At 44.3% G+C, this 65,970-nt stretch overlaps 1 protein-coding gene across 1 annotated transcript; it reads left to right on the top strand.

Annotated features, from left to right (window-relative positions):
• The first annotated feature begins 7,234 nt into the window (after positions 1–7,234).
• On the top strand, positions 7,235–39,658 carry LOC308585146 (cytochrome P450 2J2-like). Its single transcript, XM_081190740.1, has 9 exons — positions 7,235–7,432; positions 11,941–12,103; positions 20,114–20,263; positions 20,466–20,626; positions 21,599–21,775; positions 29,453–29,594; positions 30,678–30,865; positions 31,345–31,486; positions 38,896–39,658. Exons 1-9 carry the CDS (start codon positions 7,265–7,267, stop codon positions 39,081–39,083), a joined length of 1,479 nt encoding a protein of 492 aa, XP_081046866.1. The 5' UTR covers positions 7,235–7,264; the 3' UTR covers positions 39,084–39,658.
• Positions 39,659–65,970: the final 26,312 nt, after the last annotated feature.

Raw genomic sequence — 65,970 nt, 5'->3', positions numbered from 1 at the left:
CAGTGCCTAGGACTTGCCGATCGTATGGTTGGCGGTTCGAATCCCCGCGGCGGGGTGAGCTCCCGTCGTTCGGTCCCAGCTCCTGCCCACCTAGCAGTTCGAAAGCACCCCTAAGTGCAAGTAGATAAATAGGTACCGCTTTATAGCGGGAATCAGTAGCGTAGCGTGGGTTGTCAGCACCCGGGGCAAGGCAAGTAATATGCGCTCCCTAACCCGTGGATTTGCACCCCCTAACCCTAACCCCCAGATGTTGCGCCCGGTGCGGCCGGCCCCCCCTGCACCCCCCACGCTACGCCACTGGCGGGAAGGTAACGGCGTTTCCGTGTGCTGTGCTGGTGCTGGCTCGCCAGAGTAGCTTCGTCATGCTGGCCACGTGACCCAGAAGTGTCTCTGGACAGCACTGGCTCCCGGCCTCTTAAGCGAGATGAGCACGCAACCCCAGACCGACTGGCCCGTATGGGCAGGGGTACCTTTACCTTTACCTGTTTCTCATTGGAACATAATGAACCATGAGTCAAGCACATATGTTATGGCCACAAGTCCATATGCCAGGGATCATTGAGGGTTTTGAGGCATGATGGCATGCACTGGCTGAACACCAAGGAATGGTGGGAGGTACGACCTGGGGAATTTCCAAGGGATGAAGAATGTGAGCCCAGGGATTGGTGATCAGACAGGGACAGTGTGTGGCAGAAAAGTCCAGAAGCAGAAGCAGAGGCAGAAGTAGGAGATAGGAGAGGCCAAGAGGCAGAGATGAGCCAGGCTAGTGAAGGAGCCAGGGTGTCTCCCCTTCTGCTGCAACAAGCTCCCCTCTACCGGTGTCTTCCAGGACCAGAAGAGGGATGAAGAGGGAGGAGCAGACAAGGGTGCATCAGTGGAGTTTTAGATAGCATGGAAAGGACCTGTGGAAGGAGGAGAGCTAAACAGCTGTGGAAAGAAGGGGATGTTCACCCTCCACAACTGCCTCATGGGGGCAAGACCTACTGAAAAGAGTTGCTGTGGCCTGGCACCTGTGAGCAGGCCTTGCTTCTTCTAATATTCTAATTATTCTAATAAGAGTTATCTTCTTCTTCTTGTTGTTGTTTAGTCATTTAGTTGTGTCCAACTCTTCGTGACCCCATGGACCAGAGCACGCCAGGCACTCCAGTCTTCCATTGCCTCCCGCAGTTTGGTCAAACTCATGCTGGTAGCTTCGAGAACACTGTCCAACCATCTCGTCCTCTGTCGCCCCTTCTCCTTGTGCCCTCCTTTTCCAGGGAGTCTTCTCTTCTAATGAGGTGGCCAAAGTATTGGAGCCTCAGCTTCACGATCTGTCCTTCCAGTGAGCACTCAGGGCTGATTTCTTTAAGAATGGATCGGTTTTATCTTCTTGCAGTCCATGGGACTCTCAAGAGCCTCCTCCAGCACCATAATTCAAAAGCATCAATTCTTCGGCCATCAGCCTTCTTTATGGTCCAGCTCTCACTTCTATACATCACTACTGGGAAAACCATAGCTTTAAGTATACTGCCTTTGTTGGCAAGGTGATGTCTTTGCTTTTTAAGAGGCTGTCTAGGTTTGTCATTGCTTTTCTCCCAAGAAGCAGGAGTCTTTTAATTTCGTGACTGCTGTCACCATCTGCAGTGATCATGGAGCCCAAGAAAGTAAAATCTCTCACTGCCTCCATTTCTTCTCCTCCTATTTGCCAGGAGGTGATGGGCCCAGTGGCCATGATCTTCGTTTTTTTGATGTTGAGCTTCAGACCATATTTTGCCCTCTCCTCTTTCACCCTCATTGAAAGGTTCTTTAATTCCTCCTCACTTTCTGCCATCAAGGTTGTGTTATCTCTATATCTGAGGTTGTTGATATTTCTTCCCGCAAGCTTAATTCCGGCTTGGGATTCATCCAGCCCAGCCTTTCGCATGATGAATTCTGCATAATTTAAATAAGCAGGGAGACAATATACGGTAATTGGTAATTACATTTATTGTGATGATGGGTTTCAAGAGTAACTCTCACTGGCTTGAAATCAACAGGGGAGCAGAATTTGTAAACTAATGGGAGGCCAGAGCAAAGAAACTGAGGGGAGTAGAAAAGAGGCACGTAGGTGTTTGTGTACAGCATATAGTAACAGCTAACTAATATTGCACCATGTACAAGTCCTTAAGTACATGTGGGAGGATTATAGAGAGCATTATCCCACTTAAGAGTAGACATGATGAAATTGCCTGACATGACTAATTTAGTTTCATTAATTCCAATGAGTGTACTGTGAGTATGATCTTACATAAATAAGCCCCAAAGATCCCAAATTTTGTTGCAGGACTTGCTGTTTCTGTCACTCGTGTGAATGAATCACAATAGGTTCAGAATCCCCCAAGTGGATCAGGATGTCTATTCCTCATCAGCAGAAGCGTGTAGAAACCTTTATGATTATGATGTAATCATAGACATACGTTACAGCTCAATTGCCAGGGATTAAAAGAATAATATCAGCACCAATTATTCTGTGTGACTTCAAAGAGCAAGAAGGCATGGCAGGAAGCCTGAGGAGCAAGTGCAGAATGTTAATGAGAGATAAAGCACTGGCTCCTTTCCCAGCCGGATTTTCCCGCTGGATATCTTTTTTAATTAAGTGTGGCTAGTCCTCATGCCATCATATGACACATTAGTTGGGGTGTATGAAAACCTGGCTTCAGCACATGTGGAGATTTGGTTGATTATGACATCTCTAAGAAGCACAAAAGACTGCTTCTCTCGGCAAGCTCTTCCAACATCTTTTGGGCACAGACTCAAGTAGCAAAGGCTCCTCCAGAAAACTTTTTGATTACACATTCATCATGATTTGTGCTCATAATAATTTCAAGGTGGTTACATCCAAGTCCATTTTCAATAATATTTATGCCTGCAAAGATTTTGAGGTGGTTATAGAGTTTCATTTCCATTCTATCACATCCTTTAACTTTCTACTGAAAACTACATATGCACAGACTTCTTTTTGTCGCACTTTTGCAATAGATATAGTTTCCCCAGACAGCAGTAATGTGGGAGTGTTCAGGAAGCATTACAGAAGAACTAACAAAGCAGAATATTCTTGTCAAGAATATGGCACAGAATTGACCCTCAATAAAAATCCTGCCTGGTGGAACCAGTAGAACTAGTAACTGGTTGACATTACACATTCTATCCTTAAAAACGGTGTGGGGAAAATTGGCTGAATTGGGTTTGTTTGCTGAAACTTTTCAGCATACTGACTAAAACAAACAAATAAATAACCAAAATAAAAACAAAGAAAGGAAAAGAGAGAGAGAGAGAAATGCCAAGCCCTCTCTCAAAGATACGTCTTAACTCTTGTCTCACACAGAAGGGAGTGGCTCCCAGCTCTCATCTGGGTGCTTCCCTTTCTTCCCCCTGTCTCCCACCCTGCCTCTCACACAGGGTCTTTCAGTGGCCAGATATCAACTTCATGTGTGTATTCAAAATATTCTAAATGTTCATTCCAGTATGAGTCAAGAATAGTCCTCTTCCAATCCAGGATGATGACTTTATCTCTCTGCCCCCCCCCCACAAAAAAATTCCAACCTTTCCTCCATATTTGAAAACAATAAATCCTTCATTTTTATTTAAACAGGAAACTCTCCACTGTAGTCATTTATTTAAAAAAATCCATAGTTATTTACTTGTTGTATATTCATTATTTTACACCCGTGTTTATATCTTGCAATTCCATTTCCTGTAGGGAAATTTAGCAAGAGAAAAAGAAAAGAACTTCCATTTCTACCACTTCCATTCTTTTCCCAATAGGGTCACCAGAAGCTTGATAGGTTTTTCCTCTAAATTCCCTCCAAATTATACCCAGAATCCTTTCTGCATTATCTTGTAATTCTCTGCTTTAGAGAGACTAAGCAGCTCTTACATGCAAAGGCATGAACTTCAATAAACAGGGTTTGTTCTGAGATGGCAACTTTTCACATTGATTCCTGTAAGTCATTATTTCTCACTGATTTTTCGTAGGTATTTTATTTTCAAATGGTCACACCTGGAGGCAACAAAGACAGTTTGGTGTAGTTACTATGCGGAAGCTGGGGCTGGGGAAGAAAGGCATGGAGCACCAAATAGCAGAGGAGGCCCATCAGCTTCTGGAACGTTTGCACGCTCAAAGGGTATGTGATGAGGGGTGATGGTGCTGAACTGGCGTATGAAGATATATTTGTGTACTACCTCTGTCCATTTTAGAAAAGAATGTGATATGTTTTTCTTGGTTCCTAATGGAGATCCCAGCCATTTCTCTTGACCACCATGAACTCCCACTCTCAGTATGAACAGGAGCAGCTGAGTTAACATTAGTATAACTTTATTTTGCAGGACAGCCACTTGACCCCTCCATGCCCATCGCTAATTCAGTCTCCAATGTGATATGTCCTGTGGCTTTTGGGCACTGGTTTGCTCTTGAAGATGAACGGTTCCAGAAGCTGATGGAAGCCATGGATTTTGTCATTAAAAAATTAAGTAGCTTTTGGCATATCGTGAGTAGTTGTTTTCATTTCTCCTAAGCCAAACAGGTCCCCCTGAATACCACAAATCAGGGCCTTAATAACACAAATCAATATTTTGGAATCCATTATGATAGAGGATAGAGGGTTGAAGAAGTGACATCAGGTTTAGATTGATCTGAGATAAGGGCCACTTACTATTTCTACGCCTGCTCAATTTCTTATGATTATCATTGAGATAAAATAAAATAAAAAGCATGAGTAAGAAGACTTTGTCCACCACAGAAGACTCTTTGGAGGAACGATGGGATAAAAATGGAACAATGACCTTCAGAACAGGTCATCTAGAGCCCACCAAAGGGGACAGAGGTGGGCAAAATAATCTTTTCACTAAGGGAATTACATACTTTTGTTGCCATCATGGAAAACTAAATGTGTCTACTCTCTACTGACTTAGCAGTGGCAATGATGATGGTGCCTATAGTGAATTGCTTTTAAATGTGAACTTACTTGAATTCCCCCCACACCCACCTACCATAAAAGGCCACTAACTTGTTCCAGGAGGGGTCCTCTGATTGTGCCCAGTTTTGGAATGATGCCTGGGAGCTGGGAAAATATTTTGAGCCATAGTTTTCTTTCACATTTTCAGCTAGGGATAATTCAGAGAATCCAATCATTGTGAGATTCCAGAAAAGCGATGGACACCTTTCTTCTTCGTAATGAGAAACTAATATGCTAGCCCTGAAGAATAGTGCAGATCATGTTTTTTAAAGTGCTAATCCAAAGCACAAACGGTGTGACCAAGCTTCCTCATGGTAATGGCAGCATTTCTGCTATCTTTCCTTTAGCTTTGTGAAATGCTCCCATGGCTCATGAAACATCTCCCAGGGCCCCACAAGAAGGCCTTGTCCTGCTCAGAGATGGTGCTTTCATTTGCAAAGGAGGAGATAGAGAAGCATAAGGAGAATCAGTCTGTGCATGATCCACAAGATCTCATTGATTTCTATCTGCTTCAGATGGAGAAAGTAAGTATCTGCTTTGAAGCTGAATACTGCTCATCCAAGGAATCATTACATTCCCTGTTATAAGTGAATACTAATCTCTTGCCTGGAAACCAGCATCTTTTTTCCTGAATCTCAGTTGAAAATGGCATTGAGTTCCCCCCAAATATTTCTCAAAGTCAATTTAGTTGCTAAAGTGGGTTGACATCCATCCGTAAGCATCTATAGAAATGGCTAGGAAATGTGAGCTTAAAGGACTGGAAACTGAAGTGTGCTAAGGGGTCTTGCTTTGGAGCATTCCTTCTGTACATAAATTATTTTGGATTGATGTTCATCTGACATTCAAATGTGGACTGAAAAAACAGAAAATCCTAAACAAAATGCTCTTAAACTAGAGTATGACTTCAAATTCCTGTCTCATCCATCTTCACATACTAGAAAGGCCAAAATATATTTTCATCCTTCCCTCTTTGAACAATGCTTATCATGATGACAAATGAATGGTTAAATATGTTTAGTGTTAAGTACCATATTTCACCATAATTGTCACATTTTTATGCCAATTATTCTTTTCAAAAAAGGGGGGGGTGCGACGATTATTGGTGAAAAACCAAAGCATGACCATTAATCGAGGAAACAGTGTGTATGAAGAAACATAATTATGTTTATATTGCTTATTACTTGTTACTAACTGTTTTTGGTGTGATTAGGATGCACAGAATTTGTGTGAACAGGTACAGGAAGGATAATAGGTAGTCTGAATTGGGGCAAGGCATTCTCATGCACGCTTACTGTGACCATTATGTGGTGAATGCTTTGGGAATGATTTGAAAAAAGGAGCTCAACTATTATATGGTGGTGACCATTAGGCAGTGAAATATGTAGCACACATTTTGAATATCTGCTGCCAGAGTTTCCGTTGGATCCCTCTCTTCATGCCAGTATTGGGTTATTATGCCAACTCACAGATCCTGAAATCTAGCACCAGCAGCTACTGCGATAGACAGAGGAGAGTGTGTGTGGGTTTCTTATCATAACCAGCTATGAAGCAGAGGGCCGGTCCACCCACAAGGCAGGCTGTGACAGCTGCCTTGGGCAGTGGAATGCCAACAGGAGGCATCTCTGGGGGTGTGCTGCCTTGCCATCTGAAGAATTAGACGAGCGACCACAGACTCCTTTCCTCATGACTATGAGAAAACATTTAAAGGGCTGTCCAGAACAAAGGTTCTCTATTATTGTTCCACTCAAGAGGAAATGGGTTACATAGGAGCGAAGAACTAGGGGCTGAGGTCCCTTCAGTGCCCCTATAAAATATGTGAAGGGGCCTGGCTCCGCCAAAGTTCATGGCAATTGCCATTCTAATGGAGGACGTGAGCCACATTATGTGATTGATTATGTGAGGTGGGGCTCACTTGCCCCCTTTCTCATATTTTATTCAAGTTGGCACCCCTGATGAATTGCAACTAGCAAGTGCTCTGTGGAAGTAGCAATTGTACTGCACTGTGGTTCGATTCAACTGCAGGTAGAAGTTTGTTGGCTTTGGCAATTGTAATGCATTTACTATCCTGGCCCTCATTGCTGGATAAATAAGAGCTTGAACTCAGAGTTCTTTCTGAAGGCTTTGACGCCTACATCAGATTGGTACCTTCCCAAGGCACAGGTTACAAGGAGTAGCAATTCCATAAGAGGGAAAGATACCCATATTAAATACCAGATGACTCTTGGGGTACTGGAAGTAGATCACAGTTTCTTGGGAGAAAAATTTAAGGAGAAAGAGACAGCAAGAGAAGGATGGAGGTATGGGCACTTTTGATTGCTCTGCTGGTGCCTCTTCTGATTCTGCACTACCTGAAACAGCTCTGGTCAAGCAGGCATTATCCTCCAGGACTTCTCCAGCTTCCTCTCATTGGAGCCATATGGAGGTTTGGATTCAAGATGGATGAAAATACTCTCATTCAGGTACTTATTGCTTAGTAATAACTCAGTCTGATGCCAACAATTCTTTTATCTCTTTCCCCCAACAATTGTGATATTTCAGCTTCAACAATAGAATGGGTTAAAATGGTAAATGCCATAAGCCTCCGTTGTCAGAAGCTGTAAGCAAGACAAATAATAGTAATAATGTAAATAGTATTATTATTAATATTGCAAAGCACAAAAACATATAAAAGTTGAAAATACGCATTAAAACCTACAGATCAAAAATATTTATTTTATACTGTTAAACTGAGGAAGGAGGAGAGAACACCCTCAAAGGAAGAATGCTTTATGAAAATCTTGGAATATGCAGAGATGGCAAAAATTGATAAAAGATACAAATTTAGAATCTTTTAAAGAAGATTAGAAAACCTTTCCAGTCTATATAAAAAGTTATTTCCCATATGCAAAGACCACAGTGGGGTTTAAACTGTAAGAAAACAGCAGAATATATTAAGAAACATGTTAGAGAGGATCAAATTAGATAAGATGGAACTTTAAAATGCAATAGTATGTAATTCGAGTTATAAACATTGATATTGGGTGAGTGGGAAATCACTTGTTTTGTTGAATTGGAATATAGTGGTACCTTGGGTTAAGTACTTAATTTGTTCCGGAGGTCCGTTCTTTTTTTTTTTTTTAAGAATTTTTATTAAATTTCCAGTTAACAAACCAATCATATCACATTAATTCCAAATTATACCAATACATAATAAACTCCAAATATTTAGCGGAATTTAAATTTTTCGTTGGGGGTACCCATGCTTTGAGTTCAGAAAGGGTCCAATCATCTCATATTTCTGCTGCTTTGATGTTCACAAGTCCCATCTTTCCATCTCTTTGTTGTTATCCTTTACAAATCCCGTCTTCCAATCTTCTTGCTGTTATCATTTTTCTTCTTAATAACCTCTGAGTTATCTCCACAAGCGAGTTGAAGCAAACATTATTATAGTCCTGTGTGGATTTTCACGCAGATCCAAAAGTCCTATTCAAACGGCAGGCGCCATTTCAGCAGTTCCCATAAAATACAGTCTAAGCGTCTGCTCATTAACTTTCGCAGACCAGTTGCTCCATAAATCAGCCTTTCCAGGAGAGTTCTTGCCAAATCAAACGTAGAATTCAGATATGATAACAGAACAGTGGCTCCCTCCCCCTTTGACTGTAAATCTTGCAACAAAGTCAGTCTCATCATGGCGGTTCCCAATTAGAACTGCGTCATCCAAAAGCCGTTTGTTACCTTTCCAGATCTTCCACGAAACAGAGCCTTTAGTTGATAATTTCATTTCCACACAGTTTATTTTCCCATCTTACTTGCTGTCAGTCATGTGGCGGTTCTTCTTGGGGAGGGGTTGTTAGGTAAATCATATTGAAAAAGTGAAAAGTTGCCCCCCCTTTCCGATCCGTTTCAACATACCGACATAGTTGTGATTCTTTGATGTAGTCTTCTGTTCAGTCCAACCCGTCACTCAGCTTCTCAGTGGTCGATTTAATTAGCAATCAGTACACCCTTTCCTTCGCTTGAAACATGTGCATTTACTCTTCTCCAATTACTTATCTTGAGCAATGCAACTAGGATCACAATCAGAAGTAGCGTCCAGGAGATCCAAAAACTCCTCCCCCTGCGCCCCCACCCCCCTTCTTTCGAACTCGGGGGTGATTTATTGGCAACTGCGGATGAGGCAGCATTTTCCTATCCCCTGGGAAAACTCGGGAGGCTAATTTACTCCCATCATTAGCCTCTTAACCTGTCCGTTCTTACCCTGAAACTGTTCTTAACCTGAAGCACCACTTTAGCTAATGGGGCCTACTGCTGCTGCCGCGCCGCCAGAGCATGATTTCTGTTCACATCCTGAAGCAAAGTTCTTAACCCGAGGTACTATTTCTAGGTTAGCAGAGTCTGTAACCTGAAGCGTATGTAACCTGAAGTGCATGTAACCCGAGGTACCACTGTATAATTGTTGAGTAACAAATGTAACTTTCTATATGGAAAATTTCTATATTCCAATTGTTTTGTCAATTGGAACATTATTATTATTATTATTAACCACCCAATAATAAGCCCCCACAGAAAAAAATCAGATTTTAAAAGGGCATAGGATGTCAATGAAATCAACCAAAGGCCTAGTTTAAAAGGAAGGTTTTGCCAGGTGAACTTCCCTGGTGAGAGCATTCCACAGATGGGGAGTCACTGCAGAGCAGGTCCATTCTTGTGTAGCCACCCTCTGGCCCTCTTATGGAGGAGGAACACAAGGAAGGGCCTCAGAAGATGATTTCAGGTCCGGGTAAGATTATATCGAAAGAGGTGGTCCTTGAGGTATTGTGGTTTTGAGCCATTTAAGGCTTTCTAGGTCAAAACCAGCACTTTGAATTGGGTCCAGAAACTAATTGGTAGCTGGTGCAGCCGGACCAGGAGCGATGTAATATGCTCTTGTTCCAGTGAGCAACCTGGCCACTGAATTCTGCACTAGCTGAAGTTTCCGAACTGTCTTCAGAGGCAACCCTATGTATAACACATTGCAAGTAATCTTACCTTGAGGTTACCAAGGTTAAGAAATGTAACTTTCTATATGAAAAAAGAATAAAATATTATTACAGAAAAAAGACAGACCACAGCATTCATTCACAGCAGCCTCTCAACAGGCACTAACCTCCATGCCCTATTCAATCTTTTTCACTCAAACCAGAAGCACTTATAAAAAACAAATTATAAACTAAAATACCAAAATCTTTTTAAAGGATCTCTGCGGTAAACTAGGGTTGCCATTTTTTAGGAAATTGTTGAGCTTTTTCCATTGGGTTGCCATACATCTCAGTGTTCCTGACATTTTGCTGATTCCTGTCAGGACATGTCAGGAATTTTCCTGATGTATGGCAATCTTACAGTAAGTGCTAATCTCCAGGTAATACTCTCTCCAAGATTACAACGGCAGGGCTGTGAAATCAGCTTCAGAGAGTCATTTAGAAAGCCGTGAAACTAATTTCACTTGGAAATGAAGTCTTGCTACCACTTACAAGTTGACCCATAGAAAATACAACGTTTTATGTTGCCTTGTGTTTTCCCCTGATTTCACATAGCTACCCATGCTGCCATTATCCTACTTTGTATGGTTTTGTGCTTTTCAGTATTAATCAGAATCTTGCCCCTTTATACTAGTTTTAATGTGTGTCGTTCATAGCTGCTGGTTGAAAGGCACATCTCCAAAACACATTGTGTAACACAAGAAGCTGAATTAATAAAACAGCTTATTACAGTATGTTCTTGATCTTGTCTTCCTTTTGTTCTATTGCATGTTGCAACATGGCCTAGAACAGGTATGTCCAACTTTCAAGAGACTGAGATCTGCTCCCACTATAAAAAAACTGGCAGTGATCTACTAAATTTGTTGAGCTTTTTTAGGGAGCCAAAGTTATTGAGCTTTCAGGAGGGTTCAGGGGCCCCCCAAGATCTACCACAGACACAGCACGATCTTCTAGTAGATCACGAACTACCTGTTGGACATCCCTGGCCTAGAATGCTGTGTACTTCTCCCCTTCCAACAGACGGAAGGGCAACAAGTTCAACTGGCAATGAAGCAGGAGCACATTAGCCTTTCTCGGCAGCAGCTCACGTGTAACTAGAGAAGACAAGAGACAAACAGAACAGGCACCTTTCCATTGCCTCCTCCGCAAGCATTAACTCTTTGTCAGACCATAGTTTAGTTTATTTGCTTGTTTCTTAAATACAATTCTGAGCCTTTTTTTCAGCAAAAACTCTTCAAAAAATACAAAATTACTCAACCATTGGATATGAACATATTAACTTTTAAAACATTGGAATTGGTAATATTCTCTAGCCCAGATATGTATCATCTGAATTCCTTGCCATATATTTGCATGGTGGTGATGCTCCTGCTGTAACCCACCATGGGTCTGAAACCTGACCCAGGACTCTAGCCCAGCCTATGCCAACCTGGTAGCCTCCAGATGTTTTGGACTACAATGCCCATCTGCCCCAACCACCGTGGCCAATAGTCAGGGATGGTGGGAGTGCTAGTTCAAAAGCATCTGGTGGGCTACAGGTTCCACATCCCTGCACACACAAAGATTGTGGCAAGATCATTTTCTGGCAATGACTTGTGCATCTTCTTGTCTGTCGCAGGAGGGCTGGTTACTATGAAGTGTCTCTGCTGCTCTGATCCTAGGCAGAGGCAACATGGCTAGGAGGGAGTAAAACAAATGGGTTGGAATTATGGGAGGGAGGGAGGGAGGGAGGAAGGAAGGAAGGAAGGAAGGAAGGAGGGAGGGAGGGAAGGAAGGAAGGAAGGAAGGAAGGAAGGAAGGAAGGAAGGAAGGGGAGGAGGAGGAAGAGGGGAAAAGATGATAGCAAGAGAACTGCACATAGTGAGAAACTGCAGAGGTGAGGGAGGATGACGTTCTCGTATTAAGTTGAAATATCCAACTGCATTTTTTGAACACATCATTCCTCTCTTCTCTTTTGACCCAAATGGTAGCTGGGAAAGCAACATGGAAATATTTACACCATATGGTTAGGACATCTACCCATTGTAGTACTGTCTGGATTCCAAGCAGTGAAAGAAGCGCTCATTGACCACTCTGAGGAATTAGATGAGCGACCAGAGACTCCTTTCCTTAGGACTCTGATAAAAGGGAAGGGTAAGTAGTGAAGAATAATAATTTCTTCTGGTATTTTCTGAAGATAAAACATTTAAGGGCTGTCCAGAAAAACAGAACAAAGGTTCTCTATTACTGCTGCACACAATGGGAAATGCATTACCTAGGAGCTAGGACCTAGGGGCTGAGGTCATTCAGAGTGGCTAGTCCTCATGCTATCAAATGACACGTTCATTTGGGTGCATGAAAACCTGGCTTCAGTATGTGTGAAGATGTGATTGATTATGACATCTCTAAGAAACACAACACACTGCTTCTCTCAACAAGCTCTTCCAACATGTTTTGGGCATGGACTCATGTGGTAAATATAACATGTGAACTTTGCAATCACATAGTTACTATCATCATTATAAATTATGAATTGCGTTTTGCATGTATGCCTCAAGGCAACTTACAGAGATATAAAAGCAGTTTAAACTATGAATAATCATAGTTTAGAGGTCCCTTGCCCTAAGTAAGTCAGATTATCCTCCACCAGGGCCAGGGCCTTCTCAGTGATGGCTCTGACCTGGTGGAATGCTCTGTTCCATGAGACCAGGGCCCTGCAGGATTTAACTTCCTTCCGCAGGGCCTGTAAGACAGAGCTATTCCGCCTGGCTTTCAATTTGAACTTAGCCTGATCTTTTATTCGCCTTACTCCCCTCCCCTCCCCTTTTTATGAAGATTACCCGCTCTGGGATCCCACAGCTAATTCTCCCCTGGTCTCCTCTCTGGCCCAAATAGGACTAATTTAGCCAGCTAGCCTTGGTGATCATCTAATGTTTATTGGCTGGATTGCCCCCCTAAATTGATTTTTGAATTCTGAATTTATTGTTATTCACGTTTTATATTGTATTTTATACTGGTTTTGGCTGCATCAATTAAGTGTTTTAAATTTGTTGTTAGCCGCCCTGAGCCCAGTTTTCTGAACTGGGAAGGGTGGGATATAAATAAAAAAATATTATTATTATTTGTTATAAAAGATTTTAAAACAGTACAAAAATCAACAACTAAAAATGGGTTAAAACAATAAAAGGTATACACCTATTGAAGTGACCTTTGTACACGACTGGGAAAGCTTGTTAGGGGGAAAATGTCTTCCTTTTTTTTTTTTGAAAATAGAGAGTCATATTCTGAATGCAGTTCCAAAGAACAGGGACATTCACTCTGAAAGACACAATGTGAATTACTGTGGGGCTGGCCTGCCCAATAATTCCCATCACTAACTCCACAGTTTATTACTGGTGCTAAGTGCTCCTCCAGAAAACATTTCAAGGTGGTTATATCCAACTCCATTGTCAATACTATTTATGCCTGCAAAGATTTTGAGGTGATCATATAGTTTCATTTCCATTCTGTCACATCCTTTAACTTTCTGCTGAAAACTACAAATGCACAAACTTAATTTTGTCCCACTTTCGTTGCAATGTAGATAGTTTCCGCAGACAGAAATAATGCAGTAGTGTTCAGGCACCATTGCAGAAGAATTAACAAAGCAGAATATATCCACCATTGATGCATTACATCTTGTCAAGAATATGGTGCAGAATTCACCCTCAGTAAAAATCCCAAACCTGTCTAGCTGGACCAGTAGAAGTAGTAACTGGTTGACACCACACAGTGTCAAAAAAACAGTGTCGAAAAATTGGCTGAATTGGGTTTGTTTGGTTTTCTTTACTTTTTTATTGAAACTTTTCAGCAACACTAACTAAACAAACAAACAAAAAAGTAAAAGAGAGAAAGAAATGCCAAGCCCTGTCTCAAAGGTAGATCTTATGGGCGAAGGGGATCGAGATATGGATATGCTCATACCCCTTCCAATCTGCGCCTCATCCCGAGGGACGAGGGTAGGGTTAGTAAGAATTACTCACTTCCGTCACTGGTGCTGTGCAATGCCAGGTCTATAGGCAACAAAACCGCCACCCTATGATATTTCTTTACCTCGCAGGGGGTCGACCTGGCTTGTGTGATGGAGACCTGGGTGCACAAAGGGGAAACAATTACCTTACGAGAGATGGCGCCCCCGGGTTTCTCCTTCCTCCACCAGTCACAGACTGTGGGCTGGGGGGGAGGGGTGGCATTATTAATCCGGGAAGATTGTCCTTTCAGGGCTCTACCATCGCCATTGATCCCCGGCACTGAATGTGTTGGCCTAGTGTGAGGCTCCGAGGAGATCTTGGCTGTATGTCTGGTGTACCGGCCACCTAGTGCACCAGCAGCCACCCTGTCAGGCCTACTGGAGGCGGTGGCCGGCTGGACATTGGAGTTCCCTAACCTATTGGTATTGAGGGACTTCAGCATCCATGCTGATCCCACTCCCTCCTCACAGGCTCTGGACCTGGTGTCTTCCATGGCGACACTAGGGCTCTCCCAGTTTGTTTCGGGCCCCACACATCAAGCAGGCCACACGCTGGATTTGATCTTGGGCGTAGGTATAGATGTGATCATGTCTCCTTTGATGAAGGTGCCATGGTCTGATCACTATGCTCTGAAAGCCAGGATTGACTTTCCAGCCCCACTCTGCTTAGGTGGCGAGCCGATTTGGGCTCGCCTGCAGAGGCTGATGGACCCTGATAGATTCGACCAAGCCTTGCGGGACCTTGCTCCCCCTGGCGACTCATTGACTGAGCTTGTTGAGGGCTGGAATATCCAGCTCCTAGCAGCCATCGATGAGATCGCACCTAAGTGCCCTCTGCGACCCTGTAGAAACCGGGCTCCCTGGTTTACCGAGGAGCTCCGGAAAATGAAGCGGGACCTCAGACGGCTAGAGTGAGTATGGCGGGGTGCCCGTGATGGAGCCTCAAGAACATCTTATAGGGCTTTTATGAAAACCTATGAGATGCCGGTGAAGGCTGCTAAGAAGTCTTACTTCTCGGCCTCCATTGCTTCTCGCCTGGCGCAATTATTTAGTATAATTAGGTCTTTAACGTCCCTTGAGGGACAGCCAAATTTAAATAACAATTTGACACACAGCTGAGAGGCATTTGCGAGCTTTTTGCAAGGAATTTGAAAGGTCTTGTTGCTCCGCCATGGCCTCCCTGCCAATTTGGATACAATAAAGGAACTGGAGGCCCCTCAACTGTCCTCGGGTCCAGTATTGGACCACTTCGACTGGATATCCCCAGCCGATGTGGACAGACTCCTCCGAGCTGGAAAGCCCACCACCTGTCCTCTCGACCCTTGCCCGTCTTGGCTGATTAGAGCGTGTCCAGATGAGCTGCGGGCCCTCCTAGGGGAGATCATCAATTTGTCCCTTGGCACCAGGACATTCCCAGGGGAACTGAAGGAGGCAGTGGTGCGCCCGCTCTTAAAGAAAACATCATTAGATTCCCTTATATCTAACCAATTACTGCCCAATTTTGAATCTTCCATTCCTGGGTAAGGTGATTGAGAGTGGTTGCTGAACAGCTTGGTGGTTTTCTGGATGAAACATCGGCTCTGGATCCATTCCAGTCCGGCTTCCGCACTGGTCATGGGACCGAGACGGCTCTGGTTGCCCTAACAGATGATCTTCGTAGACAGCTGGATCGAGGTGTGTCAGGGCTGCTGATTCTTCTAGATCTGTCAGCAACTTTTGACATGGTCAATCACGAACTTCTGGACCACCGCCTTGCCGACGTGGGGATCCAGGGCACAGTCCTTCAATGGCTGCGCTCATTTCTCTCTGGTCGGGGACAGAGGGTGGTGCTTGGGGGGGAATTGTCAGCGCGCCACTCCTTGGTGTGTGGAGTACCTCAGGGTGCGATACTCTCCCCGATGCTTTTCAACATCTTTATGTGCCCCCTCTCCTAGCTTGTCCAGAGTTTTGGGCTGGGTTGCCATCAGTATGCCGATGACACCCAACTCTATCTGTTGATGGATGGCCATCCTGACACGACCCCAGACACACTGACTAGATGTTTGGAAGCCGTGGTTGGATGGTTACGTGTAAGCCAGTTGAAGCTAAATCCTTCGAAGACAGAGATCCTGTGGCTGGGACAGAACGATATGGGATTGGGGGAGCAACTCCCATCTCTTGCGGGGGTGCAGTTAGTGCCAGCACCGTAGGTGAAGAGTTTGGGTGTAATCTTCGACACCTCCCTTTCCATGGAGGCGCAGATTGCAGCTATAACAAAGGTGGCATTTTTCCATCTCCGCCAAGCTAAGCAGTTGGCTCCTTACCTCTTTCGCCCTGACCTAGCCACTGTGATCCACATGACGGTCACTTCCAGACTGGATTATTGTAACTCTCTCTACGTGGGGCTGCCCTTGAGACTGACCCAGAAACTCCAGCGGGTGCAGAATGCTGCAGCGAGACTCCTTACGGGGTCCTCGCTGCGAGATCACATTCACCCATTGCTATACCAGCTGCACTGGCTCCCGGTGGGGTACAGGATTAGGTTTAAGGTGCTGGTTTTAACCTTTAAAGCCCTATATGGCCTAGGACCCTCGTACCTACGGGACCGCCTCTCCTGGTATGCCCCACAGAGAAACTTACGGTCTTCAAATAAAAACATCTTGAAGGTCCCAGGCCACAGAGAAGTTAGGCTGGCCTCAACTAGAGCCAGGGCTTTTTCGGCCATGGCTCCGATCTGGTGGAACGCTCTGTCACAAGAGACTAGGGCCCTGCGGGACTTGACATCTTTCCGCAGGGCCTGCAAGACAGAGCTGTTCCACCAGGCCTTTGGCCAGGGCACAGCCTGACTCCCTCTTTCAGCAATCTTCATGGAGCTCTGGCCCAATGGTTGCCAGTGGTTTGCTTTGAATTAATTTTATAATGAATGATTTTAGAGTGTTGTGTTGTACTGTTGTACTGTTTTATTGTTGTTAGCTGCCCTGAGCCCGGCTTCGGCTGGGGAGGGCGGGATATAAATAAAATTTATTATTATTATTATTATTATTATTATTATTATTATTATTATTATTATTATATCTTGTCTCACACAGAAGGGAGTGGACCCTCCCAGCCCTTTCTGTGTCCCTTGTTTGTATTTCACCATCTTCTCCTCTGAGTGACCCCACTGTTTCTTTGTTCTTCTTTTGCTACGAAAATACCCATAAAAGCCTTTTTTGTTGCTTTTAACCTCTCTAGCAAGCCTGAGTTCATTCTGTGCTTTAGCTTTTCTGACTTTGTGTCTACACGTGCTAGCTATTTGTTTGAATTCCTCTTTGGTGGTTTCCCCCCTTTTCTATTTTTTGTACACATCCTCTTTTAATCTTAACTCAGTTAAAACTTGTTTAGATAGAAACCCTGGCTTCTTTAGGCACCTTCCATGTTTCTGTCTCATTGGTATTGCCTGAAGTTGTGCTTTTACTATCTCCCTCTTAACAAACTCCCAGCCATCATGAACTCCCTTTCCTTTTAGTATTACTGTCCATGGGATCTCACCCAGCACTTCCCTAAGTTTTATGAAGTCGGCTTTCTTAAAGTCAAGAAATTGAGTCCTAGTATGCTTGGCTGCTCCTTTCCGCTGTATAGTAAACTTCAGAAGAGCATGGTCACTCGCGCCTAATGATCCTTCCACTTCTACCCCACTAACCAGGTCATCAACATTGGTTAGGACCAGATCTAAAATGGCTGTTCCTCTTGTTGCTTCTCCCACTTTCTGGACAATGAAGTTGTCTGCAAGGCCAGTGAGGAATCTGTTTGACCTTATGCTCTTGGCTGAGTTTGACATCCAACAAATATCCGGGTAATTGAAGTCCCCCATTACTACTATCTCCCTTCTTTTTGCATGCTTGGCCATCTGTTCCAGGAAGGCATCATCTATGTCCTCCGTTTGGCTTGGGGATCTATAGTAAACTCCCACATTGAGGTCACTGTTATTCTTCTCTCCCTTAATTTTGACCCAAATGCTCTCACTTTGGCTTTGAGGTTCTAAATCTTGGATCTCTTCACAGGTATACACATCCCTGACATATAACGCCACTCCTCCTCCTTTCTTGTCTGGTCTGTTTCACTGAAATAGATTGTATCCCCCCATTATTACATTCCAATCGTGGGAGTTATCCCACCAGGTTTCAGTGATGCCTATTATGTCATATTTAGTTTGCTGTACCAAGAGCTCAAGCTCATCTTGTTTATTTCCCATGCTTTGCGCATTAGTGTACAGACATTGAAGTCCATTAATCATTCCCCCGTGTCTCTTATTTAAGGATTTTTTCCTCCCACCACTAGGTCTGCGTGCTGTTTGCTCCATTTGGTCTATGACATTTGGATGATCATCTTCATCAATTGATAGGCTCCTACCTTCAGGAGCACTGTCTCCCTCCCTCACATTAGTCAGTTTAAAGCCCTCCTGATGAGGTTTCTGAGATTTTTGGCAAAAACATTTCTCCCAACCGTTGTGAGGTGCAGCCCATCGCTTGCCAGAAGTCCATCTTCAAGAAACTGCAGTCCGTGATCTAAGAATCCAAACCGTTCCTGTTTACACCATTTGCGAAGCCAGCTGTTCACTTCCACTATTTTTCCCTCTCTCCCTGGGCCGTGTCGTTCAACTGGGAGGACAGATGAGATGACAATTTGTGCATTTAATTGCTTCAATTTCCTGCCCAGAGCCTCGTAGTCTCTTTTGATCTTCTGGGGGCTATTGCTTGCAGTGTCCTTGGTTCCCACATGAACCAAGAGGAAGGGGTATTTGTCAGTGGGTTTTATGCTTCCTTGCAGTCGTTCAGTTACATCTTGAATCTTAGCCCCGGGGAGACAGCACACTTCCTGAGACATCTTGTCAGGCCCACAGATCACTGCTTCTGTTCCCCTCAGTAGGGAATCCCCTATCACCACTACACGCCTCCTCTCAGGTTTGGTTGGGGTTCTTCCGTGAGCTGTCCGTTCCAAGGTCGCCTGCACATTCCCTGAGGACTGACTTTGCTGCTCGTCTTCATATACCTGATCGACTGTTATGAGGGAGATATCCTCAAATGGAGTCTGCTCTTCATCTTCCATGCTAGGGGAGAGGACCTCAAAGCGATTGTGTATTTCTAAACAATCAGAGCGAACCCTGGGCCTCCTACTTCTCTGAGTCATGTTTCTCCATATATCTGGCTCCTGTGTTGGTGACCTAGCCTCCTTCTCAGGGGAGTCCCCTGTCTCCTCCTTCGTGGAGACGGTGTGCTCTGTTGCTTCCAAGAAGAGCTCCAGTTCTCTAATTCTTTGGAGCGTAGCTACACGTTCCTCCAGTTGCTGGACTTTGTCTTTTAAGAGGGCAATCAACATGCAATTGCTGCAGGTAAAGCTGCCTGCAACCTTTGGCAAGATGACAAGCATTGCACAGGAACCGCAGGCGACTGCAGCTGTTCCCCCCCTCCATCTTGAGAACGTGTCGTTGGGGGGTGGCTATAGTGGTCCTCCATCATAAAAAGCGTGAAGACAGGACAAATAACTCCCCCCACAATAAAAACCTAGGTCTCCCCCAACAAATGTTTGAGACTAGCCCCCCTAAATCTAAAAGATGGATCTAACTGCGCGCGCCGCTAGGCCCCCTCTGACCTTTGCACAGGGAGAGCAGCTAATCAGCCACAAAGAAACACACACACCAATGCTTGCTTACAAAAAGCTAAATGTTGACACTGTACAGCAGGGCTTTCAGTAGACTCATGATATGATCTGGTGTGGTCTGTTGCTCTGGCTGAGAAACTGACCCCCCAGGTCAGGGTGGCCAGAAGCAAGTTAAGTCCTTTATCCTTCTACAACACCTGCCATCCATTTGTCTCCCAATGAGAAGTGAATTTTGATCGTGACGGCCTTCCATGGAAAGATCTAAACTTGTCGACATCACACTGTATCAGATACCAGTTTTCTCTTCAAAAATCAAAACGGTAGAGCTGTCGAGAAATCTCACTTTTTGCTGATACTGTAAAGTGCGGATGCATGTGACATCATTCTGAGCATCTGCACATGTGTGAGCGGCAAAATCCTGAAGTAACCTGTTCCATTACTTCTGGGTCACCGTGGGAGGCAACCTGAAAAGATTTAACCCGAAGCGACTTTAACCTGAGATATTATTGTTGTTATTTCTCACTGATTTTCCAAAGGTATTACATTATCAAATGGTCACACCTGGAGGCAACAGAGACGCTTTGTTGTAGTTACTCTGCGGAAGCTGTGGCGGGAAAAGAAAGGCATAGAGCACCAAGTAGCAGAGGAGGCCCATCAGCTCGTGGAGGCTTTTGCACGTTCAAAGGGTATGTGATGCTAAGTGATGGTGCTGAGCTGGCATATGGAGATATATTTGTGTCCTACCTCTGTCCATTTTAGAAAGGAATGTGATATGCTTTTCTTGGTTCCTAATGGAGATCCCAGCAGTCTCTCTTGGCCACCATGAACTCCCACTCTCAGTATGAACTGGACCAGCTGAGCTAACATTAGTATAACTTTATTTTGCAGGACAACCACTTGACCCCTCCTTGCTCATCGCTACTTCAGTTTCCAACATGATAAGTGCTGTGGCCTTTGGGCACCGGTTTGCTCTTGAAGATGAAAGGCTCCAAAAGCTGATAGAAGCCATAGATTTTCCCCTACAATTTGCATGTAGCTTTGGTTATGCTGTGAGTAGTCATTTCCATTCCTGCCAAACAGGTCTCCCAAGGGCCTTAATACCACAAATCAGTATTCTGATAGAGGGTTGGAGAAGTGAGATCAGGTTTAAATTGATCTGAGATAAGGACCACTTACTATCTCACAGCCTGATCCATTGCTCATGATTATCATTGAGATAAAAAACATGCACAACCCCCCCCCCCATAAAACAGCAACAAAAGAAGACTTTGTCCACCACAGGAGACTCTTTAGAGGGAAGATGGGACAAAAATGGAACAATGACCTTGAGAACAGGTCATCTAGGGCCCACCAAGGGGAAGAGAGGTGAACAAAATAATCTTCTCAAGAAGGCAATTACATAGTTTTGTTGCCATCATGGAAAACTAAATGTGTCTACTCTATACCCACCTAGCAGTGGCAATCATGGTGAGGCCCCTGCAGCCACCACTTGGCTGGAATTTTTTTTTAATGAAAGAGAGACCAGCAACTCAAGCACTATCGCTATTGCTGAGGAAAGCAGCCCCCTTCTGCTAAACCCTTTATTCAAATTTAAGTTCAGTTCTCCCCATTTCTACATCCATTCCTAATCTGTAAAAAAAAAAAAGTACTCATGAAACTTACTTGAATTTCCCCCCATCCCTATTCTCCACCCACCTCCAAGTACCACAAACGGGCACTAACTTGTTCCAGGAGAGGTCCTGTAATTGTGCCCAGTTTTGAAATTATGCCGGGGAGCTGGAAAAATATTTTGAGCCATACTTTTCTTTCACATTTTCAGCTAGGGATAATTCACAGAATCCAATCATTGTGGGATTCCAGAGAAGCTATAGACACCTTCCTTCTTCTTAGTGAGACTCAAACTAATATGCTAGCCCTGAAGAATAATGCAGATCATGTTTTATAAGTGCAATTCCAAAGCACAAATGGTTTGAACAAGCTTCCTCATGGTAATGGCAGCATTTCTGCTATCTTTCCTTTAGCTTTATGAAATGCTCCCATGGCTCATGAAACATCTCCCAGGGCCCCACAAGAAGGCTTTCTCCTGCACAGAGATGGTGCTTTCATTTGCAAAGGAGGAGATAGAGAAGCATAAGGAGAATCAGTCTCTGCATGATCCACAAGATCTCATTGATTTCTATCTACTTCAGATGGAGAAAGTAAGTATCTGCTTGAAAGCGAATGCTGCTCATCCAAGGAATCATTATATTCCATGTTATGAGTGAATACTAATCCTCAAAAAACAGAGAGAGGAGCTGAGGGAAGTCTTTCTTTTGAGGGAGGGGGAAATAGGGGGGGATTGAGGGTGATATGTTTTTGATTAATTGTTATGTTAAAATCTTTAATAAAAAATAAATATAAGTGAATACTAATCTCTTGCCAGGACACCAATACCTCTCTCTGCCCCCCCCATTCCATTTTAATTGCTAAAGTGAGTTGACATCCTTCCACAGGCATCTACTAAAATAGCTAGGAAAGGATAGATATTTTCATGTACAAATGTGAATGCAAATAAGTATCTGCTTCAAAACTGTAGGCAGCTCATTCAAGGAATCATTATATTCCCTGTTTTATGTGAATACTAATCCCTTGCCTGGAAACCAGTACAGTGGTACCTTGGTTCTCAAACTTAATCCGTTCCTGAAGTCTGTTCCAAAATCAAAGTGTTCCAAAACTGAGGCATGCTTTCCCATAGAAAGTAATGGAAAACGAATTAATCCATTCCATACTTTTATAAACAACCTCTAAAACAGCAATTTAATGTGAATTTTACTATCTAATTTTATTGATTAATAAAATGAAAGCAGTAATCACTGTACTGTACTATAAAATAAATAAAACAGTATTGTGGATGATGAAAATTAAAATTAAAATTCTTTCTTACCTGCACTGATGATAGTCATTGTTTGGATGGTGGGTTTTTATCCATTTCCTTAGTCACACAATCAATCAATCAATCATAAAATGAAGAACAAGCTACAGTCACAAAAATGAAAAAGCCACACAAACAAAAACGCAAAAAATAGCAAAAACAAAAGCACCAAATATAAGCTCCAAATATCACCTCAGGACACGTCAATCGGAAATGGAAGGCTTTGATTACAATGGGGGGGGGGGCACAAATTAGCAGCGCAACAGTGAAAATGGAAGCTCAGGAGCACATTCAGATTCCGAAGCAAAGTTCGCAAACTGAAACATTGACTTCCAGGTTTGCAGCATTCAAGTTCCAAGTTGTTCGGGAACTAAGCTGTTCGAAAACCAAGGTACCACTGTGTCTTTCCCCCCGAATCTCAGTTGAAAATCGCATTGAGTTTCCTCCAAATATTTCTCATAGTCAATTTAGTTGCTCATCCATCCATAAGCATCTATAGAAATGTCTAGGAAATGTGAGTGTAAAGGAGTGTATTATGTAAAGGAGTGTATTATGGGGTCTTGTTTTGGAACATTTTTTGGATTGATGTTTATCTGACATGCAAATGTGGACTGAGAAAACAGAAAATCCAAAACAAAATATTCTTAATTTAACTATGACTTCAAATCCCTGTCTCATCCATCTTCATATACTAGAAAGGACAAAATATATTTTCATCTTTCCCTCTTTGAACAATGCTTATTATGGTGAAAAAAGAACTGTTAAATATGTTTAGTGGGAAGTGCCATATTTCACCACATAATTGTCATATTTTTATGCCAATTATTCTTTTCAAAAAAGGGAGTTGTGACAATTATGTGGTGAAAAACTAAGGCATGACCCTTATGCGAGGAAACAGTTTTTATTAACAAACATATTTATGGTAACATTCTCACCAATTTGGTATGAAACTTCAAACGGGTCAATCCAGACACTAAGATCCTGAGGCAGGTTGCCACGAACATCATCAATGTCCAAACCACTCTCTTTGGATGCTTGTTCAATAACTGGGTCCACTTTCTCCCCTACATGTATACATCTAAACCCTGATCCTTTGTATGGCTTTTCTGGATACCATTGCCCTTGGATCTTAGTGTCTGGATTGACCCGTTTGAAGTTTCATACCAAATTGGTGAAAAGGGACCAGTGAAAGTGCTTTATGTGGATGATTCCAATGATTATGGTAACATTGCTTATTACTTGTTACTAACTGTTTCTGGTGTGATTAGGATGCACAGAATACTTGTGAACAGGAAAAGGTAGTCCAAATCAGGGCAAGGCAATTTCATGCACACTGAGAATGCCCTGTGACTATTGTCTGTTGAATGCTTTGGGACTGATTTTAAGGCTTGAGAAAAGTAGCTCGACTATTGTGTGGTGGTGACCATTAGGCAGTGAAATACGGTAGCACACATTTGAAATATCTGATGCCAGTGTTTCCACTGGATCCCTCTCTTCATGCCAGTGTTGGCTTATTACGCCAACCCACAGATCCTGAAGTCTAGCACTAGCAGCTACCGCTGTAAATACAGGAAATTGTGTGTGGGTTTCTTTTCATAACCAGCTATGAAGCACAGGGCCAGTCCACCCATGAGGCAGGCTGTGACAGCTGCCTTGGGCAGTGGAATGCCAACAGGAGGCATCTCTGGGGGTGTGCTGCCTAGCCAGCTGCTAGTGGAGAAGCAAAGGGGACAGCTTCTGGCAAGATTTCAACAAAATCTTCCAAGATCTCACCGAGCCCCCTGTTGTTGCCACTTTGTGGACTCTGCTGTGCAACCCAGGTAAGGCAGGCAGCAGCAACAGGATTTCTTCTTCATCTTTGGTGATCACTCGTAGCCAAGATTGTCTTCCATAAACACGGTTTTAACAATGAGTCCGCAAGTCACTGTGGAGGCCAATTCTGGATTCACACGTCCTTCCACAGTGGACACATTGGTTTCCAGAAGGGAGATGATCCTGGTGTGGATTTGCCAAGCATGCCTTCCTCTTAGCAGGTTTCTCCCTTGTGTCCTGAGTTTGAGTATCTTCAAAGCCCACGACACCTTTGGTAAAGGCTGTTCTCCAACTGGAGTGCTCACAGGCAAGTGTTTCCCAATTGTTGGTGTTAATGCTACATTTTAAAAAAATTGCCTTAAGACAGTCTTTAAAACTCTTTTGTTGACCACCAGCATTACACTTTCCATTTTTAGTTTGGAATAGAGTAGTTGCTTTGGAAAACGATCATCAGGCATCTGCACAACATGACCAGTCCAATGAAGTTGATGTTGAAGAATCATTGGTTACACTGGTGATCTTTGCTTTCAGCCTGCTCAGATTAAACAGCTTTCCATCTGTTTAATATATGATATCTACTCTGGTGGGGAGTTTCCCTTCAACAAAGTGTAGGATCATGGCAATGAAAATAATGAATAGTGTTGGGGCAATAACACAACCCTGTTTAACACCTGATCCCACTGTGAATGGTTCACTCTGAGAGCCATTGTTATCCTTGATTGTGGCTGTCATATTATCATGGAGGAGCCAAATGTTGTTCACAAATTTATCTGGGCAGCCAATCTTCAGAAGGACAGTCCACAGGGCATTATGATTTACAGTGTCAAAAGCCTTAGTTAGGTCAATAAATGCCATATACAAGGGTTGGTTTTGCTCTCAGCATTTTTCTTGAAGCTGTCTAGTGGTGAAAATCGTGTCCACTGTCCCCCTAGAAGGCCAAAAACCATTTTGGGATTCAGGAAGGGTCACCTTGGATATTGTTAAGAGACGGTTTGCTAAGATCCTTGCAAGAATTTTGCCAGCCGCAGCTAATAGAGAAATGCCTTAATTCTGTCACCTTTTAAAAAGAGATTGATAATTTTGGCATCCCCAAAGTCTGCTGGGATTTCTTCTCTCTCCCAGATTGTTTCGATGAGCTTGTGAAGTTGTTGTGTAAGTTCAATTCCACCCACTTTGAAGACTTCAGCAGGTATTCTGTCAGGTCCACTGGCTCTGTTGTTTTTCATTTGGTTAATGGCTGTACACAACTCTCCCAGATTAGGAGATACTGCAAGCTCATCTCTAACTTGTTTTTGCAGAATTTGTGAGAGGACCTCAGCAGCTATGGGGGAGTTGTGGTTAAGGAGATGTTGGTAATGTTCTTTCCAGTGCAGTGCAGTAGCTTCTTTATCTTTTAGAAGTGTGGTACTGTCTGCTGAGCATAGGGGGCATATGCCATGATTTATTGGCCCATACATGGTCTTTGTGGCTTTAAAGAAATTCTGTGCATCATGAGTGTCAGCTAAGCGCTGGATCTCTTGAGCTTTTTTTAATCCACCAGGTGTTTTTTAGTTCTCTGGTTCTTCTTTGAACCTCAGCGTTGGCATAGGTTTTTTTCCCCTTAGTGGCACAGTTTCTGTCTCTTTGTCAGATCTGCAAGGCCTTCCTTTTCTTGTCAATCATGTGTTCAATCTCACTGTCTTTCTCATCAAACCAGTCCTCATGTTTCTTGGTTTGCTATCCGATACTTTGTTCACAGGCTGCAATAATGGATGTTTTTAGCTTGGTCCAGTGTTCCTCGATGTTATCAGGGAATTCTGAAAGCAGATGGTCCTTAAGAGTTGTTTGGAAGCAGATTCAGAAATTTGGGGAAGTGGCAGGATTTAAATTAAACAGGAATAAAAAAAACCTGCCAGTTAAAAACTTGAAGGAAGAAGAAAAAAAGGAGTTGGAGCAAAACACTGAGATAGATGTCCATAAAAAGGTTAAATATTTAGGGATATGGCTAACATCAAGAAATATAAACTTATACAAAGACAATTATGAAAAAAATTGGCTTGAGATAAAAAGAAATTTAGAAATATGGAGCAGAATGAATCTCTCACTGTTAGGAAAAATAGTGGTGGTTAAAATGAATGTGCTGCCAAAAATGCTATTCCCCTTCCAATCAGTCCCAGTAATTGTGAAAGATGAATGTTTTAAAAAATGGCAGAAAGAAATTTCTAAGTTTATTGGGGGGGGGGCAAAAGGCCAGGGATAAAATATAAGATACTTACAGACATAAAAGATAGAGGCAGTTTTGCCCTCCCAGACCTTAAATTGTATCATGAAGCTGCATGCCTGGTATGGATTAGGGACTGGATGAAGTTGGAAAAGCAAGAAGCATTAGAATTGGAAGGACATGACAATAGATTTGGCTAGCACACATACTTATGGTATGGGAAAGGGAAGGTTCATAAAAGTTTCTATAACTATATAATTAGGAAATCATTAATGAGAGTATGGGAGAGATATAAAGATTTGTTAGAACAGAAGACCCCTTGGTCGCTTTCACAACATGAAGCTTTACTGCTCAAACCACTTGGAAAGAAAGGAAAGTGCTTTACGTATGTTGATTTGCTAAAGCATCAAGAAGGAAAATGGAAACTAAGAGATTATGAGGAAATAAAAGACCACTTTCAGAGTTGGTTACACTATTGGCAACTACATGAAATATACAAAGAAGACAATAAGAAAGAATTTAGCTATACGACATCTAGATTCCAAAAGGAAGTTGTAGAAGGGAAGGTGAAGCTGCTGAAAGGTGCATATAGTATTCTGCTAGAATGGGAAACAAAAAATGAAGCGGTGAAATCAGTCATGATTAAATGGACACAAGATATAGAACACAAAATAATGCTTGAAGTTTGAGAAAGATTGTGGAAAACTGATTCAAAATATACAGATTGCTCTTTGCTGAAAGAAAATTACATGAAAATGATGTATAGATGATATATAACATGAGTGCAAATAGGAAGAATGTATAAAACTGGTTCAAACATGTGTTGGAAATGTAAGGAAAAAGAAGGGACTTTTTACCATATGTGGTGGGATTGTAGCAAAATTTTAAAAAATTCTGGGAAATGATATACAATGAGTTGAAGAAAATGTTCCAATTAAAATTTATAAAAAAAGCCTGAAGCATTTTTGTTAGGGAATGTAGGAAAAGACCTGCCAAGGAAATTGAAAAACATCTTCATGTATGCGGCAACAGCAGCAAGAGTCTTAATAGCACAAGGATGGAAGAATGAAGAAATCCTGACCAAAGAACTGTGGCAAGAAAAACTGATGGATTATGCGGAAGTGGTGAAATTGACATGCAAACTACGTGATAAGGACAGCTGTGATTTTAAAGAAGAATGGGAACCCTTTACAAAGTACTTAAAGAAACAAGAAAATGAACTGGACTCCTTGGCAGGTTTTGAAGAAACATTCACAACCCTTTTATTGGTAATATATAGATAGATAAATTAAGGATATCTACAATTTTATAACATGCAGAGATATTATGTGCTGAAAAACCAGAGAGAGGAGCTGAGGGAAGTCAGGGTGGGTGGAAGGGTGGGTTTTTCTTTTGGGGGAAGGGGGAGGGAAAATGGGGGGGGGAATGAGGATGATGTATTTTTGATAAAATGTTATGTTGAAGTTCCTAATAAAAAATATTTTTTAAAAAGAGAGTTGTTTGGAAGCAATCTCGGTTAATGGGATCTTGAAGGGCTTGAGTGTTCATTTTGCACCTTGGTTTCCTTCCTTGAAGCCTGTGTTGAGGTATAATCTTGATAGCCATCGTGGAACGTATTAGTCGGTGATCTGTCCAGCATTTGTCGGCACTCGTCATAGCTCTGGTAAGGAGCACATCATGGAAATCTTTAGCAAAGACAATAACATAGTCTAAGAGGTGCCAGTGGTTTGACTGAGGATGCCTCCATGAAGTTTTAAATTTATTTTTTTTGTTGAATGAGTGTGTTGGTAATAGTAGCCTGTTGGTTTTTGGTGAGTTTACCAGAAGTCTGGTAGGGACTTCTGACAGGAGCTTTACAAGATTGTTTTTGATAGCGAAGCCTACCTCATGTATTTGACATTCTTGTTCCGATAGACCTTTACAGAAGAATGTGTAGCCTCCTTTTTCTTCCTTCAGTTGTCCCTTGCCTGCTCTTAGAGTCTCTTGAAGCACTGCAATATTGATGTTAAAACGTCACATCTCTCTTGCAATGATGGCAGTTCTGCGTTCAGGATGCTCATAATCTGTGTTATATCTGTCCATATATTCCATGTTCCAAAGTTCAATTGTCTTTTACCACCGCTGGGTGGTGACACCACTGGGCATGGTAATCCAGTCAGGGAAAAAGAGAGGCAGACTATGTTTAGGGCACCTTTTTTAGCCCCTCCCCCATTTTGGAGTGAGCAGAGTAGATCCTAAAAAGGGCTGCTCAGTCATGGATACAGCTGCCGAGCTGCTCAACTGCCTTGTTCCTTGAGTCAGAATGACTGAATCTGTATCCACCGCCCATGTGCTGTTTCATGACTAAGGGCTTCCAGATTTCACAATCCTGCCCCTGTTACCATATGCTGATCACCATGGAACTTTGGGTGTTTGGGTTTGGGATGGGTTTTTTGGAAGATGCCTGTACGTGAATTTGTTTTATGTCTGTAGATCAGTGCACACTGACCAATGAACAGTCTTCGCAGTAAGGCTCTGTTCTGATGGCATGAGTTCTCATGGCGACAGGTAAATTCTTATCTGCTGCAGCCTTCATCCACATTTACAGCCGTTGTAACATACTGCTTGTTATCACCCACCTGTTCTGCCGTTGATGACTTCTTGGATCATTCTTTGTCTAGCTCCTCCCCGTTGACCGTACCACCTTGGGTGACCCTGCTGGGAGTACAAGATTCCCAATGGCTTCGCTCACAAGGGTCATAGGAATTTGCAAGCCCACTCATCACAAAAAGGTGATGATCCAGCGAGTGAGGGCAGCAAGAGTAAGGGGGGTGGCAGCAGCTTCCCATTTCACCTTAGGCACTATAAGAGGATACCCCACCTCTCATGAAGCATGTGTGGGTGGTATGGTAATAAGTGGGGGAAGGAAGATAAAGTGTAAATGACATGTCATTTCCCCATTTTCAACACCAGAGCAGGAATGACCCAGAGTCCACCTATGATGAAGAAAACTTGGCCCAGTGCATTTTTGACCTCTTTGTAGGAGGGTCGGACACAACTAGGAGTTCTCTGCAATGGGCACTTCTCCTTCTGGCAAGTCATCCAGATATCCAAGGTGAGAGAGGAGAGCCAGGGCTTCTCTTGACCACTAGGGTGGAGCATAGTTTTTTAAAGGTTTCATATCGGAAAGAGTTAAAAGTGAGTTTATCATGTAAATTATGGAAGGTAAACGATATTGAAATAAGCTAAATTTTTTTGACTTTCATGTCTGGAAAGATATTTTTCCCACCAACATTTTCCTTCATAGTTTCTAGAACCTATAATTAACAGATGGAAAAATGTAAAATGCCCAGAAAGCTGGGACTGGGGGGAAACCATGGGCCTTGCCCTAAATTCACTGAATGAGCAGGATAGTCAAGTAACAGAATAAAATATCTCTAGGAAGTTTATACTTGGAGATGAGTTTCATGGCAATGCTCTGTCATTTGTCATAAGGAAGCCTACAATAGTAGCGTTGGAAGGGACCCCAAGGGTCTTCTGATACAACCCCCTGCAATGCAGGAATTAACCCCTTTCCCCCCTCCAGTTTGATACCATACCACAACCTGTACCTGTTTTCTTTTGCAAATCTGCTAGCAGTTTCTTTATGCAGCAAATGTACAAGAATGCCCCTGCTGTGAGATAAGTGACTGAGCCTCATTCCTGCCTCTCCATGCTCCATTACATGAGGGATGCGGGTGGCACTGTGGTCTAAAGCACTGAGCCTCTAGGGATTGCTGATTAGAAGGTTGGCAGTTCGAATCCATAAGACAGGTGAGCTCCTGTTGCTCTGTCCCAGCTTCTGCCAACGTAGCAGTTCGAAAGCATGCCAGTGTAAGTAAACAGGAAATATTGAGGACTGGGGGTGCAGGATGAATATATGACAGCCTTTGATCCCAGCCCTTCATCAAATCCAGACAGTTCTGGCAACCAGAAACTACTGAGATGAGCTTCTCTTTCAACCTTTTCTTACCTGGGATCTAGAGTGGGGAAGAACCATATAGACTGACTTAAACTCTTTGGAGGACGAGGTGGGCTTTGAATGCAAGAACCTGGGACTCATTCACAGAGATTTGTTGAATATGTTCAAGGGAAATAAATGTCCAACTGAAATAAAATGCAGTATTAACAATAAACCTGTTTCCGTCATTGTCTTCAGATAAAATGCACAAGGAAATAGAAGATGTCATAGGTTCTGCTCACTCAATCTGCTATCAAGATAAGAAGAAACTGCCCTACACCAATGCTGTGATTCATGAGATGCAGCGCTTTAAATTTGCCAATTTTTTTGGGTTACCTAGGCAATGTACAAAGGATTTGAAGCTGTGTGGTTTTCTCATTCCCAAGGTATTACAGTGTGATACAGCTGCACTCCTGTAGCCCAAGAGCAAAGAGCAGCAGAAGGTTTCATATTGAGAGATGCAGCCAGCCGTACAGGAACTTCCTGTCTATTCAAAAATCTGAAGGGCAAGAGCAGGAGCTCCATCTGCAGACATGTTTCACCATCAGCAAGTACCATTCCATGGGGCAATTGTGGCAGCGGAGGAGCATGTAGTGGCCAGAGGTCTCACCTGGGTTGTGAGCTTTCATTTTAAAAGAGGTGGGGGAAAGTCCTCTTGTGTTCCTGCCTGTATAGAAAGTTTTTACAGTGATGAATACAAAGCCACCCACCAAAATAATAATAATAATAATAATAATAATAATAATAATAATAATAATAATAATTCAGATCAGTCTCTGCAATGATTAGTCTTGGGATAGTGTGGGACAATAAAACAAAAGTATTGGTATGAATGCATTCCATGTCACTTGTTTCTTATTTGCAGGGGACTATTATTATTCCCGATCTACGCTCTGTTCTTCTTGATCCAACACGATGGGAGACACCTGCAGAGTTCAACCCAAATCATTTTTTGGACAAGGATGGACAATTCGTGAACAGAGAAGAATATCTGCCATTTGGTGCAGGTAAATGCAGAAGACCAAGCTATGTTGTGATCTGTAGATGTGCTTACTGGTCTGCTTCCAGGAAATGACATTAGCAGCAGCAGCACAGGAGGGAGTGGGCCAGAGCAGAAGGAGCACCTTTCTGGCTGGAGTGGCACTGCTGGTCAGCAGAATGGGGCAAGGCACTGGCAAGTTAAGGGGATCTCTAGGTTGGTGGCTTGGGACCAGAGCCATAGCTAGGTGATCTTGCGCCCTGACAGAACTGTCCAGATTGCGCTCCCTTGTTGTTGTTCTGTAGTCGTTTAGTCATTTCCGACTCTTTGTGACCCCATGGACCAGAGCACGCCTGGCACTTCTGTCTTCCACTGCCACCCGCAGTTAGGTCAAACTCATGCTGGTAGCTTCGAGAACAGTATCCAACCATCTCGTCCTCTGTCATTCCCTTCTCCTTGTGCCCTCCATCTTTCCCAACATCATGGTCTTTTCAGGGAGTCTTCTCTTCTCATGAGGTGGCCAAAGTATTGGAGCCTCAGCTTCAGGCTCTGGTCTTCCAGTGAGCACTCAGGGCTGATTTCCTTAAGAATGGATACATTTGATCTTCTTGCAGTCTCGTCCAGCACCATATTTCAAAAGCATTAATTCTTCTGAGGACTTCCGGTTTGGCGCCATCGCCGAATGGCAGACTCCCTCCGAGCTCCGGAGTGAGTCTGCTCGGCAGGGGCTGGGTCCTACCGCGCCGGTGACGCGGGGACCCTTAAAAACCACGGGCACGGAGCCCGTGGACATGGGGACTCGGCTGGCACCACTAGCGCCCTCCCGACTCGTGAAGGAGCCTTTTTAAAGGCTTCGGATCAGGTGCCGGGGAGTGGCGTGGTGCTTTGAGTCTATCGCTTCCCCTGCCGAGCGCAGCCGCATGCCATTCGACGGAGAGCGCTGGCTTCTTCCATTTGAAATTCAGACTACCAACAACAACCCGTGAGTAATTGGGAAACCGGGTACAAAAGGAGAAAAAAAGAATTTTTTTCGGATTCGGCACGAGCGGGGGTGATCTAAAAAGGAAGTCAGTCCCCCCCTGATTGTAAACATTCTAAAACAAGGACTGGGTAACCAAGATCGAAAGAGAAGTTTATTGCTGATAAAAATCATTAATTCCACGATGGGAAATTACAAGAATTGTGCTGGAGGAGAAGAGTGGAGGGTGAGAGGGAAAATGCAACCCCCCCTGGGAGCCGGGGCGATTCGTAGAGCCTGGCGAAGAGAGACGGAGACTTTGACAGCTGTCAAAGTAGCTGTCAAAGTTGGAGAATATAAAGAGGACTTTGTTACAAGGATTTTGCTGGATAATTCTGTTACAATTTCACATAATATGGATATAAACTGTCGGAAAATAAGGAACAACAAGTTGACTTTTGGATTAGAGGATACAAAGTTACTGCAATCCCCCTAGAGGGGTTTCGGGACATTACAAGCGGTCGTACATGGAAAATTACTCTGGGACTGGCACAGGACTTATCTTCTGGGAAAGCTGCAAAACTGAAATAGTATTTTGTCTACAGAGGTGTTTACATTAAAAGGAGACAATAGAATTTTCTATTGAAGAAAGGAAGGGACTGGACGTAAGTTTTTGTTCCTGAATATCAAACCTCTGTAGAGATACCAGATCTCGGAATAAGAACGTTTTAGCAGCTGAACAAGACAAGAAACCTGAGAAAGTAAGGAATAAAAAGAACAAAGGACTAACTACGACACGGAAAGAACAATGGGAGGAGCAACAAAGACCAAGGAAATTAAAGGCCTCTATTAGACTGGATTTTTGGAAGTTAAACATCATTAAAATAAACAAATTAAAAGAAAACCGGCAAGGTGGAAGGGGAAAAAAATTGGCCATGGACTTGAGACCTCCAGGCTGACAACATATAGACTGATGGACATGGGGAATCTAAACCGGGGAAGGGAGGGGGGAGTTTTGGAATCCAAAGGCTATATAACCAACTTTTTGAATTTACTTATATTTTTTATCTTCTATTTCTTTATATAACTTTTCTATATTATGGTATTATGATTTGACATGTTTTAAAAAAAGGGAATTCGTGGAAGGAAATTGGGGCAGATCTTGGGGAAAAATCTTTTTTCTTTTTCTGTTAAAGATGAGGGGTGATGGTAAGATTGTATAATTTAAATTGGCTAATGGGTTAAACATATTAAGTTTTAAACTGGGAGTGAGAGCTTGTGGAACCAAATTAATGAAAGGGGAATATAGTCGGGAGGGGGAGGAGGGAGTCCTAGAAAGAAGGTAATGAAAGTAAGGTTTTAAATATATTTCTTTCTTTTCTATCTTTTCTTTTCTGTTATATTGGAAACTCTAATAAATATGATTATAAAAAAACAAAAGCATCAATTCTTCTGTGATCAGCCTTTTTATGGTCCAGCTTTCACTTCCATACATCACTACTGGGAAAACCATAGCTTTTACTATACAGACCTTTGTTGGCAATGTGCTTTGTTTTTAAGATGCTGTCTAGGTTTGTCATTGCTTTTCTCCCAAGAAGCAGGCGTCTTTTAATTTCGTAGCTGCTGTCACCATCTGCAGTGATCAGTGTAACATTCATATAGATATTAAAAAGCATGGGGGAGAGGACGGAACCCTGAGGCACCCCACAAGTGAGAGCCAAGGGGTCTGAACACTCATTCCCCCCCCCCCACTTTCTGGACACCGCCCAGGAGGAAGGAGCGGAACCACTGTATGACAGTGCCCCCAGATCCCAGCCCCTCTAGACGGTCCAGAAGGATGTTATGGTCTATGGTGTCAAAGGCCGCTGATAAACATTCTGAATAACACTTTGGCAAAACAGACATAGTTAGGAATGGGAAAACATCAAGGCTGCTGTCAATTGTCTAGCCTGGTTAGTGCTAACCTTTCTTTCTTCTTGCTATACTTATGTTTTGTTCTGTAATTTGAAGTTCCCTATCTCATATCAAGGAAGATACATTCAGGAAGAGGATGGATTGAAGATGAAGGGTCCTGTGGGAGGGGCAGGGCAGAGAGCATCTCCCAGGGCTAGAAGCCAGTGTAAGAGGGTCTAGCTCCCAGTGAGAACTGGGAGGGCTCACTTTTCTGTGTGCAGAATAAGGGTGAAGATTTAATTTTGATAGAGGACCTTGTAATTTCCTTTATTTCTTTTCAATCTTTTCTTCCTTTCCTATTTTTTTTCTATTTTCCCTTTTAGATTAGCATGGCTTTTATTGTGTCTCACGCATAAAACGTTCAATAAAACTTGATTTAAAAAAATGAAAGGAAAACTATGGTCAACTTCCCAAATCAGCAATGCAGAAAGGGGTTAAGACCATGAGCAAACTGTCCTGCCAGGTTTACTTCATCTTGGTGGGAACCAGCATTGCTGCCTGAAAAGAAGTTGGGTGGCTTGCAGTGGTGATGTGTGACAGGGAACAGCACTATCCTGGTGCTTGCTGTGCTGCCTCTCTCAGGACTGGGCAGGGGTGGCATATGCAGGGAGGTCCAGATGGTAAACAATGGAGGCCCCATAGTGCACGTGTGGGTCCCAAGCAGGGCCGTAGCTAGAGGGTGGTGATATGGGCCCCCACCAGGGTCACAGAATCGGCTAAAAATATGTCACCTTCTCTTTCTCTAGCAGTAGCAGCAGCAGCAGCTGGATCCCGCAGCCCTGCCCCACAGCGGGTACGGAGGGGAAAGGAGCACAGCGCGGCTCCCTCAGACAGCACATTCACTTTCCCACCTCAGCTGGAACGGACCATTGGGAATCTCGGGCATAGGGGATCCTGCTGCTGCTGCGAATGCTGCCACCAGTAGCAGGACGCTGCTTGCCTCCCTGGCTGCTTAAGAGTGCTTCTCTCCCCTCCACCTTTCTCACTTTCTCACCCACCCCTCTGCCTTTCTCACTTCCTGGTTTTTGCGCGACTTCTGAAGAATGCATGCTCAAATTGCATGCCTGAAACGTTACCTTAGGGTAGCAGCCAAGCAGGGCAGGGTGATCGCTCCAAGGGTGGATCGAGCGCTTGGATGGGGAACGAAAAGGGAAAAAAAAGTGGGGGAGGAACAGGCGGGAGAGGAGAGAGTGCCTTGAGCATCAATTGTTAAGTTATTATGCTTCTGTGTGTGCACAAACGCGCCCTCGCGCCAACTGGCTAACATACAAATCAGCCCCGTAATCTCCTCTCTGAAATGAAACATTCCAAGCAGGGAGGCTCATCGGCAATCCAGTAGCCTTTCTGAGAAAGGGAAAGGTTTTGTTTACGACTGCAATCTATTTATATGGAATTGCACAGTGCAAACGGCAATGCTAGCTGTTTATGCTTTTCCTTATGTGATGTGAATGGAAATATTGTTTTGCAAGGTGGAATAGCCTTTGCACAGAGAAAGAGGGAGGGGGGAGTCCAACGCTTACAATTCGAGCTGAAAATAGGATGGTAGTCAACTAAGCTTTACTCAGAGTAGACCCATTAAAATGAAGGACTATGACTAAGTGAGGTCCATTAATGTCAACAGTTGACCTTCTCTGAGCTGACTACTGTCCAGAGTTTCTTTCAGACGAATAGACTGTGATCCTGGGTCCTAGTATGGCTCCACTGAAGGAGGGAGAAACATAGACTCTGTTGATGTGCATGAGCTAATTTAATTTGAAACATTCACTGAAAGCAAAATCTCTTTTGAGAATAAAAGTCCTATATGTTTCCGAAAGGTCATGTTCATGCCTTAGAATCTAAGGTGGCCCCCAGATGTTGGTGGGTTCCAACTCCCATCAGGCCCAGATAGCACAGCCAAAGGCAGGGATGATGGGTGTTGTAGTCCAACAGCATCTGAAGAGCCTACAAAAGCAAAGCAGGTCTGGTCTGATCAGATGTTTTCAAACTTGCTGAATACTCAGTGCCTATTGAACCAATGATATCTGTAGTCATTATTTAGCACTTGAATACTGAGCAGTTAGGCATAATCTAATCCACAAATATCCTTACAATAATCAGGTCAGTCAAGCCCCAAGCCAGTATCCCAAGACCCAAGCATATCTGTGGAAATAGTTGAGCTCAGTTTCCTAAACCCTTGTCTTATACCATCCATCTACACATATTCTGGAAACAAAAGTTACTGAAACAATTTGTTGTTCCATACCTATATATCTCAATGAAAAAAACATATTTATTAAAAGCTGACTATTTATTTTCTGTTTCTATTACTTATTTTCTATTTCTTATTTTCTCCCAGACTTAGAAAGATTGTCCACCAACTGGGAAAACCAACGTCTCTCAACTTTCAATTTCCCTGATTCTAAAATTGGATTTATTTTTTGTTTGTTTTAGTGAATCCATCGCACTAATTTTCAAGATTAGTGACGCACACAGCCAAGGACTCTGTAAGCTAAATGTGCTACTGTCAGGGAACTGCCATCGGAAGGAAGGGAGGTGGAAGGGCTCACACAGGTTGGGAGAGACTCAGCAGCTGAAGAGGGAACCAGTAGGGGGAGAGGAGCTGAGCTGAGGGAAAGTGAGCAGGAGGGATGGCTCCGAGACACTTCCAGCGAGGGCAGTGGGGAGGTTTCAGGACCTCCCATAGGAACACCCACTCCTCGCCGGAAACTGTCACGCAAAGAGTCCAGAAGACGTGTTTCCGTTAAGGAGCTTTTATGTTGGAAGCGATTCCGAAAGCAACCACTGTCGGAATCTGCCAGCGACTGAGGGAGCCATGTTTAAGGGGCTCCGTTACAGACAGAGGTTTGCAAACTTGATCAAACTCTGAGGGACTTGGATTTTACGCACAAGCAGCTCATCGTCCAATCACAGCTACATATATAGTAAATGTATAATAAACCGATAGCTGGAAGTTTGCAGAATTTGTAGCACTTTTAGTTGAGGTGGTCAAGTACCGTATATGCATTTGGAGAGTGCCCCTAAATTCCATACTGACAGCCACTTCAGGTGATTAACACAAATTGCATACTTTAGTAGTACTTTGGTCTGCTTTGTTATGTGAAGTATCACAGACTGTCAGAAATTATCTAGGTAAATGTTTTATCTGTGTTAGCAACAGTTCTTTTCTTTTGAAGAGTTGGAAGTATGTCTACAATAGTGTTGTGCAGTTCATTTTTAACTTAGGCATTTTGTAAGCTCTCTGTTAGAGTTGCTTTTTAGCTTAACATTTTTGTCACACCTCTTATACGCATGCTTCAAATCAGCGGCATGCAGTGAAATTTTCCATAGGGGAACAGTTAGGGCCTGAGGTGTTGGCTTCCAAGGGTAATTGTGGGGAGGACGTCATGTATTTGATGTGTGAAAGCGGCAAACCCGGAAGTACTTCCGGGTTGCCGTGGACATTCACCGCAATGGACGCTATTCAGGGCGGATGTTCGCAGAGGTATTACCGTAGCACTGAGAATATTTCTCACTATGCCAGGAAGTGTAGCATCTTGTGAACATAGTTTTAATAACTTAAAACTCATACAAAACTACTTAAGATCAAGTATGAGTGAAACCAGACTAACAAGTCTAGCAATCCTGTCCATCGATTATGAACTAGCATCAAAAACAGATTTTGATGAAATTATTACTGAGTCTTCTTCGATTAAAGCTAGAAAAATAAAGTTCTAATCACATCAGACTTCATTGAGGAGATTCCTACTTAAGGCCAGAGTTGGCCTAACTTTACTTTTTAAAAAGATTTCAAATAACAACTCTTCTGAATAAGAACTTGTAACGTGACTTGTGAATAATGTTAATAGTTTTCTTATTTATATCAACCAAATAACACAGATATTGTGAAAGCAATGCCATTTTACATCATATAGTATTATAATATAAAGTTATCATTGTGAAATAAATCAGTATGATATTTTTCTCCATTTCATTTAGGCCTATCTGTATACTGTTTTACAACTTAATTACATTTAAAAAACTGTCAACTGCCATCTAAATGTCATTTGCTTTCCTGAAACCTTTTATTAAGACATAATAAATTAAATATTGTATTTTCTGGGAAAGAATTCAATACAAGGTGAAATGTGTGGGGAATTGAATGGCACAGGGTGGGGTGGGGTGGAGGAGAGGCGGAAAGAAGAGCTAATTTTTCCGTGGCTAGGGAGTGCAATCTGGACAGTTCTGTCAGGGGTGCAAGATCACCTAGCTATGGCTCTGGTCCCAAGCCACCAACCCAGAGATCCCCTTAACTTGCCACTGCCTTGCCCCATTCATATAGATATACAGAACAAAACATAAGTATAGCAAGAAGAAAGGAAGGTTAGCACTGACCAGGCTAGAAAAATGACAGCAGCCTTGATGTTTTCCCTATTCTAACTATGTCTGTTTTGCCAAAGTGTTATTCAGAATGTTTATAGCTACAAAGCAATGAACATGGGAAAGTAAACTATTGCTCACTTACTCTCTTCTTCTTGTCTCCTCTTCAGGGGCTCGCATTTGTTTGGCAATGCAGATGGCAAAGATCGAAATATTCATCTTCCTGACCAGCCTGCTGAGGGCATTTAGTTTTCAGCTGCCAGAAGGAGTCAAAGAGCTCAATCAAGAGGCTATAATAGGAACTGCAGCACATCCCCATCCTTATAAACTCTGTGCTGTTCCCCGTTGCAACACATAACAAAATAGGAAAATATTAGGGGCTGCACCCCTGCTTCCTGCACTCGGTGACCCCTTCGCCACTCCTGACACATGAACCCCCTCGCATTTCCCCTTCCCTTCCCATCTCATCCCATGCAGCTACTGAGGTCTCTTTTCACCTTTGCAGCTCCATTTCTGAAGCCACTTCTCTCTTATCTTCTGCAGCTCTGCTTTGCATCCATTTCCCCCTTCACCCCATCTCCTCCTTTTCTTTAGGCCCTTTCATGCCCCTGCTTTCATCTTCATCCCTCTCCCAATGCCTCCTTACTCTCTCCTTTTTGACAACTTCCTTTGCATCCCCATTCTTACTCTTGCTCCCTTTTCTCCTCCCCCTCCCCCTTACTTTTCTCAAATCTCCCTTACACACACCTTCCCACACCTCCTCCCCTCTCCCTCTTCTGCAGCCCCCTTCTAACACCCCTCATGCTATGTTATTGTATCTTTAAGATGAGTAGACTCCTAAGAGCAAGGCTATCAGCTTCTCCAGTTGAAGAAAGTTTCTTTGATGGATACTGTACATGTGTGCTTGTTAATAAAATATCTCTTCTAAATCACTACATTGAACCCGGAACCCAGAACGCAGACCACACAAGGTATCAGGAGTGAAATAGGTTGTGTGGAGGCACTATGCAATATCTGAAGGCTTCACATCCTTTATCACAGTTAAGGAATGGAAGGAGGAGAAGTTTGAAACAGACATTCCCCTGACTTCCACTAGCCTTTCCTTCAATGGCAGAAGTTTGAGTAAAATGGAGATGGTGGAAAACTGAGATAACTGTGGCTTTAGGAATAATGGAGGGATGGAGGAACACTGAGCAATTGGTGTGTGTGTGTGTGTGTGTGTGTGTGTGTGTGACATTTTAATAAGGAGAAACAGCAGAGATGGGTACGGAAGCAACCACCCAATAGCTAAGAAAACAGAAGAATGAAATGGAAAGTGGAATTAAAGAGGACAAAGAGACTTTGGAGAGCAATACGGATGAAGGATTGCCAGAACAGCAGGATGAAATGGTGGAGCTGGAGGCAACAGATGGTGTAATGAAGACCTCCTTCACAAAAGGTGACTAGAGGACTGAAACAGCCAAATGGCAGTGTTGTGATGTTGGAGGAGTGGAAGGAAGCCACAGATGAAGGAATGAAGAGACACCCTAAGCTGGCAGAGATAGAGTTGGGAGAGGAGAATAATAATAATAATAATAATAATAATAATAATAATAATAATAAATAAATAAATTTTATTTATATCCCGCCCTCCCCAGCCGAAGCCGGGCCGAAGGCGGCTAACAACAATAAAACAGTACAAAAGTACAGTACAAACAACACTCTAAAATCATTCATTCTAAAATTAATTAATTCAAGCCACTGGCAGCCATTGGGCCAAAGCTCCGTGAAGATTGCCGAAGGAGGGAGTCAGGCTGTGCCTTGGCCAAAGGCCTGGTGGAACAGCTCTGTCTTGCAGGCCCTGCGGAAAGATGTCAAGTCCCGCACGGCCCTGGTCTCTTGTGACAGAGTGTTCCACCAGATCGGAGCCATGGCCGAAAAAGCCCTGGCTCTAGTTGAGGCCAGCCTAACTTCTCTGTGGCCTGGGACCTTCAAGATGTTTTTATTTGAAGACCGTAAGTTTCTCTGTGGGGCATACCAGGAGAGGCGGTCCCGTAGGTACGAGGGTCCTAGGCTGTATAGGGCACTTTAAACCTGATCCTGTACTCCACCGGGAGCCAGTGCAGCTGGTATAGCACCAGGTGAATGTGATCTCGCAGCGAAGACTCCGTAAGGAGTCTCGCTGCAGCATTCTGCACCCGCTGGAGTTTCTGGGTCAGTCTCAAGGGCAGCCCCATGTAGAGCAAGTTACAATAATCCAGTCTGGAGGTGACCGTCGTGTGGATCACAGTGGCTAGGTCAGGGCGAGAGAGGTAAGGAGCCAACTGCTTAGCTTGGCGGAGATGGAAAAATGCTGCCTTTGCTGTAGCTGCAATCTGCGCCTCCATGGAAAGGGAGGTGTCGAAGATTACACCCAAACTCTTAATGGACAGTGTTGGCACTAATTGCGCCCCCGCAAGAGATGGGAGTTGCTCCCCCAATCCCATATCATCTGGTCCCAGCCACAGGACCTCTGTCTTTGAAGGATTTAGCTTCAACCGGCTCCCACATAACCAAACCATCCAGCCACAGCTTCCAAACATCTGGTCAGTGTGTCTGGGGCCGAGTCAGGATGGCCATCCATCAACAGATAGAGTTGGGTGTCATCAACATACTGATGGCAACCCAGCCCAAAACTCCGGACAAGCTGGGCGAGGGGGCGCATAAAGATGTTGAAAAGCATCAGGGAGAGTATCGCACCCTGAGGTACTCCACACACCAAGGAGTGGCGCAGTGACAATTCCCCCCCAAGCGCCACCCTCTGTCCCCGACCAGAGAGAAACGAGCACAGCCATTAAAGGACTGTGCCCTGGATCCCCACGTCGGCAAGGCAGTGGTCCAGAAGTTCGTGATCGACCATGTCGAAAGCTGCTGACAGATCTAGAAGAATCAGCAGCCCCGACCCACCTTGATCCAGCTGTCTACGAAGATCATCTGTTAGGGCAACCAGAGCCGTCTCGCTCCCATGACCAGCGCGGAAGCCGGACTGGAATGGACCCAGAGCCGATGTTTCATCCAGAAACCCACCAAGCTGTTCAGCAACCACTCTCTCAATCACCTTACCCAGGAACGGAAGATTTGAAACCGGGCGGTAATTGGATAGATATAAGGGATCTAATGATGTTTTCTTTAAGAGCGGGCGCACCACTGCCTCCTTCAGTTCCCCTGGGAATGTCCCCGTGTCAAGGGACAAATTGATGATATCCCCCAGAAGGGCCCGCACCTCGTCTGGACATGCTCTAATCAGCCAAGACGGGCAAGGGTCAAGAGGACAGGTGGTGGGCTTTCCAGCTCGGAGGAGTCTGTCCACATCGGCTGGGGATATCCGGTCGAAGTGGTCCAATACTGGACCCGAGGACAGTTGAGGGGCCTCCAGTTCCTTTATTGAATCCAAATTGGCAGGGAGGTCATGGCACAGCAACAAGACCTTCACCGCAAAAAAGCTCGCAAATGCCTCACAGCTGTGTGTCAAATTGTTATTTAAATTTGGCTGTCCCTCAAGGGACGTTAAAGACCTGATTATACTAAATAATTGTGGCGGGCGAGAGCTAGCGGATGCTATGGAGGCCGAGAAGTAAGACTTCTTAGCAGCCTTCACTGCCATCTTGTAGGTTTTCATAAAAGCCCTATAAGATGTTCTTGAGGCTCCGTCACAGGCACCCCGCCGTACTCACTCTAGCCTTCTGAGGTCCCGCTGTGTCTCCCATCTCTGTAAGCAGAGCTTATTGTATTTAGTCGTAGCTCTGTAAAAGCTTTTTGAAGTTGTGCAAAAGTCAGTTCATTAAAATAAGATATGTGTTCATTAGCCTCTCTAAGTTTAAAATACAATGGGGCACATGTAGATGTTCACATAGAGTTTAGATCGTTTTTAGTTGCCACTGCCCTTATAGTTCGTTTAAATATATTTTTCTGGGAATATAAGGGAAGTTCTTTAATCTCAGTCACTGAGAGGTCATATTTGCCCATCAGTTGGGCAGCATGAGGTACCCAGTTTTTAAGGGGTAATCCATTCAAGAGCTCAATCAGGCATTTTTTTTGGTAGCCTTGTGTTGTCCATCTGTCGAACTCTAAACCAGTAACAGAGAATTCTTTTATCTATTTGGCTCTCTATGCTCAACATGCGAGTTTCCAACCTGACCATGGCAGATTCCACGTCTTTGGGTAAACCTAAAAGAACTCTTAAAAAATAATTCTGTGGGGGTTCCAAACCAGAGACCTTTGAGGTACCCCAAACCTCTGCACCATATAGAATCTGGGCCATTGTTTTTGCTTTATACACAGATAGAGCTGGGTTGACCAAATTCCCACCTTTACAGGCAGCGAATTTCAGAATAGCTTTTGCTGATTTAAAGGCTTGCAATTTAATATTGGATAGCTGTGTATTCCAAGATGCCATTTCTGAATAAATCAATCCCAGATATTTAAACGTATTTACTTGGTTTATGATGTGTTCATCCAGGTGCCAAACATGCTTTCTAGAACGCTTCCCAAATACAATGACCTGCGTCTTATCATAGTTTATAGATAAAGCATTCCCCGTGCAATATGAACTTAATTTTGCAAGCAGACGTCTCAGGCCCACCTGGGTTCTAGATACAAGTACTAGGTCATCAGCATACATTAAAACTGAGAGTTTTTGGTCGAGAATTGTGACAGGGGCAAACTGTAGGCCCTCCAGTTCTTTAACCATGTCATTAATATAAAAATTAAACAGGAAATGTGCCAAAATGCATCCCTGTTTGACTCCAATAATGGTCTTAATTCTAGCGGTGAGATGGCCAGCCAGATCTACCTTTATTTGTATTGATGTGTCAGTATATAATGTTTTGATGAGAAATAATAGACAGGGGTCTATATTTGTCTTTTCCAATTTTTTCCACAATGCATGTCTTGGGACCGTATCAAAAGCTGACTTTAAATCGATAAAAGCAACATATAATTTTTGGTTCAAATTATGGATGTATTTACATAGCAGAAAGTTCATCACAAAGCACTGGTCCAATGTGGATTTCCCTCTTTGGAAGCCTGCCTGGACTTCAGATATCACCTTATTTGTATCTGCCCATTCTTCTAGTCTCCCAAGAAGGAGCCTGGCATATAGTTTGGAGGCTACATCTAACAAACTAATGGGTCTATAATTGGCAGGGTTTTTCTTATCACCCTTTTTATATATTGGGGCAATTATACTCAACTTCCACCCTTCAGGTATGCGACCTGAGCTGTTAATGTATCTGCTGCATCAGCAGATATATAGTGTCCAGATTAAGGGAAGTAATAGTTTTCTCCTGGGACTCGGCTAAATTTGTAAAGATAAAGCTCTTTCTATGCATTATAACACTAAGACACCAGATGGCGCAGTGGAGTCCCATTTTTCGCCAAAGGAACTTCCCTGTATGAAGTTTACAATGCATTTAAGTGGGGAAGGATATCAGTAATAAAAATGAATGTGAAGTTACTTTCCATAATGTATAAACTGTTGCTAGAATGGTATGCTAAAGATGAATAAATTAAATCAGTGATGATACAATAGACAAGAGATATTGGGCATAATATACCATTCTCATCTTGGGAAAAGTTATGGAGGGAAGATTTAAAATTCACAGCATGCTGTACATGGAAAACTTTGTGAGAATGATGTATCGTGGTATCTAACACCTACTAAATTAGCAAAAATGTATAGAACTGCTACAAATATTTCTTGGATATGTAAAGATGAAGAAGGCACCCTCCACCATACATGGTGACCTGCAAGATAACAAAAGCATTTTGGGAAATAATATCTAATGAGTTGAAACAAATATTTAAAATAACCTTTGTGGAAAAACCCAGAAGTGTTTTTACTAGGAATCGAAGGTGCAGAAATACTGAAGGAGCAGAAATGACTATTTATGTATGCGACGACAGCAGCACCGATACTTTTGGCTCTGAGAAGGAAAAAAGATAAAGTCCTTACCAGAGAAGAATGGTTGATAAAAATGATGGACGACGCCAAAATGGCAAAAATGACCGTAAAGATTAGAAACCAAGAAGAATAACTTTAATAAGGAATGGGGAAAATTTGTAAGTTCCCTTGGAGTATGGGTATGTTCGTAGCAAAAGGAAGAACAAAGAAACAGTGGGGTCACTCAGAGGAGAAGATGGTGAAATGCAAACAGGGGACACAGAAAGGGCTGAACTCCTCAATGCCTTCTTTGCCTCAGTCTTCTCCGATAAAGAAAACAATGCCCGACCTGAAGAATTTGAAGCAAATGATTCAGCAAAGGAAACACAGCCCAGAATAACTAAGGAGATAGTACAAGAATACTTGGCTAGTTTAGATGTATTCAAGTCTCCAGGGCCAGATGATCTGCATCCAAGAGTATTAAAAGAACTGGCAGATGTGATCTCAGAACCACTGGCAGTCATCTTTGAGAATTCCTGGAGAACAGGCGAAGTCCCGGCAGACTGGAGGAGGGCAAATGTTGTCCCTATTTTCAGAAAGGGGAAAAGAGAGGACCCAAATAATTACCGCCCAGTCAGTCTGACATCAATAGCAGGGAAGATTCTGGAGCAGATCATTAAGAAAATAGTCTGTGAGCACCTAGAAAGGAATGCTGTGATCACCAATAGTCAGCATGGATTTCTGAAAAATAAGTCATGTCAGACTAACCTGATCTCATTTTTTGACAGAATTACAAGCCTGGTAGATGAAGGGAATGCAGTGGATGTAGCCTACCTTGATTTCAGCAAGGCATTTGACAAGGTGCCCCATGATATTCTTGTAAAGAAGCTGGTAAAATGCGGTCTTGACTATGCTACCACTCAGTGGATTTGTAACTGGCTGACTGACCGAACCCAAAGGGTGCTCATCAATGGTTCCTCTTCATCCTGGAGAAGAGTGACTAGTGGGGTGCCACAGGGTTCTGTCTTGGGCCCGGTCTTATTCAACATCTTTATCAACGACTTGGATGATGGACTCAAGGGCATCCGGATCAAATTTGCAGATGACACCAAACTGGGAGGGGTGGCTAACACCCCAGAGGACAGGATCACACTTCAAAACGACCTTGACAGATTAGAGAACTGGGCCAAAACAAACAAGATGAACTTTAACAGGGAGAAATGTAAAGTATTGCACTTGGGCAAAAAAAAATGAGAGGCACAAATACAAGATGGGGGGCACCTGGCTTGAGAGCAGTACATGTGAAAAGGATCTAGGAGTCTTGGTTGACCACAAACTTGACATGAGCCAACAGTGTGACGCGGCAGCTAAAAAAGCCAATGCAATTCTGGGATGCATCAATAGGAGTATAGCATCTAGATCAAGGGAAGTAATAGTGCCACTGTATTCTGCCCTGGTCAGACCTCACCTGGAGTACTGTGTCCAGTTCTGGGCACCACAGTTCAAGAAGGACACTGACAAACTGGAACGTGTCCAGAGGAGGGCAACCAAAATGGTCAAAGGCCTGGAAACGACGCCTTATGAGGAACGGCTAAGGGAGCTGGGCATGTTTAGCCTGGAGAAGAGGAGGTTAAGGGGTGATATGATAGCCATGTTCAAATATATAAAAGGATGTCACATAGAGGAGGGAGAAAGGTTGTTTTCTGCTGCTCCAGAGAAGCGGACAAGGAGCAATGGATCCAAACTACAAGAAAGAAGAGTCCACCTAAACATTAGGAAGAACTTCCTGACAGTAAGAGCTGTTCAACAGTGGAATTTGCTGCCAAGAAGTGTGGTGGAGTCTCCTACTTTGGAGGTCTTTAAGCAGAGGCTTGACAACCATATTTCAGGAGTGCTCTGATGGTGTTTCCTGCTTGGCAGGGGGTTGGACTCGATGGCCGTTGTGGTCTCTTCCAACTCTATGATTGTATGATTAACACTGTACACAATTAAAAACATTGGCAGCATTGTAACAACACTTGTAATGTAACAAGAACTATGGTAAGAATGGAATTTTAGGGAAAAATGGAGAACATTATATGATGCAGTTGAATGGAATCCATGGAATCTCAGCTCAGGGAAGTCCAAGGATTCAGAGAATCATATATGTTTATGATTATGAGTTTTATTTGAATGTGAATGTTAATTGTAAAATTGAACAATAATTTAAAAAATACAATGTGTTTAACTGAATCGCTTCTGTGATATGTATTGATCCAGCCCTGCTCTGGAGGGTAGGACTCAAATCAATGGCTTCATTGATTGAGGGCCCTGCTCTTGCCACTTACCATCTGGCCTGGGGCGGGGCCTGAAGCCTCATAAGGGCTGCGTGCTGCTTGCTGCCTGCTGCCCAGGAAGACTCCCCTGAGTGAGTGCCTGAGGGCCCTGCTCCTTCCTGCCACTTACCACCTGGCCCAGGGTGGGGCCTGACAGGCCTCACTAGGACAGTTGTTATTGCCGGAGGGGCACAGAGTGTTTTTAAAATGTTTTTAAAAAATTTCTTTGGATTTTTTGTATGTGGGGGGTGGGGGTGGGATGGATGTTTGGTTGGGCTTGGGGAATTATTATTATTATTATTTTGATGTTTTTGTAATTTTTACATTTTTTTGGTTTGTATTGTTTTACTGGTTTTGTTTGTTTGTTTAAGGTGTTATTTTGTTCTTAGGGGGAGGGGTCAGGGCTGCCGGGGAGTGGGCCCCAGCCCACAAAATGGCTGGGGGATGTTCCACAGGGGGGATGCACTGGGACAACTGATCTCAGTGATCACGAGTAGGAGGAGGTGTTACGCTAAGACTAGACCATGTCATTACAGAGGGGGCAGGTTTAGTCGTTGTTGGAGGACTATTCCTGCCTCCGGGTCTGGTCCTGACCGGATGGATACTAGAATCAGCAAGGGATACCCACATGACCTGAAGGTGCTGCTGTGCAATGCCAGGTCAATGATGAATAAGACCACTGCCATCCATGACGTGATCATGGATGGAGGACTTGACCTGGCATGTGTAACAGAGACTTGGTTGGATGAAACAGATGGGCCTGTCCTTGCCACTGCTTGTCCACCAGGTTTCTCTTACGCACAGCAACCCAGGTCATGTGGGCGGGGAGGGGGGGTTGCAGTGATTTTTAGGAAGACATTAGTTTGCACCAGGCGTCCTATTGGGAAGACCCAGTTTTCTGAGTGCATGTACTGGAAGTTGGGCAGTAGGGGCAGTACAGGATTCCTACTGGTGTACCGACCTCCCCGCTGCACCAAGGATTCCCTGCCCGAGCTACTTCAGGTCGTGGTGGATGTTCTCCTGGAGACACCTAGCTTGGTCGTCCTAGGGGATTTTAACATCCATGCTGACACAACCTTACAAGGGGCCGCTCGGGACTTCGTGGAAAGCATGGCCTCCATGGGGCTGTCCCTGAATAAGTCTGGCCCAACCCATAGCCGCGGACATGCCTTGGACCTGGTGTTTACCTCCATGGATGTTGGTGATCTGACACTAAGTAAAAGCGAAACGAAAGAAGTGCCATGGTCAGATCACTTCCTGGTGCAACTGGACTTCTCTGCGACCCATCCCCTCTGCAGGGAGGTGGGACCAATTCGGATGGTCCGCCCCCGCCACTTAATGGATCCAAATGGTTTCCAGAGAGTGGTAGGGGATGCTTTATCCCATGTTGATGGCCTTTCAGCTGATTCCCTGGTGGCCCGCTGGAATGTGGAGTTAACCAGGGCTATTGACTGTTTGGCTACGAAGCGCCCTCTCCAATTGCATGGAGCCCGGACAGCCCCGTGGTTTTCCACGGATCTGAGGGCAATGAAACAATCGTTGAGACGGCTAGAGCGCCGGTGGCGGATAACTCATTCCGAATCTGACTGGACACAGGTTAGAGCTCAACGTCGAGCCTACCAAGTGGCGATAGCGACGGCGAAGAAGAATTTCTTCACCGCCTCTATTGCATCTGCAGAAAACAGCAGGAGACTTTTTCAGGTGGTTCACAATTTAGCGGAACCACCTGCAACATCGGGGCCAAGTACGGGCCACATGTTCTCCTGCAATGATTTTGCAAAGTTTTTTGCAGATAAAATCGCTCAGATTCGGGAAGAAGTAGACTCCACCATGGGAGCAGGACCGGGGCGGGAGAGTGCTAGAGTTCTGTCTAGTCAAGTTGAGTGGGATCAATTCCAATCTGTTACCTCCGAGGATGTGGACAGGCTGCTTGGACGAGTGAAATCAACCACCTGTCTCCTGGATCCTTGCCCATCCTGGCTTATAAAAGCTAGCCGGGAAGGACTGGGCGATGGGCTTCGTGGGGTGGTGAATGCTTCCCTCCGTGAGGGAGCCTTCCCAGACCCGCTGAAAGAGGCGGTTATTAAACCGCTTCTTAAAAAACCATCTTTAGATGCGGCCACAATGGCCAACTATCGCCCAGTCTCAAATCTTCCATTCCTGGGCAAGGTGATTGAGCGAGCGGTTGCCGAACAACTCCAGGCACGCCTGGAAGAAGCGGACCATTTGGATCCCTTCCAGTCGGGATTCAGGCCTCATCATGGGACTGAAACTGCCTTGGTCGCACTGGTTGATGATCTCTGGCGGGCTAGGGACAAAGGTGAGAGCTGTTTCCTAGTTCTGCTGGATCTCTCAGCGGCGTTTGATACCATCAACCATAGCATCCTTCTGGACCGTCTTGAGGGGCTGGGAGCACTGTTATACAGTGGTTCCGCTCCTTCCTCCTGGGCCATGTTCAGAAAGTGGTGGTGGGGGATGAGTGTTCCGACCCCTGGGCTCTCACTTGTGGGGTGCCTCAGGGTTCCGTCCTCTCCCCCATGCTTTTCAACATTTATATGCAGCCGCTGGGAGAGATCATCAGGAGGTTTGGGCTGGGTGTTCATCAGTATGCGGATGATACCCAGCTCTACCTCTCTTTTAAATCAGAATCAGTGAAGGTGGTGAAGGTCCTGCGTGAGTGTCTGGAGGGGGTTGGAGGATGGATGGCGGCTAACAGATTGAGGTTGAATCCTTTTTTTTTATAATCATATTTATTAAAATTTCCAATAGTAACAGAATAAGAAAAATAGAAAAGATAAATAAAAGAAAGAAAAAGAAAGACAAATTTGAATCCTTATTTTCATAACCTTCTTTCTAGGACTCCCTCCTTCCCCTCCCGACTGTATTCCCCTTTCCCTAAGTTGGTTCCACAAGCTCTCATTCCCAATTTAAACCTAATATGTTTAACATTAGCCAATTTAAATTTATACAATCTTACCATCACTCCTCATCTTTAACAGAAATAGAAAAAAGATTTTTCCCCCAAGATCTGCCCCAATTTCCTTCCACGAATTCCCCCTTTTTTTTTTAAACATGTTAAATCAAAATACCAAAGTTATATAAAGAAATAGAAGATAAAAGATATAAGAAGATTCAAAAAGTTGGTTACATAGCCTTTGGATTCCAAAACTCCCCCTCCCTTCCCAGGTTTGAATTCCCCATGTCCATCAGTCTATATGTTATCAGCCTGGAGATCTCAAGTCCATAGCCAGATTTTTCCCCGTTCCACCTTGCCGGTTTTCTTTTAATTTGTTTATTTTAATGATGTTTAACTTCAAAAATCCAGTCAAATAGAGGCCTTTAGTTTCCTTAGTCTTTGTTGCTCCTCCCAATGTTCTTTCCGTGTCGTAGTTGGTCCTTTGTTCTTTTTATTCCTTACTTTCTCAGGTTTCTTGTCTTGTTCAGCTGCTAAAACGTTCTTATTCCGAGATCTGGTATCTCTACAGAGGTTTGTTATTCAGGAACAAAAACTTACGTCCAGTCCCTTCCTTTCTTCAATAGAGAATTCTATTGTCTCCTTTTAATGTAAACACCTCTGTAGACAAAATACTATTTCAGTTTTGCCGCTTTCCCAGAGAATAAGTCCTGTGCTCAGCCCAGAGTAATTTTCCACATACGACCACTTGTAATGTCCCGAAACCCCTCTAGGGGGATTGCAGTAACTTTGTATCCTCTTAGTCATAGTCCTTCATTTTAATGGGTCTACTCTGAGTAAAGCTTAGTTGACTACCAGCCTATTTTCAGCTCGTATTGTAAGCATTGGACTCCCCCCTCCCTCTTTCTCTGTGCAAACGCTATTCCACCTTGCAAAACAATATTTCTATTCACATCGCATGACGAAAAGCATTGCCGTTTGCACTGTGCAATTCCATATAAATAGATTGCAGTCGGAAACAAAACCTTTCCCTTTCTCAGAAAGGCTACTGGATTGCCGATGAGCCTCCCTGCTTGGAATGTTTCATTTCAGAGAGGAGATTACGGGGCTGATTTGTAAGTTAGCCAGTTTGCGCGAGGGCGCGTTTGTGCGTGTCCGCAGAATTCACACACAGAAGCATAATAACTTAACAAAGCCACTTCTGGCTTGCCCAGGAGGTGGGGTTGCGGGCTTCACGTCCACCCCACGTTAGTGGGGGCTGGTTGCAGCCTCCGCGAGAGCAGGGGAATCCTGGCCGGGCCTGCCCCCCCCAGCCAGCCAACCAGCTGGCTGGGGGGGGCGAGGCCTGTCCTATTTAGGGCCGGTGCTGAGGGGGCTCGCCCTCTTTTCGCCGGCTAGCCCTCACGTTTTGCCCTCACGTTTGTTTCCCGCATATCAGCTGTTTCTGTTTGTCGGAGATCTTATCTGCGTTGACTGGAGCGTTCCTGCCTCGCTTCTTTGTTGCCTTTTGTTCTTGAGCTGCAGGGCACCTCGTGGAATATGCTGTAGCTTCACAGAAATAGCTCCCTTTTACAGAGAATTTCCAGCATTCGCTGCTGGTGTTGCTTTATTTCTAAATTGCTTGATGTTCAGTTGTTAACTTTAGTTTTGGAGCTGAAACCAATTTGGGGCTTTTCTCCTTCTGGGGGTTTAAATCACTGTGTGTGTGTTTGTGTGCTTTCCTTCCAGCATCTCTTTCACGTCTACAGTTTTACAGGGAGCTCTGTGTGTTTCAGTGCAACTTCCCTGCCCTCAGGAGCTTGCCGTGCCTGCTGCTGCATGCCCCCTTCAGAGGAATTTATTCAGCTTTGCGGAGCTTTTTCTGCTGATCCGTTGCTTGCCCTCGGCTGCTGACTGCCTGTTCTGCAAGGAGCTCAAGGAAGAACGTTTGGCTCCTCGGACGCAGCGCACCCATCCAATCAGGTTTTGCTGTTGGGGCTTCAGGTTTTAGCTGGGGGTTTATGCAGGGGAGCGTGGTGCAATTAGGTGCAAAGGCAGCTGCGGGAGGAGAGCGGGCTGCGTTTTGTGCCGGTTGTGTTTCATTTTCTTGCCGGGGTGAGGGGCAGAATTTCTTGTTAAATAATCATTTCAGCAGCATTCTTGAGGGGTTGAGTGGGTTCCACAGAGCATCGCTTCCTCTACAGGCTGTTTTATTTTCGCGCGGAAGTTTAGACTTGGAAAACCTCGGAAGCAGCTGCGCCGTTGCCGGGCAACCAGCGCGCCCCGGCCGCCATTTCATCCGCCTATGTGCCCTTCCGGGCGGCCGCCATTTTACTATAGGCATCCCACGTGGGAAGTAATTTTACAAACCCTCCTTTTTAAGCTTAACCGGTGAGAAAACCAGGGGAATAATTAACGTTCATAAGGGGTACGTGGGGAATGCCTGCAGGTTTTGCTCTTGAGGCTGCGGAATTTTTCAGTATTAAAGGGCTAGCGTTAAGTGTTTTGGCACGTGTTCATTGTCGCTAGGCAACGGGAACGCATTACGGCTGCCATTTTGATTGCCCACATGGCCTTGCGACGGCAGCCATTTTAGGAGAGGCAAAACTACGTGGGAGCTATCTCCTTTTCGAGTGCCCCTCACTTTCTCGTTGGTTTTAAATTCAAAAGCAATATAAACAAAGGAAATAAACATAAGCAATATAAACAAAGGATGATAGCACAATTATTAAAAGATCCTCGCTTAAATAAGAGCGCACAAGGGGCTGCAGGGAGCCCCTCCTCTTGGTGCATAAGCATGTATAGAGCTGGCTACAGCGTCTCTGGCTAGGCCGATCTTAGAATTGATATCCTCTAATTAATTTGACTGCTTTTGTTTATACTTACACTTGAGAATTTCATTCTGGGAATTTACGAAACGCATTTAAATTAAACTGAAGCATTAGTGCACAGTATATTGGAATTCAAATTATTTCATTCAGCTTGTGGTGCTCTGAGGAGCTGTATCATTTACTCTCTGCCTAGGCATTAAGTTTTATAATTTGGTATAGACAATTGATAGTTATAAGGAAAAAGAGATCCGGGTTTTATATCATTTGATTTATTAAAGGGCTCCTTCGCCTGCAAATAATCTTTGCATACAGGTTTATAGGGAATCTAAAGTAAATAGCTCATGCATCTTCTGCATTCATCTCTTTCTGGTATTTCATCTGTTAGTCTATAAGTATATATTTAATCTGGCAATTTAATTCATTTGGTTGATTTTGATAATAGTGCTTAAGGGCTCTTGGGAGCTTTGCTTTGCTTATAGGTTTGTTGCATAAGTCAATTTATCATTTTTTCACTGCTGTATTGCTGGGTTACAATTTATAATTCTACCTCTAGCTTGCTGCATAGCTGCTTGCATTATCAAAGGTTCTCTTCTGTTTATTATAAATTCAGTATTCCTCTAAATACATTGCTTTGAGGTGTGGGCTGGTATTTTGGACTATTATCCAGTGCAGATAATACCGAGCTACGGTGATACTGTTTGCAGCTAAATACAATTTGTTGGAGATTAGTTAGGCATCTTTGGGTACTTTAAACTTACCAGTGCAGACAATACTGAACTACCGTGATATTGCTCGCAGCTCACGCATATAATCCAAGCTAGTTGGCGTTGAATTTACAGAACCAGGCTAATTAAGGGTATCAAACTATGTCTGCTCATGAGAACCAGCAAAATGCCGCTATATCTGGGGTGGCACAAGGGAACCAGGAGGGGTCCCAGGCCTTCATAGTGCCTAGTAACCCACAGGCTTTGGCACAGTTATTCAATGCTTTTTAGACATTTTATAGGCAATATAGGCCCGCAGACGTGGTGCCAGCGGTACCTCTGGCGCTCACCCAAGAATGCATCCCAGATACGCCACCTGACGTTGTGGACCGCCCCAGCACCTCAGCGGCCACCGCGGCAGTGCTGAGAGTAGCCAATGATTCAAGATGGGTCAGGGTAGCCTCCTGTGCCCTGCAACCCACAGGCCTAGTCAGTGTTTCCTCTGCTTTTGAAACCTTTTACCAACAATTCAGGCCCATGGTCACTGCGGCCTCTTCCCAAGTAGTGAGTACTTCCGTCCAGCAACGAGTAGCTCCTTATTTAGGGTTCCACATTCGGGTAGCAATCCATTTATGCATCCTCACACATAATTTACTATCTAAGGGTCCCGAGTTTCCAATGACAGATCCTCGGGAGGTAGGGCTCATGCTTACAATTATAACCTTTCTGCCTCTCAGTATACCCCTGACTTTCCCAGTATTCTACAGCATTCACAACCTCAGTCTTTACCACGGAAGGGGGATCCAAAACTTCATCGGAGGAAGAGACGCAGGGGCAACAGGAAGTGGCAGCGGCTGCAGAATAGCACCAGTCTCCAATGATGGCAAGGGAGAAAAGTCTAAGTAAGAAAATCATTAGGCCAAGAAGAGCAAAAGTAAGCCTTCTGATGCCAAGGACAATTCAGAAAAGCTTCCTGCTGCCCACCACCTGCTGGGTTCCGAGCGTCCAGTATTACTGGATGGAGCATATGGGTCCCTATGTGGAAAAAGGAAAGTTGGAAAATTTGAAGCTAAGCGAGTCCCTCACCATGAGGTTTGCTGGGAGTACAACACGGGTGTGTGCCAGGGGCCAAATTGTAAGTATGCGCATGAATGTGAGAAGTGCCTAGGTAACCACCCAGTGTCTCCATGTTTTAAAGGTAAACAGCCTTTCCGGGCAACAGGGGGCATTTCCACCAGGGGTCTCGAAAAGCTCACAGACCTGCCAAAAAGAACAGCCACAAACTGGTATGAATTTGGCCCTTGACTGTGATGTTCTCTTCTGTTAAGCTCTCGCCTCTTAGAACCCTTCTTGATAAATACCCTAAAATAGAGGCAGCAAAGTACCCTTGGAAAGAGTTTCTCTTATGGCTTCAAGATCCTCGTTTCATTACCCCCTAACTCAGGGAACCCCCCCCCCCAACCAAAGAATCAGTTTGGGAAATGCCAGCTATTGCAAAAAAGAAATTAAAGAAATTTCTGGCCGGGAGGGTGGCCGGCCCCTTCAAGGAGCCACCTATAGCGGGGTTTACTCATTGCACCTTTAGGCATTGTCCCCCCATAGACTCCAGGAGAGTATCCTATGATCCACAACCTACCCTGCCCTAGAGGTGGCTCAGTCAATGATGCAATACCACAGAAGCCTTGTTCTGTGAAGTATGCCTCTTTGATCAGGCTATAAAGCGTATGCGCAGGTTCAGCAGGGGCGCGCTCTTGGCTAAGTGCGACATTGAGTCGACTTTCCGTCTCCTGCCAATTCACCCTGAGGAATTTCTATGGCTAGGTTTTAGATTTGAGGGGGCTTATTCCATAGACAAATCTATGCCGATAGGGTACTCAGTAGCTTGTGCAGCCTTTGAGTCATTTAGTGCAATTTTGGACTGGGCTCTTCGCTTTAGAACTGGTTCTGAAGGGGTGACCCATTACCTCGATAACTTCCCCACCCCCATCATTAGTAATAGCCCTGATTGCGCTTCTCCTTTAGAGGCTTTCACCTCCCTGGCTGAGGAGCTTGGGGTACCTTTGGTGGCAGACAAAACATAGGGTCCAGTTTTGACCATAACCTATTTTGGGTATTGAATTGGACACAATTGCACAGACATCCCGTCTACCAAGGGAGAGGCTAGCCTTATTTCTGCAACTTTTTCCCCTCAAGAAGATCACCCTTGGCCAGAGTCAATTCACGCTTCGGTCACCTCAACTTTGCACGCTGGGTAGTGTCCCCTTTCGTGGGCGATTGGCTAAGCTGTCAGTGGGACTGCGTGCTCCGCAACACTGGGCGTGCCTCTCTAAAGTGGTCAAGTCAGACTTGAAGGTTGGGTTGAAGTTCCTGGAAAAGTACAATGGCATTTGCGTGCTGACGAGTCCAGGAATCTACAGGTATGCGTCGGACCGACAATCAAACGGTTGTCAGTGTCCTGTCAAAGCAATTATCGCACTCTCCTATATCTGCCCCGGACCTTTGCCCTTTTGTGCTTAGAATTGAACATCTATTTCTCTACCAAATTTACCCCTAGGGTTGACAATGACATCACAGATGCTAAGGCGCAGCAAATTGCCACAGCCATTCCGGGAGAACCTTTGGAGCCTTGGGAACGTGATGTCCTGAAGGGAGTATTAGCTTCAGGAGCCCTGTCCACGCTTAGATCTTATAAAAAGGCTTGGTTGGACTTTACTAAGTTCCAAGGCAAATTTATAAATAAATAAATAAATAAATAAATAAATAAATAAATAACAATAATCATAAATAAATGAATAATATATAATAAATGAATGAATGCTAGGCTTGACACACCTCAAGGCAAATTAGAAAATCCTAGGCTTGACACACCTACCAAGCCTGAAGCTCTGCAATACTTGGTACATTGGAGGGGGCTGGGTCGTGCAGCAAGGACTCTTAAACATCCAGTAGGCCGCAATCTCCCTTTTTCTGTAAGGTTGTTTAATCCATAGACCCTTGTGTGGACTTCTTAGCGTGAAGGGCACCGCAGGGCTGCTGTTCAGGGAAGTTTTTAAATGTGTGATATTTTAGTGTATTTTGGGTTTCTATGGAAGCCGCCTAGAGTGGCTGGGGAAACACAGCCGGATGGGCGGGGTACGAATAATAAATAATAATAATTATTATTGTTGTTGTTGTTGTAGGGCTGGCGCAGGCTGCAGCCTCCTAAAAGTGATGGTAGAAGACCCTTATGACATTTTATGCCAATTCCAAAATAAATAATTAAATAAAATTAAAATAATAATAATAAATAAAATAAGAAGTATCTGTTGGTCCGAGGACAAGGCCCGGTTATTTTCAGCTGCATACTCCATTGCCTTTGGCGCTATGCGCATGGGCGAAGTGGTTTGTAAGGGCCAACCAGAATGCGCATGGGCGAAGTGGTTTGTAAGGGCCAACCAGAATGCGCATGGGCGAAGTGGTTTGTAAGGGCCAACCAGAATGCGCATGGGTGAAGTGGTTTGTAAGGGCCAGCCAGAATCCGCTGCCCGGGGTTAGTTTGAGAGACCTGACCTTGTTCAGATCCAGTTTAGCCCTGCATGTCCAATGTTCCAGAACCGATCACCAGTAAAGGACACTAAACATTTCATGTACGTGAGACCAACCGTCTCAAGTCCATCCCTTATACACTTGGATGGCTCCTGCCATGCACGGCATCAGTCCACGCGCATTATGCGAAGGGAGATTGCTGCCTGCAGTTTATCCTCAGCTGAATTCGCAGCTAACTCCTTTAGGATTGGGGCCACCACCACAGCACTGCATTTGGGACTCTCAGCTGAAAGGATGAAGGACTTGGGGGCAGTGAAAGTCTGATGCATTTAAGGGATATATTCGTAAGACCTTGTGATTGTTCACAGTATACTTGACCTGGCTTCGTTACCTTCTTTTGCTTTCAGGTGACGTTGTGGTGCACATTTGGATTATAGGCCCTGCACTGTCCACTGGGATAGAAACCATGCCGTTAACGGGGACCCTAGGGTGCAGGAGCTATGAGGGCGTGCATCTGGATAATCGGGCACAGCATTATGCATTGGGCCAGGGTCCGCACCATCAATCCCGGTCTCAGGCCGCACCTTAACTACATCAATATGTCTTGGATCTCTCAGAGGGGTATGCGCTGGGCCGGAATGTTGCCCGCAATTAGGGCCAGAGCGGCAGCGGTGGGCCCCCCAGATGCTTTAGTTATCCAATTTGGCGGAAAGGATTTAGCTTACAGAAAGGCAGTCGACTTGATGTGGCATCTCTTTAGTGACTTTGAGGAACTTAAGGCCTCTTATCCAAACATCACCATTCTTTGGGCCTTGTTGATGGAAAGCTGGGTTTGGAGAGAGAGCAGGTGCCCGATAGCCACAAATAGGGCTAGGAAAGCCTTGGATTGGGTGGTGGTGCGTAGAGTGGCAGCCCTGCGTGGGTGGGTCATTGACCACCTGGGCAACGGTGAGGCCCTCTACCAGCTTGATGGCATGCATCTTGTGGATGCGGGAAATGATATTTGGCTTGATGGCGTGCATCTTTCAGATGCGGGAAATGACATGTGGCTGACTGATATAGCAAAGGGGGTAAAGGGTTGGTTTCAGGCATGAGAGTATTGGCGGCGAGCAATTGCTCGTGTGGCGGTAGGCACTGGTAAGAAGGGGTTAAGAGGATGTGTGTGGGGGAGGAACGCCATCACCTCCCCCCAGTGAGCGAAGGGTGGTCCGTTAAAGGACTCCGGGGGGCGTGGCCCTGTCCAAAGCCTATGGAGGTGAGGGCCAAAGGCACGCCCCAGAGCGGTGACCCGGGGGAGCTCCTAGTCGACGTGCCTCGGCGGGAGACTCCCCCGATATAGTGTTAACCCTTCCCTGTGTCTCCAGCAAATGGGCTGGAGCCGGATAGTCGTTAGGACCAATGCCTAAGCCAATGCCTCCCATTCCTGAATTCAATAAAGTTGTGGCCTAATTCGCCCAATTAACCTTATATTATGGTGTCTCGTGTCTTTATTTATCCTGGTGGGGGGCAGGAACTTGCCACGCAGATCAGGGGAATCCCGGCCGGGCCTGCCCCCCCCCCAGCCAGCCAACCAGCTGGCTGGGGGGGGCGAGGCCTGTCCTATTTAGGGCCGGTGCTGAGGGGGCTCGCCCACTTTTCGCCGGCTAGCCCTCACGTTTTCCCACCCTCCCTCCCTTTAAGTGGGCTTTAGGTAGGTCTTTGACTTTGCTATGGACTTCGGTCTGTCGCCGCAAGGGGCATGGTAGGAATTTTTCCCTATTGGCAATTTCTAGCCTTTTGGTTTTTCGCCTACCTCGTAGCAACTCGTCACAACTTCTCGGCATTGGTGGTAGGCATTGGTAAGAAGGGGTTAAGAGGATGTGTGTGGGGGGGAGGAACGCCATCACCTCCCCCCAGTGAGCGAAGGGTGGTCCGTTAAAGGACTACGGGGGGCGTGGCCCTGTCCGAAGCCTATGGAGGTGAGGGCCAAAGGCACGCCCCAGAGCGGTGACCCGGGGGAGCTCCTAGTCGACGTGCCTTGGCGGGAGACTCCCCCGATATAGTGTTAACCCTTCCCCGTGTCTCCAGCAAATGGGCTGGAGCTGGATAGTCGTTAGGACCAATGCCTAAGACAATGCCTCTCATTCCTGAATTCAATAAAGTTGTGGCCTAATTCGCCCAATTAACCTTATATTATGGTGTCTCGTGTCTTTATTTATCCTTGTGGGGGGCGGGAACTCGCCACGCAATTGATGCTCAAGGCACTCTCTCCTCTCCCGCCTGTTCCTCCCCCCTTTTTTTCTTTTCGTTCCCCATCCAAGCGCTCGATCCACCTTTGGAGCGAACGCCCTGCCCTGCCGGGCTGCTACCCTAAGGTAACGATTCAGCCATGTGATTGGAGCATGCATTCTTCAGAAGTCTCGCAAAAACCAGGAAGTGAGAAAGGCAGAGGGGTGGGTGAGAAAGTGAGAAAGGTGGAGGGGAGAGAAGCACTCTTAAGCAGCCAGGGAGGCAAGCAGCGTCCTGCTACTGGTGGCAGCATTCGCAGCAGCAGCAGGATCCCCTATGCCCGAGATTCCCAATGGTCCGTTCCAGCTGAGGTGGGAAAGCGAATGTGCTGTTTGAGGGACACGTGCTGTGCTCCTTTCCCCTCCATACCCGCTGTGGGGCAGGGCTGCGAGAAAGAGAAATCTGGCAGGACAGTTTGCTCATGGTCTTAACCCCTTTCTGCATTGCTGATTTGGGCAGTTGACCAAAGTTTTCCTTTCATTTTTTTAAATCAAGTTTTATTGAAAGTTTTCTACGTGAGACACAATAAAAACCATGCTAATCTAAAAGGGAAAATAGAAAGAAAAATAGGAAAGGAAGAAAAGATTGAAAAGAAATAAAGGAAATAACAAGGTCCTCTATCAAAAGTAAATCTTCACCCTTATTCTGCACACAGAAAAGTGAGCCCTCCCAGTTCTCACTGGGAGCTAGACCCTCTTACACTGGCTTCTAGCCCTGGGAGATGCTCTCTGCCCTGCCCCTCCCACAGGACCCTTCATCTTCAATCCATCCTCTTCCTGAATGTATCTTCCTTGATATGAGATAGGGAACTTCAATTTACAGAACAAAACATAAGTATAGCAAGAAGAAAGAAAGGTTAGCACTGACCAGGCTAGACAATTGACAGCAGCCTTGATGTTTTCCCATTCCTAACTATGTCTGTTTTGCCAAAGTGTTATGCAGAATTTTTATAGCTACAAAGCAATGAACATGGGAAAGTAAATTATTGCTCACTTGTTGCCTTCTTCTTGTCTCCTCTTCAGGGGCTCGCATTTGTTTGGGAATGCAGATGGCAAAGATCGAAATATTCATTTTCCTGACCAGCCTGCTGAGGGCATTCAGTTTTCAGCTGCCAGAAGGAGTCAAAGAGCTCAATCAAGAGGCTATAATAGGGACTACAGCACATCCCCATCCGTATAAACTCTGTGCAGTTCCCCGCTGCAGCACATAAGAAAATAGGAAGCATGGAAAGGACCTGTGGAAGGAGGAGAGCTAAACAGCTGTATGAAGAAGGAGATGTTCACCTTCCACAACTGCCTCATGGGGGCAAGACCTACTGAAAAGAGTTGCTGTGGCCTGGCACCTGTGAGCAGGCCTTGCTTCTTCTAATATTCTAATTATTCTAATAAGACTTATCTTCTTCTTCTTCTTGTTGTTTAGTCATTTAGTCGTATCCAACTCTTCATGACCCCATGGACCAGAGCACACCAGGCACTCCTGTCTTCCATTGCCTCCCGCAGTTTGGTCAAACTCATGCTGGTAGCTTCGAGAACACTGTCCAACCATCTCGTCCTCTGTCGCCCCTTCTCCTTGTGCCCTCCTTTTCCAGGGAGTCTTCTCTTCTCATGAGGTGGCCAAAGTATTGGAGCCTCAGCTTCACGATCTGTCCTTCCAGTGAGCACTCAGGGCTGATTTCCTTAAGAATGGATCGGTTTTATCTTCTTGCAGTCCATGGGACTCTCAAGAGCCTCCTCCAGCACCATAATTCAAAAGCATCAATTCTTCGGCCAGCAGCCTTCTTTATGGTCCAGCTCTCACTTCTATACATCACTACTGGGAAAACCATAGCTTTAAGTATACTGCCTTTGTTGGCAAGGTGATGTCTTTGCTTTTTAAGAGGCTGTCTAGGTTTGTCATTGCTTTTCTCCCAAGAAGCAGGAGTCTTTTAATTTCGTGACTACTGTCACCATCTGCAGTGATCATGGAGCCCAAGAAAGTAAAATCTCTCACTGCCTCCATTTCTTCTCCTCCTATTTGCCAGGAGGTGATGGGCCCAGTGGCCATGATCCTTGTTTTTTTGATGTTGAGCTTCAGACCATATTTTGCACACTCCTCTTTCACCCTCATTAAAAGGTTCTTTAATTCCTCCTCACTTTCTGCCATCAAGATTGTGTCATCTGCCTATCTGAGGTTGTTGATATTTCTTCTGACAATCTTAATTCCGGCTTGGGATTCATCCAGCCCAGCCTTTCGCATGATGAATTCTGCATATAAGTTAAATAAGCAGGGAGACAATATACGGTAATTGGTAATTACATTTATTGTGATGATGGGTTTCAAGAGTAACTCTCACTGGCTTGAAATCAACAGGGGAGCAGAATTTGTAAACTAATGGGAGGCCAGAGCAGGGAAACTGAGGCGAGTAGAAAAGAGGCGCGTAGGTGTTTGTGTACAGCATATAGTAACAGCTAACTAATATTGCACCATGTACAAGTCTTTAAGTACATGTGGGAGGATTATAGAGAGCATTATCCCACTTAAGAGTAGACATGATGAAATTGCCTGACATGACTAATTTAGTTTCATTAATTCCAATGAGTGTACTGTGAGTATGATCTTACATAAATAAGCCCCAAAGATCCCAAATTTTGTTGCAGGACTTGCTGTTTCTGTCACTCGTGTGAATAAATCAAAATAGGTTCAGAATCCCCCAAGTGAATCAGGATGTCTATTCCTCATCAGCAGAAGCGTGTAGAAACCTTTTTGAAATTATGATTTAATCATAGACATACGTTACAGCTCAATTGCCAGGGATTAAAAGAATAATATCAGCACCAATCATTCTGTGTGACTTCAAAGAGCAAGAAGGCATGGCAGGAAGCCTGAGGAGCAAGTGCAGAATGTTAATGAGAGATAAAGCACTGGCTCCTTTCCCAGCCAGATTTTCCCACTGGATATCTTTTTTAATTAAGTGTGGCTAGTCCTCGTGCCATCATATGACACATTAGTTGGGGTGTATGAAAACCTGGCTTCAGCACATGTGGAGATTTGGTTGATTATGACATCTCTAAGAAGCACGAAAGACTGCTTCTCTCGGCAAGCTCTTCCAACATCTTTTGGGCACAGACTCATGTAGCAATTGCTCCTCCAGAAAACTTTTTGATTACACATTCATCATAATTTGTGCTCATAATAATTTCAAGGTGGTTACATCCAACTCCATTTTCAATAATATTTATGCCTGCAAAGATTTTGAGGTGGTCATACAGTTTCATTTCCATTCTATCGCATCCTTTAACTTTCTACTGAAAACTACATATGCACAGGCTTCTTTTTGTTGCACTTTTGCAATATATATAGTTTCCCCAGACAGCAATAATGCGGGAGTGTTCAGGAAGCATTACAGAAGAACTAACAAAGCGGAATATTCTTCTCAAGAATATGGCACAGAATTCACCCTCAATAAAAATCCTGCCTGGTGGAACCAGTAGAACTAGTAACTGGTTGACATTACACATTCTATCCTTAAAAACAGTGTGGGGAAAATTGGCTGAATTGGGTTAGTTTGCTGAAACTTTTCAGCATACTGACTAAAACAAACAAACAAATAAATAAATAACCAAAATAAAAACAAAGAAAGGAAGAGAGAGAGAGAGAGAGAGAGAGAGAGAAATGCCAAGCCCTCTCTCAAAGATACGTCTTAACTCTTGTCTCACACAGAAGGGAGTGGCTCCCAGCTCTCACCTGGGTGCTTCCCTTTCATCCCCCAGTCTCCCACCCTGCCTCTTACACAGGGTCTTTCAGTGGCCAGATATCAACTTCATGTGTGTATTCAAAATATTCTAAATGTTCATTCCAGTATGAGTCTAGAATAGTCCTCTTCCAATCCAGGATGATGACTTTATCTCTCCGCCCCCCCCCCCAAATTCCAACCTTTCCTCCATATTTGAAAACAATAAATCCTTCATTTTTATTTAAACAGGAAACTCTCCACTGTAGTCATTTATTTAAAAAAATCCATAGTTATTTACTTGTTGTATATTCATTATTTTACACCCGTGTTTATATCTTGCAATTCCATTTCCTGTAGGGAAATTTATCAAGAGAAAAAGAAAATACTTCCATTTCTACCACTTCCATTCTTTTCCCAATAGGGTCACCAGAAGCTTGATAGGTTTTTCCTCTAAATTCCCTCCAAATTATACCCAGAATCCTTTCTGCATTATCTTGTAATTCTCTGCTTTAGAGAGACTAAGCAGCTCTTACATGCAAAGGCATGAACTTCAATAAACAGGGTTTGTTCTGAGATGGCAACTTTTCACATTGATTTCTGTAAGTCATTATTTCTCACTGATTTTTCGTAGGTATTTTATTTTCAAATGGTCACACCTGGAGGCAACAAAGACAGTTTGGTGTAGTTACTATGCGGAAGCTGGGGCTGGGGAAGAAAGGCATGGAGCACCAAATAGCAGAGGAGGCCCATCAGCTTCTGGAACGTTTGCGCGTTCAAAGGGTATGTGATGAGGGGTGATGGTGCTGAACTGGCGTATGAAGATATATTTGTGTACTACCTCTGTCCATTTTAGAAAGGAATGTGATATGTTTTTCTTGGTTCCTAATGGAGATCCCAGCAATTTCTCTTGACCACCATGAACTCCCACTCTCAGTATGAACAGGAGCAGCTGAGCTAACATTAGTATAACTTTATTTTGCAGGACAGCCACTTGACCCCTCCATGCCCATCGCTAATTCAGTCTCCAACGTGATATGTCCTGTGGCTTTTGGGCACTGGTTTACTCTTGAAGATGAACGGTTCCAGAAGCAGATGGAAGCCATGGATTTTGTCATAAAAAAATTAAGTAGCTTTTGGCATATCGTGAGTAGTTGTTTTCATTTCTCCTAAGCCAAACAGGTCCCCCTGAATACCACAAATCAGGGCCTTAATACCACAAATCAATATTTTGGAATCCATTATGATAGAGGATAGAGGGTTGAAGAAGTGACATCAGGTTTAAATTGATCTGAGATAAGGGCCACTTACTATCTCTCCGCCTGCTCAATTTCTTATGATTATCATTGAGATAAAATAAAATAAAAAGCATGAGTAAGAAGACTTTATCCACCACAGAAGACTCTTTGGAGGAACGATGGGATAAAAATGGAACAATGACCTTCAGAACAGGTCATCTAGAGCAGTATTTCCCAACCGGTGTTCCGCGGCACACGAGTGTGCCGTGAGACATCGGCTGGTGTGCCGCGAGATGCCTGGAGGGAGTCGGGCGAGTCGGGCGGCGAGAGGCGGGGCGGCGGCGGCGAGGAGAGGCCGCGCCTCCTGCTGCTGCCTGGCGCTCCTCCTCGCAGCCGGCAGCGCTGCCTGGGCGCCTCCGCGCGACTCTGCCTCGCTGGGTTTGGTCTCCCAGCAGAGACGGGTCACACGCGCACCTCCCTCCCTCCCTCAGCCTGCGCGGAGGGAGAGCCAGAGAGGCATCGCTCCTGCGCGGCGGGAGAGGGAGCAGCCGGAGCGATGCCCCAAACGAGCTGAATTCCGAGCGAGGGACTGAGGGGGGAGGGAAAAAACTTTCACTTTCGTGCGTCCCTCCCGGCGTGACGCTGCGCGCTGACGTCACGGGGCGGGGCTTTAATGGTGGTGTGCCGCGAGATTTTTTTTCAGTAAACAGGTGTGCCGTTGCCCAAAAAAGTTTGGGAAACACTGATCTAGAGCTCACCAAAGGGGACAGAGGTGAGCAAAATAATCTTTTCACTAAGGGAATTACATACTTTTGTTGCCATCATGGAAAACTAAATGTGTCTACTCTCTACTGACTTAGCAGTGGCAATGATGATGGTGCCTATAGTGAGGCCCCTGCAGCCAAAACCTTGGCTGGATTTTTTTTTAATGAAAGAAAGACTTGCAACTTAAGCACTGTCCCTACTGCTAAGGAAAGCAGCTCCCTCCTGTATGACCCAACTAAACTCTTTTTCCAAACTTAAGTTCAGTTCCCCACATTTCTTCATCCCTTCTGGATCTTTTTTTTAAAAAAAGTACTCAAGAAACTTCATCAGCATTTTAGTGCTAATTTCTCCTAATGCACACACATGTGTGCAATTTTGCCTGAAGCATGGCCTGTGTGTTATTTTCACTATTGTATGCATTTTTAGGCACACATGACCATATCATTTGCATTTCCATTTTTGTACGCATCACTTGACTGGGAAACTACAGACAACTTTATATCAGTGTTCTAGGCACATTTGAAACAAGGAATTTCATTAGTGTGAGCAGTTTCCGACTTCTGGGCACAGTTCTAAGCCTAAAATTAAAACTGCAGAGTGGAAGGAAAGGAGGACCTTTTTCTGCCTCCTCACTTCCAGCCACTCTTTGAAGACTGGAGAAGAGACTGTCTTAAGAATATTAGGGGGTCATGTAGGGCAAGCATGGCTTTGTTTTTTACAGTATTCAGATGAGGACTAGACCATCTGAAAAATGAATATAAGATTTTAGCTGCAGTTCATTCATTTTCAGCTTTGTATTCTTGTTTTTAAAAAGGCACACCTAAACATTCCGTTGCTCCACCCATAATCTAGGTTTAAGGTGCCATTTAGCTCAGAGCTTTCATATCTCAGTTTCTAACACTGCATTATATCAGTCCAACTTTAATTTTCTAGCTCCTTATGTATTCAGAATATGTAAGTAATTGATCTTTAATGAGAAAACAAGGAAGGAGAAAAAAACATCCTTCTTCAAGGTTTAGTTTTTTGTGATGAAAGATCAGAATTACTTGACTGGCAAACTGGAAGATTTAATAAAGACAATTAAAAATTTAAAAAATG

Source organism: Podarcis bocagei (genome assembly GCF_964188305.1).
Source record: "Podarcis bocagei genome assembly, chromosome: 4".
NCBI classification, from domain to species: Eukaryota; Metazoa; Chordata; class Lepidosauria; order Squamata; family Lacertidae; genus Podarcis; species Podarcis bocagei.
Note: the sequence above shows the minus strand (reverse complement) of the source record. Positions and strands in the feature narration are given on the sequence as shown.

What these genes read in the sequence shown, in the direction of transcription:
- LOC308585146 (XM_081190740.1), top strand. Translation starts at nt 7,265, where the DNA reads ATGGAGGTATGGGCACTTTTGATTGCTCTGCTGGTGCCTCTTCTGATT. An exon ending in GGCTTTTGCACGTTCAAAGG is followed by an intron (nt 20,264 to 20,465) that starts GTATGTGATGCT and finishes TTTATTTTGCAG; the next exon opens with GACAACCACTTGACCCCTCC. An exon ending in AAGTCATCCAGATATCCAAG is followed by an intron (nt 29,595 to 30,677) that starts GTGAGAGAGGAG and finishes CATTGTCTTCAG; the next exon opens with ATAAAATGCACAAGGAAATA.